Source organism: Zingiber officinale, chromosome 1B (genome assembly GCF_018446385.1).
Source record: "Zingiber officinale cultivar Zhangliang chromosome 1B, Zo_v1.1, whole genome shotgun sequence".
NCBI lineage: Eukaryota > Viridiplantae > Streptophyta > Magnoliopsida > Zingiberales > Zingiberaceae > Zingiber > Zingiber officinale.
Window position 1 is genome coordinate 160,622,770 of NC_055986.1, and position 70,787 is coordinate 160,693,556.

A 70,787-nucleotide genomic window follows, 5' to 3' on the forward strand; every position below is an offset into this window, starting at 1 on the left:
TTAAAAAATAAGTTATTCATTAAGCACATTGATATCATTGCGAGATCTAGCAACTCCAAAAAATACATACCATATCCATAAATCAACAGATGTGACTGTTTCAAGCACAATTGTTAGATAGCCTTCGCCTTATGTGTATTGTGCTCTCCACGAGATCGGACAATTTTTCCAGACCTATGCAATCAAGACTTCCTAACATCCTAGGAAAATTCTACTTTTGTTCATGCATTTCAAGCAAACGAATGATGTCAATTGCATTGGATTTTTTTAAGTACTCACCTCCATATATTTGTATCACACATTAGCAAGAGTTGGACAAGCATTCGAGGGCAGTTGTTTCACCCATTCACATGCACTTATCAAATTGGTCCGCGGAACCTCCATAAGCCAATTAACTGATAGTCGCCGTGCATTTCTGAAGTGGTGACAAATCTTTTCTCATTGCATCTTCTCTCCATTTAAAATATCCACTTGTATGGACTATGCATTAAAATAACTCTTTTCTTATTCGGAATCATCGTCGGAACATGTCATTTGTATACACCGGCTTAACAGAGAAATAATCATTGACAAGTTAAGTAGGTCTAGCTACACATTCTCTGTTAATTGCCCTTCTTTTTTGTATACTCACATAATAATCTTGTGATCCCCAAAAGGTCCAAAAATGTTAATTAAAAAAAAAAAAGAGGAAATGGTAGCCCATCTTTTGGTGGACCCCACAAATGAGAAATCACCGAGTACAAACTTATGTTCGGTGATTTGTAATCATCTAAGAAATATCTCCTCTAATGAAGAATATTTAGAGAAATATCCTCTCCAAATATTCTAGATAGACCATGTTAGAGATATTCTCGTCCTCACGGATTGGTACTATTAGTATTTGCATGAGTGATTATTCTAATTTTTTTATGATTAATTTTTAATTTGTATAAAATATTTCGTTAGATATTTGACTTTTCTCTTACTATATTTGTCTTTATTCTCTTTTATAGGGTGTGGGCAGGCCCGGACCTGAGGTGACGCCTAGGAGGTGCTTGCCTCAGGCCCAGTTCTAAGAGGGGTCCAAATATTATTAGTTTGTCATGTAATTTAATATGTATATTTTAATTTTAATAAAACTAGCATCATCGATTCCTCTCCTTAAATTTTCGTCATTGCGACTTGAGAAGTGCCCCTTTGTCGATCGCTTGATCCTCGCCCTAAATTCGCCATCGCAAAGTGTCGATGTGCTGCTGTGTCGATCCTCTCCTAATTTTGCCGTCGCAAAGTGTCAATCCTTGCCCTAATTTCGCCGCGAACTCTCCTCTTCAAGGGTGGTCGTTTCTAGTTTTCTACACGGCCGACGATAGCAATCTACCAGCCTCTTCGATTAATCTTCCATTTTGGTAAATTTCTGTTTGATCTGTGTAGTTTTTATTTCTGATCAACTTCGTTGTTTTTGACTTCTTGCTTGCTTTTGAATTGTTGTGTTTTGTGCGGTTACAAAAGCAAGGAAAAAGGTGAGATGGAGACAAAAGCAAAGCTGACTTTTCTTGTTCTCTTCTGTCGTTTTGCTCTTGCTCCTTAATTCCTATTAACTCTATCCAATTTGATTCAATTGGTTTGTATCATTAAATTAGTTAGCTTTTTTGCATCTGGAAGCGAGCTAGAAAAAAGGATTCCCCCTCCTTCGTAGGAAAAGCATGAGAGATATAACAAGCCAATCCACATCATAACAATTTAATTGGGTTTTGCATGATTGATTACTAATGCTCATTGCATTAAATACTAAATATACCAAAAATAAAGACAAATTGATAAATTTTTCAACAACAATTGGTCAATTATTTGTACCCAAAATAATTCCTTTAGATTGGTTTGGCCCCAGGTACAAGAATGTTGAATCATAAAATTTGATTGTGAACTCATTGAAGCAGGAGATATGCTAAGATGACTTTTTTAGATGTAAGTAGTAGTTTTCTTCCTGTTCATCTGTTTGAGCTTAGCTCTTTGGCTTTAATCTACCATTTTGATGTCATTTTATGCTCATTTGTCAAAGGAGGACCTAATTGAATTAACCTCCCTAGCAAAAAACAAGCAATGAACAGGATCCCTTGTGCTACACTTGAATTGTAGCAGCATAAAATTTTCATGACTAGTTATGAGTGCAACTAGAGTCGTTTACTATATTTTAATCATATTTTGAAATGTAGATGATTTTTTAAGTTAATATAGTAGTAAGATGATGTAAGAGGCCTTTTTATTGAAGTTCGACTCAGGTCATCAAAATCTCAGGTACGACACTAGGTGTAGGACTGTCCTAAAACATCCTTTCAATGCTAATGCTAATGTTAATGCTAATTTTTGCACCGATATACCCTTTTTTTTTGCTCCAATGTAGTCATTGTGATATGTCAGAAGATCAACTTTAGGTGAGCCAAATCGAAAGATAAGCTTTAGGTGAGCCAAATCGATTGATTGCCAAACTAATGTCATGATAGTTCTTAGCTCAATTTTGAATATAAGAGTCGGTATAAGAAATCAAAGAAAGATTAGCTTTCGTTCAAGGAAACATTACTCACTTCAAAATTAGGGAATTGTCAGGCCAATGATAGGATATGAGAGTATGGCTCTAAAGTATGCAAGCTTGGTGTAGTCATGGTCGCCCCATATTGTCGAATATGGGAGTGATTGATTTTCTTGCCTTGCTCAATTTTGACATTGAACAAGAGACTACGGTAGAACATCCTTTCAAGGCGGTACGATAGTTGAGACATAGGACATTGTCATATGAGATCTTGAGGTCAAAATTCGACGTGTTCGAGAGTGTCCTTCTCTATACCTTAGTCGCTTGTACTAATGACTAATAGTCATCAATAATTTACCTCCTCCTTTTTGACCTAAGAACGGATTGACGGAAACAGTAGAGATAAACTAATCACCTTTTGCTGTGTGAAACTGCGGTAGAGCATTAAATTTGTTGGGTTTAGCTCGACTTATCTAGAGAACTTTCACTAATTCTATAATTGTTTATTAGCTTATCTTTGTATGATTGTCATTTTGTGCTTTACTTAAGAATGAGTGCATTTACTCTTCTTAGGGAAAGAGGTTTGACAATGTCAAAAAGGCCAGAGTTCATCTTGAGAATTAGGAACGTATGGATTAACCCTATCTCCCAAACAATATGCTACCAAGGACACCTATTAGTTAGAGCTAAGATCACATCTCAATGCCCCCTTAGATATGGTGCAGTGGAAAGACAGATGGTGAATTCACAAACTATCATGGTTTAATACCTAGCTGGAGCATGCGATAAGGTTATTAATTGGCGGAGCTGTTTTACAAGGTAGCACATAATATCTTGTAAAATTAGCTAACCAGCCTATGCAAAATAGTTAACTAGCCTATGCAGGAGGATGGGATGAGGAGGTCAGCTAATAAAAGCACTGCCATGAGTGCTTTAGATTTACCCAATTGGCCAACTATAGGGAGAGCCACTCACCTCTAGGAATAGATTAGTTTGGAAATCTGAATTATTAAAAAAAAAATCACATCTTGACTCTGAATTATTAAAAAAAATCACATTTGAATTTTTTAAAAAAGATCGCATCTCGACTCTTGTCCAATTGAGGCAAAATTAATTTGTCATAATCTGTTAAATTTGATTAGATAAATTGTGTCACTTTACTTTTAAAATAATAAATAAAATTAATGGCTAAATATCAAACTAGTCTACTTCAAAATCGTGTCACATTAGTAAATAATACAAGTAAATCCTAATTAAACCATAATAACTAGTTAGGTATAATTAGAAAGGAAGAAATGGGAGTGAAAATGTATTAAAATAATTAAATTTTGAATTGGCATATATGTCCCTTAGTAATTTTAGACAATTTGTTATTCCAATTTTAGGATAAAATTTGAAAGCCAAATTATTTGGATATATAAACAAATATTATTAACTTAATACGCCATGTAATTAATTTGTTAAATATTTAATTGATTAAGATCATATAAATTTTAAAAATAATTTTTTTATTATTATTAATTTTATGCCCTGCACTTCAGATGTCTCACGGTCTTTATTCAGAGATTATATGAATCTCTGGAAAAAAAAAATTATAAAATTAATTTATAGTCGACTGTTAATTAATAAAACATTCTAATTAACCCGGCCGAAATATTACACATTGAAAAGTTAATCTGGGCCGAGCCAGTCCATTTACCGGGTTAGGGACTTAGGGTATTGATTAACTTAACCTAGAATGTATCAGCCGTTCGTTCATGATTGAATGGGATCGCGCTTGTGTATATAAACGAACACCAGCCCCGGTTCTTCTTCGAGGTAGGGTTTTGTCTGGTGCTCTCGCTGTCGACTGCGCCCTTTCTCGCCAAGGTTTGATCTCTATATTATACCGATCTTAAGATTTCCTCTTAAAAGGAACTCGATCTGCTGTATATTGATTGTACCCTTGTTTTGATTTCTACTTGTGCTTCTTTTTGTCTGGTTAGTTGTCTATTGGTCTCTGTTCCTCATATCCTTTATATTCTTGTAACTTTTTCCTTGTCATTCTTGTCGTGAATTTAATTTGTTTGTTTGTATCTGTGGAATGGGTTTCGATAACGTCTTTACCGTGCTGTTCCCTTCGATTTGGGATTGCATTATAAGTCACAAGACTGTGATATGCTTATAGCTAATTAGTAATGAAGAAGGGCATAATAAGAATGTGAGAAAAGATTTCCTTTCTAGATCTGTAAAGTGTTTCTCAATTTATGAGTTAGTTAAGAATTACATGGTTGCAATTCTTTGAAAATTCGGTCAATTTACTATTATTATATCACCATCTATTCTGATCACTGGGTATTTTTTCCTTCAAATTCAAGAAAAAGTAGATTTTGACGTTGATTAATTGATTATTATCTGATTGATTCATGTTTTCATGGTGTCAATCTAAACCTGGAATTTGATGGTTCTTCCTAGATGCCATGATAGCCTGATTGATGATTCCAGTCTATGTTGTCTTTCTTCCTGCCCTTTTAAATGGTGGAATGGTGAGATAAATGGCAGTTCCTTTAATTTCCCATGAACACTTTGGGAAGTTATTGCGATCTCTTATGTGAAGGGACTGCTTGCTCCCGGCCAAGGTTTTGCCTTTGGATGGATTGAGGCCAATTAGCTGTGCTTGGAATGGAAGTAGAAACAATGACAGGTCACAAGCATTACTGGAACTGAGCCATGATTGTCTATTTGATACAGTCAGGTTCTGTTACCTTTTGGTTGGATTGAGCTCATAATATGGATGGTTATTTAGCTCCTATTTCCTGTGAATTTGAAGGAAATAAGAAAGAAAAGGGTAGACAAAAACTATAGGAAAAGGATTGAGCTTTCCCTTGTTTTAGTTTCCTTAGAGATTTTTTTTGAATTTCATTAGAGAGAAGGAAATAGGTAGAGGAACTTGAATTTCAATTTTTTTTATTGAAAATAAAAAAAATACAAGTCAAAGATATCTTTGAAAATAATAATTTCAAGCTTTTAAACGTTAAATTTGAGCTTTGTGCAATGACTTTTCCACCCAAATTGGATTGAAGTACAATTTAGGAAAGTTGGTTTAAAAATTTCATAGACTTTCCTTCCCTTTATTTCTACTAGAGGAAATGGAAGCAAGGTCCCATTAAGAAAATCTTTCTGCCGTCTTATTTTTGTTACTTGAAGGCACTTGGGCATGAAAGATCTCAGATTCCAATAGTTGTCTAGAATCTGGCTCACCCGTGAGTGATGACTAATATGTTCTTTTATTTTTGCCCATTAAATGTGTTTTTATTATTATATCTATGCTAAATTATTGTAATTTGCAGATTTCATTTAGGAGAATTCAAATTTACCACTTTTGTGTTAGAATACTTTAATTTATTGATTTTTCCTCTAAACAGCCCCTTCTTTTCTTACTCATTGGGTTGTTGCTATAGTTTCTGATCTCTGATCTTCTAATGTGCTTCTTTTGTATTTCCGCACAGTTGATAAGGATGGTGAAAGTAAGTGTCCTAAATGATGCTCTCAAGAGCATGTACAATGCAGAGAAGCGCGGAAAGAGGCAGGTCATGATCAGACCCTCCTCAAAAGTGATAATAAAGTTTCTCCTTGTCATGCAGAAGCATGGTTAGTGCTTTCACAATATTTTTGTTCTGTTGCTTCTAGCCTCTCATTCTGAAGATTCTTAAAAATTCTGATTCTACAGGCTACATTGGTGAGTTTGAGTATGTTGATGATCACCGTGCTGGTAAAATTGTTGTTGAGTTGAATGGCAGGTTGAACAAATGTGGGGTTATTAGCCCTCGTTTTGATGTGGGTGTTAAAGAAATTGAGTCTTGGACTGCTAGGCTGCTTCCATCACGGCAGGTAAATTTAGTCTGCTTTATCCCTTACTTCATATCTTATATATTATTGCTCAGAATAAGAACACAATGAAGTTGCAAGGCCACTGATTTGATGATTCAATTGGATGAACCATTCCACTAATTAACTCAAGCAAGGGCATTATACTATAATTATATTTTTTTAAGTACCAAATATATAGAAGTTAAAATAAATTAGTTAAAAAAAGTTACTACCACAAAGACTGTAGCTGATAGCCTGATGCAAAATCATAATGGTAACAGTAGTGTACACTTTGGTTTACCAACGTGTTTTGTATAAAACTCAGCTCTTTCTGTGTTTCATATCAAAGCTACTGGATTTGTCTGAGGTTTTAAAAGTTTTGCTACATCTGTTTCTTACTCTTGATAGTCTTTTATTAATCTGTCAGTGAACTCTGTTGTTACTGTAGTTTGATCTTTTAGGATACACTTACTAGTTTTGGATCCATTGATGTGTAGTGAGTGCTAAACTATCATATATTGAACTGAAATATGCAGTTTGGTTACATTGTGCTGACTACATCTGCTGGTATCATGGATCACGAAGAAGCAAGGAGAAAGAATGCTGGTGGAAAAGTACTTGGGTTCTTCTACTAGGTCGGTTCTGTATTATCTGCACTTGGAAAAATGGAAATTCGTGTTTTCTCAGTCCTTGTCAAATTTTGAGTGATGTATCGTTCCCATTCATGCTTTTACATTAGGGTTTCTACTCCGTTGAATTACTTGAAACTTGTTTCCATTTTTAAAAGATAATGACTTTCCATCAATGCTTTAAGATATCTTGGGCTATTGTTTCTTATTTTTCTCTCTTCTAAAGCGATATATTGACTGAATGCTCACGTTAAGATCAAGTTATTGGTAACAAAGTTGACGGGCAAGAAAGGTGGATGCTACCTTTACTAAAACGAGACAATTGTTCTCTTAAGATTTAGCTCTCCTTTAAATTTGTTTCTTATAAACTAATGTTGCAGCTTGCCATTTCATGCTTTTAAAGTATACCTCACTTACTGTGTTTGGCTTGTGGACTTTATAGTGCTTTCTTTTATCTCAATTTTTGCTTCCTTTTCTAGGGTTTAGAATAAATGAAAGGTTGTATCGCTTAAATTAAACAATCAAAAGAATCTCGCCAAAAAAAAAATTGGAATGCATGCTTTTTCATGAGAAAGTTACGCATCCTGACCACTAAGGAATATATTAATGCAAGTAGAAATGACTCTAGAAGTCATAGCAGAGATTGCTTTTAAGAGAGAATTTTAAAAGACCACAAGGATGAAATGACTTAACTTTAATGGTGTATTTAGTTGGGGATTATCTATTAATTTTAGTTATCCATTTAAGGTTATTAATAAAAATCTTCTTTAGTTTAGGTAATCGATGATTCCCGAGTAATGTTCTATGCTCGACACGTTAGTAAAAAGAGTATGCAACAAGGAATCGGAAAATTGAGATTTTTTTATTCCGGGATTATCGAATTTTTTTATCCAAAATATCCTCGGATAAAATAAAAATATAAAAAAAATAAAATGTAAAGAAAAAAAAATGAAAAATATAAAAAAAATAAATAAAATTTTTAAAAAATGTAAAAAAAAATAAAAAATCATTAAAAAATAAAAAATGGTAAAAAAGCTTTTAAAAGTAGAAAAAACATTAAAAAATTAAAATACAAAATACAAAAAAACATTAAAAAATAAAAAAAATAGAAAAAAGCATTAAAAATTTAAAAAACAAAATAAAAAAAAATTTAAAAAGTAAAAAAAAATAGAAAAAACATTAAAAAATTAAAGAAATACAAAAAAAACATAAAAATAGAAAAAACCTAAAAAAAGTAAAAAAATAATAGAAAATGTTAAAAAACATTAAAAAAATAGAAAAAATAGAAAAATGTAAAAAAAACCTAAAAAATAAAAAAGAAAAAATTAAAAACCATAAAAAAACAAAATAAAAAAATAAATATATATATATAAATAAATAAACATGAAAATATAGTAAAATATAATAGAGTTTAAATAATAATAATAATAATTGATTCGGTGGTAAGGACGGACACCCACGTCGGCGGCGGTCAACGACACGTGGGGGTCAAAGGTCAATAGGGGCGGCCCCAAGATCTTACCGAACAGACAGAACATCTGATCGGTCGGCCGTATGTCCTCCAGGCCGACCGAAATATAGCTCGACCAAAAGTCGAGCTTGCGGCGCTTAAGGTAAAAGAGCTTATGGGCCGAGCGGACAGGTCGCTTGGTCGAAGCACATATCACTGAGGTGCGATCCCATCCGAGCATAGGACCGAGGATCTTCTCGCTCGGTCCAATACATACACGTACCCGAGTACTAGGAGCGCCGAGCAGCAAGACCACCTGGCCCTGGAACAGACAAGAGACGCAAAAGGACTAAAGGGACAACTGGTAAACATCATCCTCGAGACGCCTGCCGCCGACAAGCAGCATGGTCGGCAGCCGAACCGGATAGAGTATCGTATGGTGAAAGTTTCCACCGTCACGTCAGGGATATGCTCGGACGATTGCGGAAGGGTGTCAGACATGCTTTTCTGACACACTCATTTGGAGGTATGTTTGGGGAAAGCGTGCACGCATCAAGAAGCGTGCCCGCGCCTCCCCGGGGTCCTTTATAAGGACCCCAAACTTCGACAGAGGTATGCAGAATTCTCATCACTGTAGTCACAATTACTCTGTCTCCTTTCTTCGTCGTTGCCTGACTTGAGCATCGGAGGGTCGTCGTCGGGAACCCCTTTCCGGCCCGACTTTATTGTAGGATCATCGAAAGTTACGTCGTTGCGGAAATCAACGGGGAGCAGCAGGGAGCGCCACGTCCCCAGTTTCCATCGACTCAGTGCGCGGACAGGATTAATAATAATAATAATATTATTATTATTATAGTTGGTTTTGTAACTAAACTAGGTTATTCATTAATAAGGGTAATCTAGTAAAATACTAAACTCGGTTATTCATTAAAACCTTCAAACAAATATGTTTTTATTGCATTACCTATATTGAACCCAACAACATTTGGTTATATTTTATTCCCCATAATATTGATTATGTAATTATCTGATAATCACATAATCAACATTGTACATAATAATTTGAATCAAACGCACCCTAAGAGACTTATTTTAATACCCTAGGAGTATATTAATACAAGTTGAAATGTCTTACAGAGATGATTAAATGCCCACTTTAAGAGAATTTTGAAGTTTTTTTCTACCTGCCATAGTCATAGATATCTGTAATCAGAAAACATTTTCAATTTTGCATAATAATACTAAGATTCTTACGTTCGAAGATAACAACTTACTCCTCTGAGTTGAGTCATTCTCCTAAGCCTTGAGGTATGTCTTCGGTCCTATTCCAGCCCTCGTGAACTCACAAGCGAGATTCATTTAACACTTTAACTTTCCCAAAGATGGCCCTGCACTTGTGATATACTGACCAGTGACCACTAACCCCTTTTCATGCATGCAATTTCAAGGAAAAGGCTGCAAGACGCCATCCCCTTAAACAATGTCCTACCACCATCACTCGGAGCCCCACCACCAAAACAAATAAAGTGGAAATCATGGAGCATGCATGTCAACTGTCATGGCTTTGCAGGCCTCCACCATCACAAGACACTGGTCAGGATCTGTAATATGTGAAGGCGAGGCAGTAGCAGTAGACTTCACTATGCTCCCTGTGGCAGCCGCATAAGCTGGTGGATACAATACGTATTTTGTGAATCATGGCCTGTCTCTCTCAACCAACGTTGCATCACTTATCATCCATCTGCAGTTGTAGTTCTTTTATGGAATCAATGTTTGACTTGGAAACTTCATACGGGAATGAAATTAATCAGTGTTTATCTAAAAGCTACTCCCTGACCTTTATTGATGTTCAGTCTACTAATTCAGAAGTGCTCTCTGAATCAGCTCATAGTTTTTCATAAATGTTTGTGTTCGAACTATTTGTTACGGCTATGAAGTCGACTCTACGAGGGGCATCAATGATCTTTAATCCTGTTTTTGCGTGAAATGAGATGGCGCATCTTTCTCTTTTTCTTTTGACAAATACTTCTCTAGTAGTTCGATAAGTGCGAGAAAAAAAAGCCTCAATATTAATTACAGCTCTTTTTGATACTTAATACCTCTTGTAGTTCTTCATTGTAAATGCATTGAGATCGGCCACCAATTGTTTTCATCCCCTCACATGCCTCAAGTTTGTCTCCCTCTAAGGCTGTAAATGAATCAAGCGTTCGTGAACAAGTTTGGTATTCGGCTTGGTAAGAACTTGTTTATGTTCGTTCAATATACATAAGATTAATTAAATAAACAAGCTTGAACAGCTCGTTAAGCTAAACAAACAAGCTTGAACACATATGTGTTCAACTCGTTAACGTTCCGTGAACAACGTTCATTTACAACGTTCGTGAACAACGTTCGTGAACAATGTTCACGAACCATATTTATTAATAAAACTCTTTTCAATATGCTAAATAAATAATAAAATAAAATAAATAAATAAATTTAAATTATCAATCTTAATAATCAATCAAATAATTAAAAGTTTCAAACAATCAAACAAGCTTGAATTGAGAGCTTGATAACATCTAAATAAACCAAGCTCAAGCCAAACTCGAACCAAGCTCAAGCCAAGCTTGAATTGAGAGTTTGATAACATCTAAATGAATCAAGCTCAAGCCAAGCTTCAAACAAGCTCAAGCTCATAAAAAATAAACCAAGTCAAGCTTGAACACTCATTTCAAAAGCTTGGTTCATTTTAAGCCCGGCTCGACTTGGCTCAGTTATCTTATCAAATAAACTTGAACACTCCAAAACTCAGCTCGGCTCGGCTCGGCTCGGCTCGGCTCGGCTCGACTCGACTCGACTCGTTTACAGCCCTATCTCCCTCAACCATGTCCTTCCTTAACTTCCTTTTGCTTAAGTGACAATATGTAAATGTTTTCCCATAGCTTTCTTCTCTTCCGTTGGTAAACTAACATCTTCCACCATCAATGTTGGGGTGGCCCCTTTCCCATGGCCACTTTACCTTTCCATCTCTTGTCGCTAGCTTCACAATCTCTCCCCTCCTTTCCTGAGCAACCCACTTCCTCTTCACCAACAACATAGCCTGACCTTAGATCTCCCTCGACGACACCACTTCCATCTGCACCCCTCACCCTGTTTGCCATGACCAGCTCCTTCAAATTTCAATCAAGGGCTTCCAATTCGCTTCGTCCATCTTATCCCATTATGCATCTCCACAACCCAATTTCTCCTCAAGTGTTGCTTGGCTGTGTCTATTTGTCGATGAGAATGAGACCACAAATAGAAGTAGAGTTTATCGGACAAGAGCTCAAGTGACTCGAGTAAAGTTGAATGTGTTTAATGAAAGGCCAAATAGATGGGATGTTTGGCCGGGGTGAAATCCTAGTATGAAATACGATCGTGAGATAGTCGCAATTGATAGATAATATAGATTTTTTATCCCCCATTCTTCTGCTGTAAATTCTAAGGGGAACTCGGCATTGCTCTTTTGTAGGCGTGTAAAGCATATTTACCGCGCGCATGTGGAAGAGTGCACTTGATTAAGTGGCCAAGTTGGTGCACGGTGATGTATCCTAGTTTGGTTCTTCAGCACTTATACGCCACCTGGCTCAACTCACTGTGCATTTATCAAAAGATTCAAAAAGAAAAAGTGACAAGATGGCGTAATCTTCCACGTTTTGGCTGCCACATCACCATCATTATTATGATACGTGGATCGATTACTATCTTGTTTTTATTTTTATTTATTTTAGTCACTTTTATAAATCATCCCGTTAATCTCATTGAAATTCTAATTTAATCACAGGAGCTTTGTTGTTTCCACCCGTAGGACAATAGTACAATGATAAGATATCTAAGTTATTATTCAAATATTTACGGTTCGATTCTCAGCTATATCAAATTTATAGAAATATTTTTACAAATGGGACGTGCAACCAAAGGATATTGGATTTCTTGATCATCGACTACGAATACTTCCCGATTTATCCTGATAGCCGGTGAGAAATTTCATAAGAAAAGGTCGGTCATCCCACGGCTAATCAATCAACCCAAAGTTAGTCAATGAGGCTAACTGGGTCTATCATTTTAATCCCCAGTGTTATGGTGTCACGATAGAACATCCAGATTGTCACTCAGGCACCTATAGTCTGATCCTCAAGTATGATGTATTTGTATGAATTTTTTCTTTAAATGAAACATGTAATCAACGGATGCTGGACTTTTGAACTGTCCATCACTCGTGCTTCTTTATTTATCTTAGTGGTTGATAAAAAAAATCTATGAGATCGAGCCTATTATCCTAGGACTAATCAATAAGACTAACTAAATTTATAATTAATTTTATTATTTTAGCACCCAAATAAAAATAAATATTTCTCCTCGATATTTATCATTTCTATCTTCATCATTAATTAAATATATAATTAATATATGGCCCTTTAAATATTTTAAATTTTATAATTAAATATTTTATAAATGATAAAAAAATTTATCAGATAATTTATAGTATCCTAATCTCCACCGAAGATTAAAACTTTAAAAAATATTTAAAAGAAATATAATACTCTCTTGAAATATCTTCTGAAAATGCTCTTGAAGTACCTTCTGAAAATACTGATGACATGAGGTGAGATGAACTGGTAGGATTACAATTCCCATCCGTCTCTTCCAACCATCATTATGGACGACCACGTCATGATATGAACATGTGCACTGAAGATTTAACAGGAATGTTTCCTTTTTGTTAATTGTTAACCTATTTATCTTTGTCGTATATGATCAAGAACGGCGAGTTCAATTCGACTAGATCAACTTAGCTTACTCAACTGACTCGAGTTGCATTATCCGCCTTAATCATTCTGTTTGTCTAGTCCTAAGAATTTTTTTCTTCTCAATTTGATCACTAACTCGATCTCATTGATCAAGCAACTTTCTTATTGAATTTAATTATCTAATTGATAGGCATGATCACACTGAATCAACTTAACTCATCCCCTCGACCTTTACTTATCCTATCTATGCTATTTAATCGACCATCCTACTTGATTCGTCTCGCCTAGTCGCCTAACTCAATATACTTATATTTCAATAAAAATAGAATAAGAATTTTTTTAAAAAAATAAACAAACAAATTGAAATTATCTTTCTATTTAAAATCTTGGAACATCAGCCTCGAATCTCGATGCGCATTCGTCACAACCCAAAACCCCCCACGCAACACCTTTATACCGATAAAGCACTTTGCCATCGACATCACTGATCAGACTTTGCCACACATATAGCGAGCACAATGTTGAAGGTGATTTCCTATCAAGAATCCATTCCTCCTTTTCACCCATTTGGATTCCATTTTACCAATCATTTTATATATATATATATACACAAAAAAAAATAGTAAATTAACAATGGTTAAGAGATTTCACATATTCCTTCACTTTTGCTTCTTAATATTCACCATGAAGACAAAAATGTGACGACCATAAATGCTTCTTCCTACTGTAGGTTTTTTTTAAAAAAGAAAAAAAGGTGTTTTTATTAATTAATTGAAATGAGGAAGAATGGAGGTCCGTGGCACGTGACAAGCCCATGCCAACATACCTCAGGTGACGTCACCAGGCAGGGCTGTTCTACTACCTATAAATGGGCCTCGTCGCGCCACAAAGATCGGCAAACTATTTACGCTCTAAAAGCTCGCAGCTCTTTCAGAAGAAGAGATCGAAGTCAGAGAGGTCGGCGGCGGCGGCGATAGAGGAAGAAGAGGCGGAAGAGATTGAGCCAGCAGCCGGAGGGCGGCGATATATATATAGATGGCGATGGCGATGGCGGTGGCGGTGGCGATGCGAAAGGGCCCTTGGACGGAGCAAGAAGACCAACAACTGGTATGCTTTGTGGGGTTATTCGGTGACCGTCGTTGGGATTTCATAGCCCAAGTCTCAGGTTTGAGGGGGGGAGAGTAGGTAGGATTATGCAACGGCGGCCATCGCCGGCCGGCCACCCGCCCAACTTGTGACATAACCGTTTTTAGACTCGTTGCGTGTTTTAGGTCTCAACAGGACCGGAAAGAGCTGTCGCCTGCGATGGGTCAACTACCTCCACCCCGGCCTCAAGCGCGGCCGCATCACGCCCCAGGAGGAGCGCCTCATCGTCGAACTCCACTCCCGATGGGGCAACAGGTTTGAAGGCTCTGTTCCACTCCAAAAAGTTTAAGCTAAAATGGAAGAAGATGTATATGATACTCTGTTTTGCTGAATTTTTTCAGGTGGTCTCGGATCGCGCGCAAGCTCCCCGGCCGCACGGATAACGAAATCAAGAACTATTGGAGAACGCACACGAGGAAGAAAGCCCAAGAGCGGAAAAAGAAGGCGGCGATTTCTCTGTCTTCCTCCACATCCTCCTCCTCCTCCTCCTCCTCCTCCTCCTCGTCATCCGGAATCACCGCCGATCATCTTCCGGCTGCGGCGGCTCAGACTTATGATGAGATCGTTCGTGAGCCGATGAACGGGAGTACCAGCGTCGTCGCTGATTGCGACAACATTATCGCGACGATTGATGACGAAGCTTTCGAGTATTGCGACTTGGCGGATCAAATTTGGGGCGACGACACTTTGTCGTCCGCCACGATCGCCGGACTGGGACTCGAGGACTACTCGCCGACGACGTGGGACTCCTACTGTTTGTGTCCTCTGTGGTAGATGGACGATGAAGGTTTGCACTTTTGAGTTAAGGAGGGAAGAAGAACACACCATCGAAGGTCCAGGTTTCTGCTGTAACAGCTCGAATTCATGCATGCTTAATATGGATCCATCCCTGTAAATTAAATCTCTGTGTAATACAGATTACATGGTTGTGAGGCTTTTCTTCAGAAATTCTGCATGCAATTCTTCTTAATTACTGATTTTTTTTTCTCAGGAAATTTCCAATCAAAGTTAAATTCGAATATTTGAGAAAAAAACATGGGATTCTAAAAGCTGATGATGAATCTTATCTTAATCGAGAAGGTAACCGATCCAGTTCTACATATTTTTTCACCGGCAAAGCTTGTGTCTCATCCTCCAACGTTCCAGATTGTTCACCCTGCTAGATAAAATCATCCTGTATTACGTTGGTAAAAGACGACTACGCTCATCCTCAGCGTCACTGTTAATCCGTCCCAGGATCAACACAAAGGAAGCAATCCTTTGGAATAATAATTAGTGTATGAAAGAGGCAATAGTCTGGGGGCTGAATCTCGCTTGGCCTTTGACACTGTGGAGGGATCATCATTCAAAAGCAAAGTGGCATTTATTAGCTTTTCTGGTGCTTTTAGTTGGAAACAAATTTGGATTAACTAGAGATTTAGATAGAATTAGAGAGTAATTAAGTAATTACTTTGCTTTATCTGTGAGTTGGGATAATGTAAAATAACAAAGGTGATAGGGCAATGGAAATATGATGATAAGAAGGTGCTGTGAGTCCACTTGATCCTCTTCGCTTTTTGAATGATTATTTTTATGTTGCCAATTATTTAGGTGTGTGGTTAGTGCTCCACTTATGATGCGATTAGGCCTTAATTATGAAGATTGCTTTTAAAAGTGTTTTAGTGCCGCAAATTAAAGCATGATAGAGAATTCCAACAAAGCATGTAGGATTAATATATAATGACTTGTAGATTGGAGTTTTGAGTGGATTTTTTTGAATCCTTTGCTTATCAATAATTATTTTTTTGTGTTAAATTAGTTTTGCCAAGTGTTGGTGGTGCAACAGGCAAATGGGTTTAAAAGGAAAGGCCAATAAGGAGATTCATTCATGTGCAATCAATTTCTAATATTCACATGATGTAAGACTTTGACGGTAGATCATGAGAATAAATCCAATAAATTAGATATTGGATCATTTTTACGGTTTTTTTCCCAATAAATTAGTTATAGATAAGTAATGGGTGAGAACTTTATGTTGCAACTCGGCACTAGAACTTGCATGGGCTAAAGTCCACTAGAGAGAGCCACGTCAAAATAACATACAAGATTTTTTTTCTTTGTTGGGGATAGAAGAAGCTAGAAACAAATGTGAATGTTTGATATGAGGAATGAGAAAATTGAAAAGTTAATGAATGATCCATCCATTAGTCAATAAAAATATATATCATGATAAGATAGATCAATCAACTAGAGATAGTAAGAAAAGAGTTCCGAGTCTCTGGAACACACGAGAAATAATCCTTTTAAAAAGATTGCTAAGGTCGACAACATAAAGAGAAACTTAGGCTATGGGAAATGATTATTGATGTAATATTTAGACAGTTTTGTTTGAATTAGGTCACAAATTATAATCTTCTAACCATTGTGTTCTACTTGTTATAGTAGGTTAATCTATGAGAAAAATACTAACATAAAAAAGATTAAAAGTGTTTACTTCAGTTATGCTTGTAAATTTTCTTCCACTATGAACTGTATACTTGGTTTGCTCGACCCAAGTAGATCGCCTCAACATATTTAGGGGGCGTTTGATTTAGGAGAATAGAAGTGGGGAATGAAAATGAGAATCATTAATTGTCATTGTTAATGTTTAGATTATAAGAATAGGAATACAAATAAAGGAATGATTCCTTGAAATTGGATAATAACTCATTCTCATATGCCTCCTCTTCAATGAGCCATTACCCTATTTTCATCAATCAAAATATTTCCTTATTTCAAAAATACCCTTAACCTAAAACTAAATTTTTTTCCCTTAATATCAAATATCAAAATATATTTATTTATTTTTTCTTTCATATCACTTCTCTCTCCTTGCTCTCTCTCATCATATTTTCTCTCTCATCATTTTATCTCTCCTCAATCTTTTCCATCGCACTCTCTTCCTTCTTTTTTTCTCATCATACTTTCTCTCTCCTTAATCTCTCCCATCACACTCTCTTTTCTTCTCATCACACTTTCTCTCTCCTCAATATCTATTGTCACACTCCCTCTTTTTTTTCCTCAACACACTTTCTCTCTCATCATACTTTCTCTCTCCTCAATCTTTTCCATCGCACTCTCTTCTTTCTTTTTTTCTCATCATATTTTCTCTCTCATCATACTTTCTCTCTTCTCAATCTCTCCCATCACACTCTCTTTTCTCTTTTTTCTCATCACACTTTCACTCTCATCACATTTTCTCTCTCCTCAATCTATGTTGTCACACTCCATCCTTTTTTTTTCCTCAACACACTTTCTCTCTCATCATACTTTCTCCCTCATCATATTTTCTCTCTCCTCAATCTCTCCCATCACACTCACTGTTTTTTTTCATCACACTTTCTCTCTCATCATACTTTCTCTTTTCTCAATCTCTCTCATCACATTCTCTCTCCTCATTTTTTTCTCATTACATTTTCTCTCTCTTTATCCTCTCCCATCATATTTTCTCTCTCATTTTCTCTCATCACACTTTCTCTCTCTTCATACTTTCTTTCTCTTCATTCTTTCTGATCATGATCATTCTCTTTCACCATATTTTTCTCTCACATTCATCTTTCTCTCACATATAATTTTTTCTCTTATATTCTTTTAAGGGTAAAAAAAAATTTTTTGATTTATTTCGATAGAAAATATACAATTAACCAAACATTACTTTTAAAAGTGATATCCATGCTCATACTCATTCCCATTCCACAATATAATGATTCCCACTCCGATTCCTATTCTTAGGAAAGAACCAAACGCCCCCTTAATTTGTCTTGCTCGAGTCCATTGATGTCATCTATTAGATTGCTTAGATTTGTGAATTGATCGAACAATTCAACTCACATTCAGCCACTCAGATTGATTGACTTGGTTTGTCAGCCTGGACTGAATAGTAGAACAGCATTTACAAAGTGTGATCATTTTTATTTTCCCTAGCAATACATGTAGTTAAAAGGCCTCTAAACAACAAATGATTTGCGTGTCTAATAAAGAAAATATTTGCAGAAACCTTAAATTCCTGCCGTAGACAAAAAACGACATGCATAACTAGAGTTGGTAATTTAGACCAATTCATCTGGGGAAGTAACTCAACATACCTGATAAACCATCTTCAAACCTGATAAAGGCAACTATATCGAAACCAGATAACAAACTTGTTTGAGTGCTAAAAATCTCACAAGGACACATGTAAATATCGGGGTAGGCCCCCAAACCAAGCATCAAAATTCCAAGAAAACCAAGTACTAGATAGTCCATGACACAAACTCCGCAAAGATGCAGGTAATGGAGCTTAGAAGCACTTCCGGTGGACAATAGCTGGACCAGATTCTTCGTACTCTCCCTTAGTAATCCACATCTGCAGAGTTTAGAAAATGTTGTTTGCTAATCGCTGAATATAAACAGACAAAACCAGTATCGATAGTAAAACAAGATGCAGAAAACATCACCTGTTGGAAAGTGCTGAGGGATGCAAGGATGGAACCACCGATCCAAACACTGTATTTTCTCTCAGGCGGAGCAACCACCTTAATCTTCATGCTGCTTGGTGCGAGTGAAGTGATCTCCTTACTCATACGATCAGCAATACCAGGAAACATAGTAGATCCACCACTGAGCACAATATTTCCATACAGATCTTTCCTGATATCCACATCACACTTCATGATGGAGTTGTACGTTGTCTCATGAATACCAGCAGCTTCCATGCCGATTAAGGCTGGCTGGAAGAGGACCTCTGGGCATCTGAATCTCTCAGCACCGATGGTGATAACCTGCCCATCAGGAAGTTCATAGCTTTTCTCAACAGAGGAGCTGGTCTTGGCAGTCTCCAGCTCCTGCTCGTAGTCAAGAGCAATATAGGCAAGCTTCTCCTTGATGTCCCTTACAATTTCTCGCTCAGCAGTGGTGGTGAATGAATAACCTCTCTCGGTAAGGATCTTCATCAGGCAATCTGTGAGATCACGACCGGCAAGATCCAATCGAAGAATAGCATGAGGTAGAGCATATCCTTCATAGATGGGCACAGTGTGGCTCACACCATCACCAGAATCGAGCACAATACCTGAGAATATTTATCATAGGAATGTAGGCATCATAGGCTTGTTGAAAAGAGCACTACCAACGACTAACAATGATAATACACTAACCAGTTGTACGACCACTGGCATAGAGTGAAAGAACGGCCTGAATAGCAACATACATAGCAGGTACGTTAAAAGTTTCAAACATAATCTGAGTCATCTTTTCTCTGTTTGCCTTTGGATTAAGAGGGGCTTCCGTTAGCAATATAGGATGCTCCTCAGGAGCAACACGAAGCTCATTATAGAATGTATGGTGCCAGATCTTCTCCATATCGTCCCAATTGCTGACAATTCCATGCTCAATAGGATACTTCAATGTAAGAATACCTCTCTTAGACTGTGCTTCATCACCAACATAAGCATCCTTTTGGCCCATGCCAACCATAACACCTGTGTGGCGAGGTCGGCCTACAATACTTGGGAAGACTGCTCTAGGTGCATCATCACCAGCAAATCCAGCCTTTTGACATACAGTAGAGTCATCATGATTATAAATCAAATAGTAAAGCATATAAAAGAGAAGAATGTTCATTATACAATTGTCAAAAGCTAACCTTGACCATTCCAGTCCCATTGTCACAAACAAGAGGCTGGATATCTTCGTCGGCCATTTCCTATATATTTGAGGGAACAAGTAAGAAAGGGCTAAAGAGAATAGTAGTAAACTGACATAACTTAAATTTTTAACTTAATTTCGAATAGCTGTTTATGCTCAGAAGTTGCCAAAATCCCCAAAAAAAATTATAAGACAAAGAAAGAATGATGTGTTCACTTGCAGATATACCAGTAGAGTAAAATGGCACAATTGCCAACACCCACAAGCTGTTAATTTACATGCATAGCAGTATAAATCTGTATATTTACATCAAGCTCACAATCTCTCAACTACAAGCAGTCCATATACCAAAATAACACAGAAAAAGGCATCACTACTATCACATATAAAAGAAAAGGCGTTGATTATTTAAGAAGTAACACTTCACATAATTATAACCCTTGAAAATACCAACAACACAGAAATATGATGCCTATCACTCTCCTTCTGTCTTTTGATTTATTTGGGAATAGTCTAGCCAATACACACCCCAAAAATGTTACAGGACCAACAGAAACTTGTTAAAATGCTGCAAACAGAAGTAGGCAATTTGAATTGCCAATAATGAAAAAGTATGAACAGCTAATATGGAATTCAAATTTGAAAGACGCAACAACAACAATAACTCACAAGAACAAATAAAGTATACAGATATAATATTGATATGGAAGAAAATTTAAGATAATATAAAAACAATAAAATCAACAGAATAAAATAACATGGGAAGATATATAATAGAACTGAATTCTAAAAAAAGAGGAAAAAAGGCACATTTGAGAGAAATTCACTTTCAGAACAAACTGGTTTTGTAAGTTTTTAAAGCAGAATCACAAAGATAAAGGGGTGAAATATTTCCTAAAATCTTCACAGAAACATAAGAAACATATATTGATCAGTCCCAACCAAAATCTTCACTAAGGCATTCTAATGACACTTTGTGAGCAGAGCCATAAAGTTGGTAAGTATTTGCACAATGATATTTTTCATGCTTTAAATATGTTAAATTATCACTATAATCCCAAAATAAAACCATGAAACAAACTACAGCCACCTAGATATTTCAGGAAAACAATGATATTTAAACTCAGAATTTTGAGATGCCCCGCAAAGTTGTAATATAATAAAGCTATATAAACTAAAGAAAAGAATTATCATTTCATCCCTTGGTGAACTCATTGCATATCAACTAAAACAAACAACTGAAGAAATATAGTATTGAATTTAATGGAAAACTTGATAAAATTCTCCAAGGTCAAAACTGTAAAGAGGAACTAGTCAAAAAACATCACAAATTGTCCAAAATTCAATGTTTAATGAATAAATAATCTCCATCAATAAGTCAGAAAATAAAAACAAGAAAAGCCATATTCTGAACAACCAATTCTATACAAACATTATCCAGTTATGTGTCAAGATGAATAGTGGCTTTGTTACTCAAAAAAGGGAAGACTTTACTTCTAAAGGGGAATTATAACTTAATAGAATTGAACACCATCAGAATGAAACATGGACAGAATTCTAAACCATCCCCAAAGTCATTCAATTCAAACCATCAGTTTAAGTGAGCAACAGAAGGTCAGATCCTAGAAAGCACCATCAGAATAAAAATGGACAGAATTCAAATTAAAGCAGTAATATTAAAAAGAAGAAGAATATAATTTAAAGAAGTACGTAAACATTTTTCATTATTGTTCCAGAAGTTACTTAAGACTGAGTGCTAATATCATCTACAATATCTAAAGATTTTAGAATGATCTAGTTCTTATTGATCTAGGAGAAATTACTTGAATAGGGCCCTTGACATTTGGAAATATCCAAATTAGACCCCTATATTTTAAAATGCCCAATTTAGGTCCTTTCCAATTTTCTAGACAAACAACCCTCCATTGTGAAAAAAAACAACTTACATGATTGAAAAAAAAATTGGGAAATCATTTTCAAAAATAAGAGACAAATGCTCATTTAGCTTTAAAAGTAGATTTGAAAAGGAAAAAACTAATTGATTTCAGTGAGTCAAGTTGATTGGTGAAACACAGAGAGAAGATCTCGACTAGCTTATCTAGTAAAGGCTTTAGAAATTATTGTTATGGTTTTAGGTTTCAAACTCACCTTCATAAAAAAATGATAGCTTGATGACTTCTATATATGTTATATAAAAAAATTTTGATAGACAGAATTAATTGATTTTTTTATAAAAAGAAAAAAAAAATACTTATATTAATTTAATCGATATGTCCTTTCTTTCTTTAAAAAATAATTTAATTTCCAAATTTCAGTCATTCAAGTTGTTGGCACCAACAAGCTTGACAAAATTAAATTAATTAAAATTTCTATTCATTAAATAAAAAATACCCATAAAATTGAATTGGAATTTACCTAGCATCATCCATTTGAATGCCAATGAGATAATACATCAATGAGGGAGATTAGTTCAAGTTAAACAAATTCTTTTCTGCATAGATAAGGAAGCGTGAACCCATCTCATGTTTTTTTTTTTTCAAAATGGAAGAACAGCCTATTGAAAAAAAAACAAATAGACATGGATTCAACGCATTTTGCAAAATATTTTTATCGATCAATTTCATAAAATGAGAAACCATCTTATTTTTTTGGAAATAATCCAATGTTTACAAGTAACAAAGGGACGCAAAAGGTATTTAATTTAATATTTATTTTTATAAGGACAAAAAAGAAAAATAATTTAATTTATCTATTTTAAGTCGGTAAAGATATTTCACTAAACAGCTTGACCAATTAAAATCACTTAATTTTTTTCTAAAAAATAGATTTTCTTTATATAAAAAAAAACTTTATAGTCATTTACTTCTTATTTAAAAAAGAATTTAGGCTCAAACTGTTTCGCGAAACAGCTTAATTCAGAAGAATGAAGTTGGTGAAATAATGGAGGATAATTTGATTCGGAAAAATGACAGCAGGCATTTTTGGAGTATAGAAGCCCGAATTGGGCACAACCCAATATCAACGGCCTTGGGTAAATGATCTTAATGTATACGAATCAAGGAATAAGATAGAAAAATCAACCTAACTGGAAAACTAGCAAGAAAAAATAAAGAAAAACAGAACTTTCAAGTTTCGACAGTCAAAACACTGCAGATCGCTTTGGATTCATTCTATCTGAGCAAAAAAAGTTGTAAATCAGCCAATAGGTCAGACTATTGCCTCTATTCATCACACATACTCAGATTCACCGACCCAAGCATGTAGTTCCCAGATCCAAGCGACGCGAGGAGCAAACAAGCAAAGTCAACAAAAAAAAATTCAAAGAATAGTAGATCGAGAACAACAAGATGCATAGATGGAAAGCTAACCTAATCGAGGAAGGCGATCTGGGCGAGATTTGACGTGCTGAAGGGATCCGGATGCCGCCTTAGAGCAAGAGAGGGGGAGCTGTCTTTGCTAGTTGCTACAGCCAAGAAATGGTAGTGGTCAGAAATCTCGTTTTATATTTTGGGAAGAGACCGGACATGACTATTTAGGCCGTTGATGGACCGGGCTTGTCCGCTCCGGCCCATATTAAAAAATAATGGCTAATTTGAAATAGATAAAAGAAATATCCAAAATATTATACAATTGCTTTTTAGTGTTTTATCATAAATCAAAAGATTGAAACGATTTTTTTCGTTTTATTAATTCATTTGTAAATATATTTTTTTATAGTGATATTTCAAGGCTATACTCTTATAGTTCGGATTCTCTGTCCCCATTTCTCTCTGTCCCCGTGCTTCATTGTCGATCGGACGGATCAGATTAAATCTCAAGACATCATTGCACATCACGAGGATACTGGACATATTTTAAAGATATCATGATGCCTTGAGATTTAATCTGATCCGTCCGATCGACAATGAGACACGGGGACAGAGAAAAATGAGGACAGAGGATTCGAACTAATACTTTTAAGCCTAATAAAATTGTATAGTATAAAATATCAATCTAACTAATCTATAGTTGATTTTTCATAATACATTCATATTATACCAGTTATATTGTTGTGACTTGCATCTCTTTCCATTTCTATTGTTGAATTTTTATTTTGCCTTTTATTACTTACAATCTCGCTTCTTTGATTGTCCTCGACTTTATTATGTTTTCCTTCCACAATAGTAGCTCAATACTTCCATATCTCATCTTCTTCTAGTCTTATAATTTGTATTCGTCCTTTTTTAAAAATCCTTCTAACATCACTTAGATTCTACCTTACACTATCTTACAATGTTAGGGTTGCATCGGCTATAACCTCCTCTATCTTTACTTAAAAATCCTTCGTAAATTTGCTTTACGTCATATCTTGTGTGGGTGTGTGTGAAGTTTCTTATTAACACTTTCATTTAGGATGATTAAATTTAATGATAAATATCTTTAAAATGTCTATTTTAAAAAAAAAACTTTTTAAAGATAGTTGTTACTTAAGGTCATCTCCAATTCATCACCAAAACATCAAATTTAATGTCAAATTAGCACCAAAAGACTCTAACACATACACCAAATTCCACACCAAATATGGTGTGGTGAATAGTGCAACACCATGTTTGATGATGAACTATTCATATCACCATATTTGATGTGGGAGAGAGTTTTTATTTTTTTTAATTTTATTATATAATTAATAAAATTAAATGTAATTAATTTGTAATTATTATTTTCTTTGTCTTTACTTATAGGATATTTAAATGTAATTATTATTTATTATGAATTTAAATTAAGTGTATTTAATAGCATATTTAAATTTTATTATGTATAATTGTAAATATTTAATTAATTAAAATTATTATTTTAAATTTATTTAATATATTTTAATTATAATTACATTTACAAATTATCACTAATTTAATGAAGTATTAATTGTCAATATAATAATTATCATATAAACAAATGAATAAGAATAATAGAATATTCTAAAGAATATTCCTTTTTGGTGTGATATGGTGTGGATGGGTTGAAGCATGTTTGGTGCTGAAATTACACCATTTTAGTGTGAAAATTACATCAAATTTAGTGTTATGGGTTGGAGATGGTCTTAGGGCATCTCCAACTCATCACCAAAACATCAAATTTGGTGTAAATTTAACACCAAATTACTCCAACCCATACACCAAATCTCACCTGAAATATAGTGATGTGAATAGTGCAACACCAACCATATATGGTGATGGAGAGATTTTTTTTTAAAATTTTTATTATATTATTATAAAATCAAATGTAATTAATTAATAATTATTATTTTCTTTATCTTTATTTATATTATAATTAAATATAATTATTATTTATTATAAATTTAAATTAAGTGTATTTAATAGTATATTTAAATTTTATTATGTATATTTGTAAATATTTAATTTATCAAAATTATTATTTTAATTTTATTTAATATATTTTAATTATAATTGTGTGATATATATATATATATTATAGTTGGATACTGAATTTTAAAAAAATTTAAAATATCATATATTAAGAAGCATTAATTTTAAATATAATAATTATCATATAAAAAAATTAATAAGAATAATAGAATATTCTAAAGAATATTCCTTTTTGGTATGATATGGTGTGAATGAGTTGGAGTTGAAATAATATATCTCTCTCCTCAATCTTTCATTTTTTTTCATCATACTTTTTCTCTTTTCATTTTTTTCCATCACTCTTTTTCTCTCAACATATTTTCTCTCTTATCATACTTCTTCTTTTCTCAATCTATACATTATCTCCTCATTTTCTCTCATCATACTTTTCCTCTTCATTTTTTCCATCACAATTTCTTTCTCATCACACTTTCTTTCTCATCATTCTCTTTCATCATATGTTTCTCTCACGTTCAACTTTTACTCCCATCTAATTTTTTCTCTTATTTTCTTCTAACCGTAAAAAAAGAAAATTTAGGTTTATTCCGATTGAAAATATTCAACTAACCAAATATTATTTTTAAGAATAATATCTCCCAATAAAACTAATGGCCTAAATTATTTAAAAAACCCTATAAAGTTTGACATTATTATTAATGTCAACTAAGGTATGATTATTATATACAGAATCACCAACAGTTCGAGTGAGAAATTATTAAATTTAATTTCTCAATTGGTGGAGTTTACCTATTAATTTAATAACACAACCGATAGTATCAAATTGGTAAAAACCCGAAAAAATCTAATTAAAGTATTCACAAGTTTAGGTTATTAAATGAGGATTTACACCTATAGAACTCCTTAAATCATTTTGTTATTAATGATAGACTAACAAATCTATACGCCACCCATGGCAAAAAAACACCCGACGGAAGATCCGTCTAATGCATTTTTGAAGGATCTTCGAATTTATAAGCTGAGACGAGACGATGTCATTTCTGCTACACAGATTCTGTTTAATTGTGTCATCGATTGCTTCTGTTTATTTTACTATAAAATCTCGATAAAACAAGAACACTTGCATGAATCTGATTTTATATTCCTAAGGATTAGAATATTCCATAAGGCCCCAAACCAAGGCATTAAAATTTCAAGAAAACCTCGTATCAGATAGTCCTTGACAAACTCCACAAAGATGCAGCGAGGTAATGGAGCTTAGAAGCACTTCCGGTGGACAATAGCTGGACCAGATTCTTCGTACTCTTTCTTGGGAATCCACATCTACAGAATTTAGATAATGTTGTTTGCTAATCGCTGAATATAAACAGACGAAACCAGTATTGATAGTAGAAAGAAGATATAGAAAAAGATCACCTGCTCGAAAATGCTAAGGGATGCAATGATGGAACCGCCGATCCAAACACTGTTTTTTCGCCCAGGCGGAGCAACCACCTTAATCTTCATGCTGCTTGGTGCGAGTGCAGTGATCTCCTTACTCATACGATCGGCAATACCAGGGAACATAGTGGATCCACCGCTGAGCACGATATTTCCATACAGATCTTTCCTGATATCCACATCACACTTCATGATGGAGTTGTGCGTTGTCTCATGAATACCAGCAGCTTCCATGCCGATTAAGGCTGGCTGGAAGAGGACCTCTGGGCATCTGAATCTCTCAGCACCGATGGTGATAACCTTCCCATCAGGAAGTTCATAGCTTTTGTCCACAGCGGAACTGGTCTTGGCAGTCTCCAGCTCCTGCTCATAATCAAGAGCAACATAGGCAAGCTTCTCCTTGATGTCCCTTACAATTTCTCGCTCAGCAGTGACAATGTCTCGCTCAGCAGTGGTGGTGAATGAATAACCTCTCTGGGTAAGGATCTTCATCAGGCAATCTGTGAGATCACGACCGGCAAGATCCAATCGAAGAAGAGCATGAGGTAGAGCATGTCCTTCACAGACGGGCACAATATGGCTCACACCATCACCAGAATCGAGCACAATACCTGAGAATATTTATTATAGGAATCTAGGCATCATAGGCTAGTTGAAAAGAGTACTGCCAACAAGTAACTAACAATGAGAATGCACTGACCAGTTGTACGACCACTGGCATAGAGTGAAAGAACGGCCGGAATGGCAACATACATAGCAGGTACGTTAAAAGTTTCAAACAAAATCTGAGTCATCTTTTCTCTGTTTGCCTTTGGATTAAGAGGGGCTTCCGTTAGGAATGTAGGATGCTCCTCAGGAGCAACACGAAGCTCATTATAGAATGTATGGTGCCAGATCTTCTCCATATCGTCCCAGTTGCTGACAATTCCATGCTCAATAGGATACTTCAATGTAAGAACACCTCTATTCGAATGTGCTTCATCACCAACATAAGTATCCTTTTGGCCCGTGCCAACCAGGCGAGGTCGGCCAACAATACTTGGGAAGACTGCCCTAGGTGCATCATCACCAGCAAATCCAGCCTTTTGACATAGAGTAAAGTCATCATGATTATAAATCATACTAAAGCATAAAAAAGTGAAGAATGTTCATTATACAATTGTCAAAAACTAACCTTGACCATTCCAGACCCATTGTCACAAACAAGAGGCTGGATTTCCTCGTAGGCCATTTCCTATATATTTGTGGGAACTAGAAGAAAGGACTAAAGAGAATAGCAACATACTAACATAGCTTAAATTTTTAACCTAATTTTTAATAGCTGATTATGCTCAGAAGTTGTCAAAGTCCCCAAAAACAATATAAGACGCATAGAAAGTATTATGGACCCGTTTGCAAATACCAATGGAGTAAGATGGCACAATTGCCACAACCAAACAAAATATAAGACCAATAAGGCATTGATTATTTAAGAAGTAACACTTCACATAATTATAACCCTTGAAAATATCAACAACACAGAAATATGATGCCTATTACTCCCCTTCTGTCTTCTGATTTATTTAGGAATAGTCTAGCCTATACGCACCCCAAAAATGTTACAGGGCCAACAGAAATTTGTGAAAATGCAAGAAACAGAAGTAGTCAATTTGAATTGCCAACCATGAAAGAAGTATAGACAGCTAATATGGAATTCAAGATGGAAAGATGCAACAACGACAATTACTCACAAGAACAAATAAAGTATATGGATATAACATTGATATGGAAGAAATATTAAGATAATATAAAAACAATAAAATAAAATAACATGGAAGATATCTAGTAGAACTGAAATATAAAAGAAAAAAAAAAACACATTATAGAGAACTTTGCTTTCAGAACCATACTGGTTTTGTAAGTTTCCAAAGCATACACTACACTGTAGTGCAACAAAAATAATTAGCAGAATCACAACGATAAAGGGGTGAAATATTTCCTAAAATCTTCACTGAACCGTATATTGATCATTCCAACACAAAATCTTAACTAAGCCATTCTAATTACACTTTTGGGGCATAGCTCATAAAGTTGGTAAGTATTTGCAAAATGATATTTTTCATGCTTCAAATACGTTAAATTATCACTATAATCCCAAAAGACAACCATAAAACAGACTACAACCACCTAGATATTTCAGGGGAAAAAATGATATTGAGATGCCCCCAAAAGTTGTAATTTAATAAAGCCATATAAACTAAAGAAAAGAATTATCATTTCATCCCTTGGTGAACTCATTGCACATGAACTAAAACAAACAACTGAAGAAATATAGTATTGAATTTAATGGAAACAGAAGGTCAGATACTAGAAAAGCACTGTCAGAATAAAATAAAGATAGAATTCAAATTAAAGCAGTAATATTAAACAGAAGAACAATATAATTTAAAGAAGTAGGTAAACATTTTTCATTATTGTCCCAGAAGTTACTTAAGACAGAGTGCTAATATCATCTACAAAATATAAAGATTTTAGAATGCCTAGTTCTTATTGATCTAGGAGCAATTACTTGAATAGTGCCCTTGATATTTTGAAATATCCAAATTGGGCCCCTATATTTAAAAATGCCCAACTAATTAGGTCCTTTCCACTTTTCTAGACAAACAACCGTCCATTGTGAAAACAACATGATTCGTAGTTGATTCCTTTGAATCAAGTTGTTAGGTGAAACAAATTACATGATTGAAAGAAAAATTTGGGAAATCATTTTCAGAAAGAGACAAATGCTCATTTAACATTAAAAGTAGATTTGATTTTTAATTTGAAAAGGCAAAAATAATTGATTTTAATGGGTCAACATGATTGGTGAAACTCAGAGAGAAGAAATCGACTAGCTTAGTCATTAAAGGCTTTAGAAAGTATTGTCATGGTCTTAGGATTGAAACTGACCTTCATAAAAAAATGATAGCTTGATGACTTCTATATATGTTATATAAAAAAAATTGATAGACTGAATTAATCCAATTTTTTATTAAAAAAAAGTACTGATTTTAATTTAATTAATATATCCTTTGATTCCTTTCTTTAAAAAAAACAAAAAAAATAATTTAGTTTCCAAATTTCAGTCATTCAAATTGTTGGCACCAATAAGATTGATAAAATTAAATTAATTAAATTTTCTATTCATTAAATAAAAAATACCCATAAAATTGAATTGGCATTTTCCTCCATTATCCATTTGAATGAAAATGAGATAATACATCAATGAGGGAGATTAGTTCAAGTTAAATAAATTCTTTTGTGTATCCATAAGGAAGCAAGAACCCATCTCATGTTTTTTTTAAAAAAAATGGGAGAACAACCTAATGAAGAAAAAAGAAATAGAACAGGGATTCAACCCATTTTGTAAAATATTTAAATATTTTTATCGATCAATTTCATAAAATGAGAAATCATCTCATTTTTTTGGAAATAATCCAATCTTTACAAGTAACAAAGGGGCGCAAAAGGTATTTAATTTTATAAGGACAAAAAATAAAATTTATCTATTTTAAGTCGATAAAGATATTTCACTAAACAGCTTACTAATTACAATCTATTAATATTAAAAAAAAACTATATAGACATTTACTTCTTATTAAAAAAAACATTTTAGGCTCAAACTGTTTTGCGAAACAGCTTAATTCAGAAGAATGAAGTTGGTGAAACAATGGAGGATAATTTGATTCGGAAAAATGACAGCAGACATTTTTGGAATATAGAAGCCCGAATTGGGCACAACCCAATATCAAGGGCCTTGGGTAGATGATCTTAGTGTATACGAATAAAGGAATACGATAAAAAAATCAACCTAACTCGAAGACTAGCGAGATAAAAAAAAAAACAGAACTTTCAAGTTTCGACAGTGACTCAAAACACCACATATCGATTAGATTCATTCTATCTGACCAAAAAGGTTATGAATCAGCCAACAGGCCACACTATTGCCTCTATTCATCGCACATACTCAGATTCACCAACCCAAGCATGCAGTTCCCAGATTCAAGCGGCGCGGGCAGCAAACAAGCAATGCCAACCCAAAAAAACTAAAAGAATAATAGATCGAGAGCGACAAGACGCGTAGATAGAAAGCTAACCTAATTCAGGAAGGCGATCTGGGTGAGAGAGGGATCCGAATATTCTTGCAAGCGAGAGAGGGCGAACTGCCTTTGCCAGTTGCTATGCAACAGCCAAGAAATGGTAGCGGTCAGCAATCTCGTTTTATAGTCCGGGAAGATACTGGGCATGAGTATTTAGGCCGTTGATGGGCCGGTCTTGTCCAGCCCGGCCAATATTAAAAAATAATTGCTAATTTGAAATAGATCCCAAAAAAAAATCCAAAAATTCTATAATTGAAACGATTTTTTTCAAGGCTATAGCTATACTTTTAAACCTAATAAATTTTTATATTATGAAATATCCATATACAAATCTATACTTGATTTTTCATAATACATACATTTTAGACAAGCTATATTGTTGGGACTTGCCTTACTTTCCATTTCTATTTTTGGATACGTATTTTGCTTTTTATTACTTATAATCTCACAAGATCAATTAATTTGTCTCATATCGCTTATTTGATTCCCCTCAATTTTACTATGTTTCCTTCCATATTCCTTCGATATCTCGTCTTCTTTAATTCTTATAAGATGTCGATTTGTACTCATCCTTTTTAAAATCCTTCTAACATGCCTAGCTTCTACCTTGCATAGGGATAGTAATGGTTCGAGTTTAGACCGAACCTCATATTAAATCAGGACGGATTTAAATTCGTTAATCAGATTTAGAAGTTCAGAATAGGTTAGTTTCAATGAAATAAATATATAATAATAATAAATCGGATTTTAAGCGGGTCAAGACAAGTTAGATTAAAAAATTAGACTAGACAAATCCAAATTCATTTTTTTTTAATAGGATAAATTCTAAAATTGATCGAACCCTCACAAATCCTTCCCGTTATTATCCCTAACCTTCCAGAATCTTACAATGTTATAGCGAAGGTATATATGAGTAGATGAGCTTTCTCTACATGTCGCTGTAAGACAATTAATGTCCTTAATGGTGACTCAAAAGAATAAACTTCAGCTGAGGCAATAATTAAGCAAATGATTTCATTAGCATTTATTGGCAGTTAATACATCTTTTGTCCTGTCTGAGGTGTTGGCACATCCACAGAAAATTTTTTTCAAAAAAAATATAAATTTAATTTTTCTATTACACTCTCAAACTGGAATGTATATATATAATAATGAATAGTATTTAAAAATTTATATAAAATCATTAAATTTTTTTTAAGGTTTAAAATTATTAGAGAATAAAGAAGCATATATAATACAGCTCTGCGTTATGATCTCTCCACAGCTAGCCTTCTTCCAAAGCATGAAGCAGCTCAGCTTCTCCTGCGCATCCTCTGCGTCGTCAGAAGTATGCACAGTCCTGAGACAACGCTCGGCAGTAAGGCCAATCGATCGAGGACCGGAGCCTGCTCCGCTTCATTTGAAATCTGGAGCTGTCTCCGGAGCAACAGCGTCTTCTTCTGCTACTTGCCAAGAACAAGTTAAACTGATGATCTTGATTCTGTTGGTTGTGTATCTAATGATCATGCCTGTTATTATTTTGATCAATATTGAAATTGTGTTGCTGAAATTAAGGTCGTGCATTTGAGGGTGTCTTTGCACTGCAAGGCTTGTGAAAGGGAGATCAGGAAGCACATCTACAAGATGGAAGGTCAGAATTTGTTATTACTATTATTTAAATTACAAATTATTTTATGGGAAGTGAATGGGGGTGAAGAAAGCAATATTACTGTTATTATTACTTAAAAAGTTAATAATTCATTCTTAATCCAGATGAAGAAATGAAAGAAACAAATAACCTTATTTGTTCATTTATTCGTTTCTTATGGACCTTTGTTCGATCAACCTTGCAGGGGTGACTTCATTTGAGGTGGATTTGGCGAAAAAGAAAGTGACTGTGGTCGGAAAACTCACCCCCCTCCAAGTTCTGCGCAATATCTCAAAGGTCAAAAATGCTCAATTTTGGCCTTCACATCCACTCGCACCACTTGAATCTAGTTAAGTTGATCTCAACAATCTGTTCGAGTTCATTTGCTAAAATAAAATAGGTCTAAGCACATCTTAGTCCTACATCTTTACTGTTGGTAGCTTTGGAGTTGAATCCAACATCATTACTTTTTAAAAATAAACCTAAAAAAATGCTGCAATCATGAAAGGTTTTCCACAAACTCAAAAGTAGAATGCCAAATAACAACATTTTAATAGGATGCATAGCTCAAGTACTGAGACCCGATCACTAAATTTTAAAGTCGATAACCAAATTCAGAAGCACATGACAGTATCTTCAATGGTAGAGCAGGAGCATAAGATATTAATTTGCTAAAAGGGCATACTTTCTCTTTGGGAAGTACATCGCCCTTTTCTTCTCACGTTCAGTCTTCAAAGATTCCTGCGTTTGTTGCGACAGAACATCAATAAATTTTCAAGGGGGGAAAATAGTTGTTGTATCAGGAAAATCATGTCTAGTTAACTTCAACAAGAAACCATCACTTGCATGCTATAATACTCGTTAGCCCTTGAAAATGATAGTGACAATATTTACTTCCTTCAAACTTTAGACATCTTGCCAAAGTCTCTCTCGTTCTCATACTTTAAAGTATGAATTTCTACAATTAATGGCAATGTTTACTCCAAACAATTGAATTTTATATAAGCATATTGGGCATCAAAATGTACCATGATGTTGGATTTAGTTCAAGGAGAGAAAATAGAAAGTTGAAATGGTGGAAGTGAAGTGAAAATAAATAGTAAATCATTCACAATTCATTTCAGTCAATTGCTACTAGATTTGGATAGAAATAAAATAGAGAAAATGGATGAAAGCAATTCCCTTCCACTTCTCCATCCTCCCCTTCTGAGTAAACAACATAATTTCATTTATTTTTGCGTCCTCTTATTTACATCCAAGTACCCACAGCATAAGGAAAAACATGCAGGCCAAGAATTCTTTATATCTCTTCCTCATTCCTTCACATTCCACAAGTGATAACTGCTGTTCTCTGACAATTGAAAACATTAATAAAATAAAAATTCTACATATCGTTTCAGGCAGCATGTACAGATGATGTCAATCAAGGAAAATGACATTCAATCCATCGATTCCGGAAAGAAATTAGAACCTCAGGACTAAATCAATGTTCAATGCAAATAAAAAAGTTGGTCCTTTTTAATCATGGTCGCTATCCTCAAACACAGTGTTATTTACGCCCACGATAGATAGCAAATAAGATGAAAACATCAACACAACAACATCCTACCACCAACAACAAACAAAGTATGCAGAGACAAGCTATATGAATGTGTTGGGTAAATATTCCGACGTTAAATCCCTCATCCTGGTTTAGATGGAACATAAATAAGATACCTGATGCTTGGTGAGACGGCGGCGGATGGCTCGTGTCTTCTTGGGCCGGAGATCCAGCGGGAGGAGCTTCTTATTCTTGTAAACCTCCCTCAACGCCGCTTTCTGCTTCTGGGAAATGACAGTAAGCACGCGAGCGATCGACAGCCTAACCACCTTTCTGCCAACTCCATCGCAGATCCAAACTTTCAGAGGGTAATCACAATCATCCAATGCAAAAGTGCAATTTAAAAATAATAATAATAAAAGTCTAGCACTGACATCTTCGAGAGCTTGTTGGGCGCTCCGCCGGTGACCTTAGCAACGCGGAGAAGTGAAAGCTCATTCTTGAGGTCCTTCAATTGGTTCTGGAGTTCCGTCTTGGACTTCCCTCGAAGTTCGTGGACCTTGATCCTCGCTATCACCAAACAAGCAATAGATATTGAATACGAAGAAATCAAGAGAGAAAGTTGTGAATCAACAAAGATCAGCTTACCCATTGCAACCTAGTCGCTTCCTCCTCTTCGACGACCTGCCGCCGCGAACAAAACCTAATCGACGGCGACGAAGTCATATATAACGGATTGGAACCCTAACCCAAGTTCAGTTTAGTTGGGCCGTCACTATTCGGCCCAAATCGGACGGAAAGTAATTTCCTTACTCTCTGCGGTCCCGCGCGAGTCGGCGACGAGCCCGCGAGCGCGAGGTAGCCTCGCACAGTCCGTAATTTTTTTTTTCTCTTTTAAATTTTTTTTCCCTTTCCATTTTCCTTGCCCTCCGATTCTTTTATTTTCTTTTTTCCTTTCTTACCCTTCCCTAAAGATTTTTTTACATTCATTTTCATTTCCATTTCCATCTCTCCGAATAAACATAGCTAATTCATCAGATGATTTTTTTTTTCTCTCCCACGAATTAACATAGTTGATACTGCATAATTATTATTGAGATCAAATTAGTATAAAATATACTATTGGTATATGATGTTTCTTAGATAAAGGAATAAAATATTTTTCTAATTTATTTGTCTGTATTTTGTTTGAAATGATGGATCTGTGCTTCAATCAAATGATATCCTTTTTTAAATTCAAATAATAAATAAATCCACCAGACAATCTGATCCTGTCCGAACCAGAAGTCAGCAGACGCTGGGCACGTGACGCTCCAAGGCTCGCTGATGTAGGTCTCCAACTAGTGTCGAGATGCTCCGGCTATCCTGCACAGAAGTCGAGCCGGGAAGGGGATTCCCAGCGACGACCCTCCGACGCTCAAGTCAGGTAAATCACGATGAACAAGGTGGCTCCAGAAGTCTCAGAGTACATACCCTCCTCTTTTGTCGATGAAACCTGAGGTTCTTTATATAGAGCTGTGAAAGGTTCGGGCACGTGTACCAAGGTGCATAAGTGTCCCCTGTCCTATCCTAGGTATGCGGCTGTCAGAAAGCTTACCTGTCCTTTCCTAGGTACGCGGCTGTCAGAAAGTTTACCTGACCCATATCGCTACAGTCAAAGCATGCCCTCGATGGGACAGCAGAATCCCCTGTCACAAGATTTGGAGCATGACACACACGTGAAACCTACAGGTTGTTGGAGAAAGAAATCCTCTGGCCATTTCCTTTGCTCCAAACTTGTAGTCCGAGCGGAAAGATACCTAAACATCCGACCGGACATCCGCAGTGGTTTACTTGTGCTTTGTGGAGACTAACAAACAGGGGTGCTTTATGACTGTGATCGGTCAAAAGGTCAGCTCGGCCCATGACCTTTTTAACTGAGCGTCGGAACCCCGATTTGACAGGGTGCCTACCAACTATGAGTGCAAACCGGCCGGACCTTTCCGGGTACTCGATTCCATCGGCCGGCCGGCAGTCCAATCGGACCGGCCCTCTATGGCCGTCCGTCCGGTCGGACCACATTCTCCTCTGGGTGGGCGGCTGTTCCGGTGACTTCCACTTGGCGTTGACTTTGCAAGAAAAAAGGGGGGGGCCCGCTCTTACTACCGGATCACTTGCCTTCCCTTCAAGTCTAGTCGAAGGAGGCGAATAGTCTGACTGACTGGACTGTGAGTCTAGCCGAACGGCTCATCCATGCTAATATTCTACGCCCGGTCAGCGGCGGAGATATCCTTGAATGAATCAATGATGGCTTTTGCCGGATCTCCTCGCGTTCTGCGTCAATCTTCGACATCAATGTCGATCATACCTTCAATAAATGCTACGAATGATTGACTGCCACGTGGAGCAATGCCATCAGAGGACGGAGGCGGTTGCATGGCATTTTGATGTAACCGAAGCAATTCGAAATAAACGGCTAGATGTATGCATTGATTCCCGTGACCTGGATCCGACGGTGGGGGCCGACCGGCCCTCACACTATAAATTCTTCGTTTCCTTCTCATCTTCGCACGCCTCCGTTACCTCTACTGTTGCTCTCTGCGTTGCGGGCTCCGGCGATCTTGTTGCTGCCTTCTGACGCTTTCCGGCGCCTTTCCTCGATTCATCTCCCCTCAGTAAGGTTTTAGATCTCTCATTTTTCCTTTCCGATATCTAATTCGCACTTCTGCTCTAGTTTTTGAAACTCCATTTCCCCGTCTTTGAAACTTCCTTTTTGATTTCTTCTGTCCCGATCATGGCCAGTTCTTCTCATCCCGAAGAACAATCCTTAGGCCCATGGTATACTACCATGCGATCTCGTTTCGAACAACGGGATTTTGATATTTTGGCTGACAATTTCGAAATCCCCGAGGATATCGAAGTTCGCCTAGCTGGTCCTGCCGCTCGGCCTCACAGACCACCGCGCGGCGGTTTCTGTGTCTTTCGCGACCAATTCACCGCCGGTCTGCGGTTCCCCGTCCATCCTTTTATAGCAGACGTCTGCAATTATTTTGGCGTGCCGCTCGGAAGTTTAGTACCAAACACCTTCCGTCTCCTCTGCGGCGTTGTCGTTTTGTTCAAGATTCACAACATTCCCCTCCGACCGGAGGTCTTCTTTTATTTCTATTATCCTAAGCAAGCCGAGCCGGGCACCTTTATGTTCCAAGCTCGGCCCGGTTTGGTCTTCTTCAATAAACTACCCACTTCCAATAAACATTGGAAGGACTATTATTTCTACCTCCGCATGCCCAGTCAGCCAAACTTTCCGACCCAGTGGCAAGTCAGTCTACCTCCCCCTCCCGAACTGAAGAAATTCAAGACCCGACCGGAATATCTTCACGCCGCAAATGTACTAGCCGGTCTACGACTTGACATCAACAAGCTTCTTCACGAGGGAGTGATGTACATTTTTGGGCTGAGTCCTATACGGACCCCGCTTCCGACCGGCTTCGGTAAGAACTTTGCTTTGGCACTTGCTTTAATTGCTAACTGATTTCTTTTTCTCTTCGTGCAGCTGACATCGTCATGGACTCGGTGATGGCCGGCGTTCTAAAGAGAAAGCAGCTACCGGAGGTGGCAAAAGAAATGAAGGCGGGTATTCACGGTCGGTTCTCACGGGAGAAAGCGGCACCAGCTGAATCGCCGCCAGCCTCTCAAGCAAGATGTGGACGGCGCTACCCTCCAGGGAACCAACGGCCCCGAGGAAGGGTCCGTTCGGGAGGAGCATCGACCAAAGAGACGCCGAGTGGAGACCCCGCTACGCTCGGCTACCTCTGCGGTCCAACCCTCGACCGGGCCGCCTCGCGAAGGGAAAGCGCCGGTTCGAGACCATTTCATCGACCGGACGCCCGGACGAGCCGATCGCTCGGTCGAGGCCACTCCGTCGACACTCTCCCCGCCGCTGCTCAGTCCAACGTTCGACCATCCATTCGCGGTCTTCTGCGCCTGATCCCGGTCGGGCGATCCCTGGTCACGGCCGCACAATACGGGTTACTCTTCACCTTCCGACTGAAGAGTTGCTGCCAGAAGCTGACCGGACGACCGTGCCCGAGCACACTGTTACTTTGAAAGGGCCCCTCGCCGAGATGTGGGCCGACGCTCGGGCGCGCGTAGCACTGATCCCTCTCCAGAACTTAGCCAATAGCCACATGCAAGCGGCTACGGGGGTAAGTTCTTCGTTGTTTTTTGTTTTACCTAAAATATTTCCGCTCGGCTTCTAACAACTGCGACTTCTTGTTTCAGAGGTGGGTGGAAGAGATAGCAGTTTCCAACCGTCTGGCTATGGCGGACGAGGAGATAAGGCAACTGCGGGCGGCAGGTGGTCCGAGCGGCTCCCAAGGACCTTCCTACTCCGAGCTGCAAAAAGAGCTGAAGAAAACTCAAACTCTGCTAGCTGCTGAGCAGAAGAAAACAGCTGATCAGGCCCACGCCCTAGCCGAGTCCGAGCGACAGGTCAAGTCGCTTGACACAAAGATAACTCTGGCCACCACCCGGAAGAACACAGCCATCTCCGATCTGGAGAAGAAAAACGTGGAGGCCCGGGGCCTGGAGTTGAAGATAAAGGAGCTGACGGAGCAGCTCGATCGGGAGAAGGCAGGCCGCTCGGCCGATGCGGAGAAGATTGAACGTCTGAATGAGGCCCTGACAAGCTCCCAGGCAACCTTCAAGGAATACCAGGATGCCGAGCCGAGCCGAGTCGCCGCTCTCCGACAAAGTTACATCCGATCGCCCGAGTTCTCGGAAAAAATTTGCGAGCGGATGTACTCGGCTTTCGACCTGGCAATTACGGCCACTATGACCTATCTGAAGTCGAAGGGCCTTCTTCCGGAGTCCACCAATATTCCGGCCGGCGATCAAGTGGAGCTCCTGAGCAACATTCCGAGGGACCTCTACGACTACATCGAGTAATTTTTGTAATTTCGCAGCTCGGCTGAACATGAACCTTTTTGTACTTAGGCCGCTCGACCTAAGGTTCTAATTTTAATGAAATGCTTTCCTTTCGTGTACTCTATCTTTTTGCACTGTTCCCTGGCTGACACTTGTACGGTCCGCTCGTCTTCTATCACATCATACCTTGGGCATTCGAGGTGCATTCTTCCAGAATGAAGTGTTTTCCCCAGCTCTCCCGTCCGGCCGAATATCAATCTGGGCTGCTGGCCAGAATCGCTCGCTATAAGCCGATCCGAACCTTTTTTACCTCGAGTCCGATCGGAAAATAGCTTCGGTCTGACAATCGGCGGGGAATACGAATGATCGCAGTGTCGACGATATTCCGTTCGGATTATTTATAGACGCCGGCTCGTCTCTTGATCTTTAACGACGGTGCTCGTCGATCTTCCGCTCGGAGGGTTTATAGACGCCGGCTCGTCTCTTGATCTTTAACGACGGTGCTCGTCGATCTTCCGCTCGGAGGGTTTATAGACGCCGGCTCGTCTCTTGATCTTTAACGACGGTGCTCGTCGGTCTTCCGCTCGGAGGGTTTATAGACGCCGGCTCGTCTCTTGATCTTTAACGACGGTGCTCGTCGGTCTTCCGCTCGGAGGGTTTATAGACGCCGGCTCGTCTCTTGATCTTTAACGACGGTGCTCGTCGGTCTTCCGCTCGGAGGGTTTATAGACGCCGGCTCGTCTCTTGATCTTTAACGACGGTGCTCGTCGATCTTCCGCTCGGAGGGTTTATTTGTCTGTATTTTGTTTGAAATGATGGATCTGTGCTTCAATCAAATGATATCCTTTTTTAAATTCAAATAATAAATAAATCCACCAGACAATCAATTAAAACCACATTAAATCGATAGAGCCAAAATATTTTATTTGAAAATTGCACAAACATAATCTTTGCTAACTCAGCACATCAGCCAATTGAAGATGCAGAATTGAAGAATAGTTGATTCTGATAAAATATCGATGGAAATAGTGGGACCTCAGTTTTTTAATTTACCTTTATTTACATACGACGGTAGAGTCAACTGGGTGGAGGAGGCTCGGTATTAGCGTATTACCTTTTATAAAATTAATCCTTTAAATGTATTTATTTTCTTAGTTGACATTAAATACTTAATTTATATTGATTAATTTAAGGATGATCAACTCAGTCCCATAAAATACTATAAAAAAATAAGGCTTGAGGATGATCAACTCGACTCCAAAGTTTCTGGAGGTGTTCTGGATATGACGTTGTTATCTGTTGACTGAGGTGTCGGGTTCGAACCCTCTTATGAACTCTTTATCCATCAAATTATTGTTGATTGAGGTGCCTTGCGCACGCTCTTATCAACATAATGATACTGAGACTTCCCAAAAAATCCCTTCGGAGGTTTCTGGGGTATGGGGCCGCAAAGCGGTGGACCCAGTTACTATAAAAAGTTTACCCTACCTTAGTTTTTAACAACTGATCTAAGAGTGCTTTGGATAGGACATTGTTACCCGTTGACTGAGGTATCAAGTTCGAGCCCTCTTACACAGGCTCTTATCAGCCAATGGTACTGAAACTCCCCAAAAAATCCCTTCGGGGGTTTCTAGGGTATGGGGCCGCGAGGCGGTGGGCCCAGTCACTATAAAAAATTTACCCTACCTTAGTTTTAACAACTGATATGGAGGTGTTCTGGATATGACGTTGTTATCTATTGACTGAGGTGTCAGGTTTGAGCCCTCTTACCAACTTTTTATTCGTCGGATTATTGTTGACTGAGATGTCTTGCGCACGCTCTTATCAACATAGTGGTACTAAGGCTCCCCAAAAAATTCTTTTGGGAGTTTCTAGGGAATGGGGCCGCAAAGCGGTGGGCCCTTTCACTATAGAAAGTTTACCCTACCTTAGTTTTGTGAAAGGGCTCTCAGTCATGGGAAGAGAGAAACTCTAACTTCTCTCTAGGATTTCCGGTCATCTTCCACACGGTGAGGTGAATAATTTTTAGGCTCTTTCTTTCTCCGATGACTTTGGGAGGACTCTTCTCGGGTTCTACTCTCCCCCTTGGTGGTGCTCATCCACTTGTGGTTGACGTCATCTCTCTGCGGTTTTCGAGTGGAGTTGGAGGGTGCAGAGAGAATATCTTACTGGTTATATCGGAGTTTCTTCTCCGACATAGAGGTTATCTTCATTAGTATTACCGTACATCTTTTCAGTAAACCTGCTCCTATCCCCTCCTTCTCTACTTTGGTTTTCTTTCAGTTTTCTTTGGTTTTCTTCCTCTCCTCTGTCCCAGTGCCCGAAGGAAGGGTGTGATCAGTTTATTCATATTGCTTTCCACATCGTCGGAGGTTTGTCAGAGTTTTCAAACACTCTGCAAATTCCGGCCGCTTCATAGAAGGAATCTATTGGAAGAATTATTCAACATTAATGGTCATTAATTAGAGTTCTCCTTATTTTGAAATTTCTGGTGGCATCTAATTTTATTTTAGCGTGGACTATTTAGTGTTCCTCTTGATTTGGAAGTCTTGGTTGACATTTGGCGTGAATTAATTGAAGTTTCTCCTGAATTGGAAGTCTTGGTTGGCATTTTGAAATTCCTCTTGATCTTGGCGTGGACAACTTGGTGACTTAGACCGTGCTCAATTTAGGTGGCTGCATATCTTGCATTTGAATTGAATTTGACTTTGACTTTGACTTTGCTATTCCTATTTTGTAATTTTACATGAATTTATTAAAATGGGAAAGAAGAAGAAATGTCTCAAATATTCACCTTTGAGTCTAGTAAAGGGTCCACATCCTATGTCATTTGAAGAGGATAGAGTTGATATTATGGAGGATGCACCACAATTGGCAGATCATGTTGAGGTGGCGGTTCAAGATGCTGAGGTGGTAATTGAGGCGGCATGTGACCCTCCAAGTCACCTTCCTCCTCTCCCAAAGGATGGAGTGTCTCTCCCTCAACCGACCCCCTTACCTAATCTTGTCGGAGAAGCTCACTCCATCACTGCAGGAGGTGATGTAGCTGCTACTGGAGAAGCCGATCAAGTACCACCTACTGATGAGAAGGTTACTCAAGCAATAGTTCCTCAGGGACAAAAGAAGTATGGTTCATGGGCCAACCTCTTCAAGGATAATAGACGGACAAAGATGGTGACCCAATTATAACAATCTCAACCAACCGGGCAGTGTTTGAGTTTTGAGTATGAGGACATTAAGACTGTGGAAGATTCGATTTGATTTTGTCTTGTTGGTTGTTTCATGAGGAGGCATCCGGGAAAGAATGACGTCTCTTTCATTGCATCCAGATGGCAAGTACCATATAAATTTTACATGCACAAAAGTGGTTGGGTTGTATATCGTTTTGATACAGTGCAAGATCGTGACAAAATTCTACTTGGGGGACCGTATTTTGCATATGGGATTCCTTTGTTTCTAAAGATTATATCGTGTTGTTTTTTGTTTGATGAGGATGGAAGGTATATCCTCGCTTGGATACAGATTCATGGATTGTCGCCGGATTGTTGGTCTCTCAAAATTCTCGGACTCGTTGGCTCGGAGATAGGAAGACCGATGTATACTGACAAATTGACTCGTACAAGGGAAATATTAACATATGCTAGGCTCTTGGTAGAGGTCTCAGTTCATGATGACAAAATAAGAGAGGTTCCAATTACATTACCTACTGGTGCTCAACTTGACCTCCAAATCGTTTATGAAGGCATGCCCGATTTTTGCGATGATTATTGAAGACATAGACATTATAAAGAGGATTGCAAGATTTCTGGTCACCGCCGTCCCAATCACTCACAACCTACAAGAGAAAGGCAACAATTTCAGTATAGAAAAAACAACCAATTCCTCCTTAATGGTCTCCATAAGTCGTTGATGACACTCCACCACAAATGGATTGTGTTCCAGAACAAGACCTTGTATTGGATGCAACGGTTGTTGAAGAATTGGTTCCAAAGGAGATAGGATCATTACCCTTCCAAATGTACCCGACCCCTCTTTCAGAACTGTTTGTGGTATCACCCCTTCCATCCGAGAATAGCGTAGTTTTATCATCAAATTCAACCAATGCTCAAGGCGATGTTAAGGAGGTTGCTCCGTATCAAGAACAAATTGATTCAAGTGAGGCTACTTCTATCACTTTAGGCACGGAGGACACTATCATTTCGGATAGTACCTTCATCCCTCATTTGATTCCAAGATCTATTGTGGATGCGGCACTACCACCTTCACCAACTTCAATTTCAGCACATGTGGAGACTCGGCAAAATTGGAGGAATTTACGGGTTAGAGTAGCCCACCCATAGCGTGGACGATGAAAATTACATCTTGGAACATTAGGGGCTTCCATACATGATGATTTCAAAGACTTGGTGGCAAACACATGGGAGGCACCCTGTTGGTTGCTACTCGGAAAACCTAGAGGTTCCATTGTACAAAGGTCTGAACCATTTTCTAGCTACCATGTGTTCTTTTAAATTAAATTTTGGATCGCCTGCGGAACTTAACACGTTTGATCCAAAACTTGATCTATTTGTTCTTTTAGGTTTTGACTTGGATCTCCTGCGGAACTTAACACGTTCGACCCAAGTCACCTTAAGTTATTAATTCCATTAAATATTAATTTCCATAATTGGTTCCCAGTACTGACGTGGCGAGGCACATGACCTTCTTGGATATGGGAGCAACCACCACCGACTAGACAAAATCTTTTATGGAAAGCTAATATTTAATTTCCTAAAATAACTTTAGGTTAACCGAAAAGAACAATCAAATCACAAGGAAAAGAAAAACAAAAGAACACTATATCGAAAACAAATTCGAAACTCTAGAATCGTATGCCTCTTGTATTTAGTATTATTTCCAAAAATAACTAGTATGATGCGGAAAGAAAAAAATACTAGTTATACCTTTTAGAAAAACCTCTTGATCTTCTATCGTATTCCTCTTCTAACCTCGGACGTTGTGTGGGCAACGATCTTCCGAGATGAGAAACCACCAAAGCACCTTCTCCTTTCTTCAAATTTCGGCCAAGCACAAAGCTTCCAAAAGATGAAGATCTTTTCCACCAACCAAGCTCCAAGGGATGTAGGCTTTCTCTCCTTCTTCCTCAAGCTAGATCCGACCACCAATTAAATCTCCATAAGCATGAAGAGGTTCGGCCACAAAGAGAAGAAGAAGAGAAGAAGGAAGGGTCGGCCACACCACCAAGGAAAAGAGGGAGAAAAATAGAATAGATTCGTTAGCTTTGAAGCCTCCTCTACCCCCTCTTTTATAATCCTTGATCTTGACAAATAAGGAAATTTTAATAAAAACTTCCTTAATTCTTTTGCCATTGAAAAGGAAAATTTATTTAATTAAAAATAATTTTCTTTCTCAATTTTATTTGGTCGGCCATATAAAAGCTACAAACAAGGAGAGTTTTAATTAATTAAAACTTCCTAATTTGTCTCCAGAAATTTATAAAAATTTCTCCAATAATTTTAATCCCTTTATGATTGGTTTATAAAAAGGAAATTTAATAAATTAAAATCTTTCTTTTAAACATGTGGATAAAAAGAAAGTTATCTCTAAAAATTAAAATCTCTTTTAATCTACAAATAAGGAAAGATATCAAATCTTTTCTTAATCTTTTGTAGAAACTTATAAAAGAGAATATTTAATTTTAAACTCTCTTTTAAATCATGAACATGGTTAAAAAGGAAAGTTTTCTTAAAATTTAAAATCCCCTTTAATCAACAAATAAGGAAAGATTTCAAATTTTAAACTCTCTTTTAAACATGTTAGATGATTTACAAATAAGGAAAGTTTTTACCAAAAATTAAAACCATCCTTTTAAACTACAAATAAGGAAAGAGATTAATCTCTTCTCTTAATCTTTTGTAGAAAGCTATAAAAGGAAATTTTTAATTTTTTAAACTCTCTTTTAAAACATGATATCCACATAAGAAATAATTTTAATAAAAATCCTTTTTAATATTCTAGTGGTCGGCCACCAACTTGGCTCATCCACTTGGTCTTGGCCGGCCCTAACTTGGGTTTCAAGCTAGCTTGGTCGACCCAATTGGATGGGTAAGAAGGTGGGTATGTGGTGGGTATAAATCTCTATATACAAAAGGCTACGATAGGGACCGAGAGGAGGAATTGGTTTTGGTCTCCCGATGAAATTAAGCATCCCGTGTTCGCCCCGAACACAACTTAATTTCATCAATAATAATTCATTCCACTAAAGAACTATTATTGAACTACCGCACCAATCCCAAATTACATTTTGGGCTCCTTCTTATTATGAGTGTGTTAGTCTCCCTGTGTTTAAGATAACAAATGTCCACTAATTAAGTAAGTTACTGACAACTCACTTAATTAATATCTAGCTCCAAGAGTAGTACCACTCAACTTCATCATCATGTCGGACTAAGTCCACCTGCAGGGTTTAACATGACAATCCTTATGAGCTCCTCTTGGGGACATTCTCAACCTAGATTACTAGGACACAGTTTCCTTCTATAATCAACAACACACACTATAAGTGATATCATTTCCCAACTTATCGGGCTTATTGATTCATCGAACTAAATCTCACCCATTGATAAATTAAAGAAATAAATATCAAATATATGTGTTTGTTATTATATTAGGATTAAGAGCACACACTTCCATAATAACTGAGGTCTTTGTTTCTTTATAAAATCAGTATAAAAGAAACGGCCTCTAATGGTCCTACTCAATACACTCTAAGTGTACTAGTGTAATTATATAGTTAAGATAAACTAATACCTAATTACACTACGATCTTCCAATGATTTGTTCCTTTCCATTATGGTCGTGAGCTACTGTTTATAATTTATAAGGTACTGATAATATGATCCTCTGTGTGTGACACCACACACCATGTTATCTACAATATAAATTAATTGAACAACTACATTTATCATAAATGTAGACATTTGACCAATGTGATTCTTATTTCTAGATAAATGTTTATACCAAAAGCTAGGCTTTTAGTATACACTCTAACACACCCATCTATAGCAATGCACAATTTACTCTCAAGACAAAACTTACACGGTTGAAAGGTAACTAAGGGAACTTAATAAGTTTCATTTTCAACATATCAAAGAGCAAGTATCAAGCGCAAAATCAAAGTTATAAGATGTTCAAAGAACCCTTCTTAATGGAGAAGAGCCCCCAAGTGCTAGCGGAGGCGGAAAGGGTTTTCTATCAACAACGTGCCAAAAGAAATGCACCAAATTTTTTCATGACTTGGTGAAGAGAAACAATAAAAGAAATGTTATTATTACACTTAGCAAACAATCCGGGGAACAAACAACTAGTTTGGATGAAATTGTCGAAGAATTTGTGGAATATTTTCAAGGCCTCTTGGGTAAGGCCGGTCAAAGCTCTCCATTTGATGTTTCTTCCTTGTATGGGACTAGATTATCTCAAGCCCAAACATTAGCCCTAGAAGCCACAATCACAGAGGAAGAAATCAAGAAGGCTCTATTTGATATGCGTTGATAAAGCCCCGGGGCCGGATGATTACAATGCAAAATTCTTCACGGCGGCTTGGGATAACATAGTGGTTGATTTCATTAAGGCGATAAAAGAATTCTTCATTAATGGTCGGCTCCTCAAGCAATGGAGTCACACCTTAATAGTGTTGGTGCAACCTTAGGTCAAGGTTGACCTGGTTGACCCGACTCGAGTTGACTTGACTCGAGTTGTATTTTGATGTTTGACTTGGGAAGATTGTCGGTGCAACCTTAGGTCAAGGTTGACCTAGTTGTGTTGCATGTTGATGTTTGACACTCGTGAGAGAGTTCTATTCTTGATGTGGGACAAGAATAGATGTTTGGGAGATTATTGGTGCAACCGTAGGTCAAGGTTGACCTGGTTGACCTGATTCGGGAAAAGTCCAAGTATGGAGACTTGGCACGGAAAAGTCCAAGCAGGGAGCTTGGCACTGGAAAAGTCCAAGTATGGGGACTTGGCACGGAAAAGTCCAAGCAGGGAGCTTGGCACGCGAAAAGTCCAAGTATGGAGACTTGGCACGGAAAAGTCCAAACAGGGAGTTTGGCAGGGGAAAGTCCCTGGTGAGTGAAGCCGGGCATTGGGAAAATCCTGAGTGAGGCGGTGAAAATCCTAGTGAGTGAAGCTAGGTGAATGGGAAGTCCTAATCGGATGTTAGGCGGTGTGGAAAATCCTGGTGAGTGAAGCCGGTGAAAATCCTAGTGAGTGAAGCTAGGTGAATGAGAAAGTCCTAACGGGATGTTAGGCGGTGTGGAAAGTCCTGGTGAGTGACTGGGAAAGTCCTAACGGGATGTTAGGCAATGTGGAAATCCTGGTGAGGCAGGTGAAAGTCCCGTGAGTGAAGCTGCAAGGGAAAATCCAGATGGATCGGGATGATCGGACTTCGGTGTTGGAAAGTCCAAGTAGGTCAAAGGATTGACCGGACACTGGTGGAGTTCTAGCAGTCAAGGAGTGACCAGATGTTAGGATGAAGTACCAATAGGTCAAGGTTGACCGGATATTGGTTTGAAGTCTTGGGACTTGGTTTGGGCCAAACCCAAGCTCTGGATCGGTCACCAAACCGATCCAGTGATACTTGTTTGCTCCGATCGGTCTGGTGACCGATCAGCAAGCGAACAGAGGGCGAACAGGGGCGAAAAGAAAGGCAGGCTGATCGGTCCACAGACCGATCAGGCCATGTCCTGATCGGTCTGTGGACCGATCAGTGACGAGCAACGCGAGAAGGAAAGGAAGGGGATCGGTCTGTGGACCGATCCACCTCTTCCCTGATCGGTCCATGGACCGATCAGGGACGGAACAGAAGCAAAGTTAGGAAATGGATCGGTCTGTGGACCGATCCACATGGAGCCTGATCGGTCCACAGACCGATCCAGGCACTAGCCGTTGCGTCGCAACGGCTAGATTTCTTCTGTGTTTTCTTCGCTTTCTTCGCAGGTTATAAAAGGAGGGCTGCTGCTGCGAGCCTCCTTCTTCCTCTCCTTGATTCTTGCCTCTGATTCTTGCTGCACTTGAGCTTTGCTGAGCTCTCTGATTCGTGAAGCTTCGTGTGAGCTTCCCCGGCTGGTCAGCTGCTGCTGTTCTTCCGTGAAGTTGCTGCTTCGTCAACGGAAACCAGTTGAAGGCAAGCAAGGTGTTTTACATTCATATTGTTTGTATTTCTTGCTGTTTTTCTGTACTCCATTCTTGCTGTTGCAAGAAAGATTGTGGCGAGGTTTCTCCACCCAGAAGGAGTATATATATTAGCCGGTTCTCCGGGGACTCATCCACCGACGGATTGGTAGGCTTCGTCCACCTTACGGACACGCCGAGGAGTAGGAGTTCATCTCCGAACCTCGTTACATCGGTTTGTTTTTCTTCTCCTTAGTTTCTTCCTTGTATTTCCGCTGCGACTAACCCTAACTGTAGGAAGAACGCGAGAATTTGGGGTCGGCTATTCACACCCCCCCTCTCTAGCCGTACAAAGGATCCTAACAAGTGGTATCAGAGCGAAGGTTCGCTCTTCATCGGATCAACACCCGTGGGAGCAAAGCTAGAGAATGGATCTCTATGGAGAAGATGTCACGATTCAACCCTTCTACGAGTCTCACGACAACTTCACATATTGGAAGGTAAGGATGATGTACTTTCTTAGGACTAATATGTTAAATTGGTTTTGTGTACAAGAAGGTTTTTCCCCTCCGATGGACGAGGAAGGAAAACCTATCAAGAAGAAGGAGTGGACGAAGGAGCAAATCCACAAATCAACCATCAATGATGAGGTAACGAAAATCATTGAATTTTCTTTACCTAATGATGTTTTGTGTAGGGTAGAAGGATACAATAGTGCCAAGGAGTTGTGGAACAACTTGGCCAAACTTCATGAGAAGAACTCCACTTCAAGTCATGAAGAGGAGACAAGTGAGTCATCAAGTAGCTCACTTCATGGAGATAGAGAATTGGGAGTTGAGGGCTACTCAACATCCAAGGAAGAAGAGGAGGAGAGCTCTTCTTCAAGATCGGAGCAAGAAGAAGCATCTACCTCCGGAAGGGATGAGGAAAAGAGCCTTCATCCATCCTCAACCCTAGGTAACTCAAGCATCGTAATTTCAAATAAGTTACATATAATATGCTTTGAGTGTAGGGAGTTTGGGCACTACAAGAGTAAGTGTCCAAGGAGGGTTAGGAAGACTCCACCGGCACCAAAAGTCAAGGGAGCCGGAGTCCCGACACGCAAAGGCAAGGAGCACGTGGTATGCTTCCAATGCAAGCGAAGGGGACATTATCGGAGTCATTGTCCGAGGGGGAGGCAACCTCACAAGGGCAAGAGACCGGGCACATCGATAGGGGGAGCTAAGGCAAACCCTAAGGTAACCTCTAAGGTTCATTTTTGCAATTCTAATAAAATGCATGCTAGGAGTTTTATTGCAATTGCAAATAATGATAAGCATGATAATCTTAGGAATCAATATATGTGCTTAGGTGCCAAACATGTGAGCCTAGATAAGGATAACACTAGGAAGGCTAACCCTAGGATCAACCCATCTAAGGCTAAGGATAACCTAGGTAGGAATCCTAAATCAATTAGACACATGCCTAGGAATACCTCAAGGAAGAGTGATAAATCAAAAATTGAGGTATTAGAGAAGGAGAATCAAGTCTTGAAGTCAAGACTTGATACTTTGGAAAAGACTCTTAAGAATTTGGAGAAGTCATCTCTAGGCTCTAAGAGTCAAAAACCAATGTCCAAGGACAAGAAAGGTTTGGGTCACAAACCTAAGTCCCAAGTGGTCAAGCCCACTTACCACAATGTTCCATTTGATTATGGAACAAAACCTAAGGCTAGGAAGACCATTACCAAGGTCACAAGGGGAGTCACCCCTAGAGTTGATCTTGATGAGACCCAAATGACCAAGGCTTTAAAGCCTAAGAGGGTCATTAGGAGGGTTGCTAGGGAAGTCATCCCTAGTGAATTTTTAGTGAACCCAATGAGCTCAAGTAGGTATTGGGTTCCTAGGAGCATTTTCTCTACCCCATAGATGGGTTAGAGAGTGTCAACTCCAATAAGAAGGGTAGTTAACCCAACTTTGAGGAAATTGACACTCAAGGAGCATTTTCAAGGTTTTTGGGAACCTTTGAAAATGAAAGGGATAATCTTTATCATTCACTCCTTGGAAGAGTAAAGTGTGCCAAAGTGAGAATATTTTAATCTTATTTGGCACAATTTAAGGAAACCTAGAGAAAAACCATAATTGGGATTTTGGTTTTCTCTTAGGGATATATGGGCAATCTAGGATTAGAATTTAAGTTAACTAAGAGATTAAGGATACTTAGATAGGTAATCTAGGTATTTTATTTGTGTTAACTTACCATGGTTGTTTGCCATATGACATGTCATGACATCATGTTTAGTTTTATCATCATTTGAAATGTCATGATAGTGCTAGGCTAGTTTATATGTCATGCTTTATTTAAGTTTTCAAACTTTCTGCCATGACATCATGACATTGGCACATGTTTTTACTTATGATATCATTATATGCCATGTCATCATCTCTTGCATTAATAATCAATTGAATTGATTTAAGGATGAAAAACACATTTTGATATTGAGATCAAATTTGTGTTTAGAAAATGCATGAGACCTTAGCCTAAGATACCTAAACCCATATCTCACATCAAAATTGACATGGATGTGCTTGATACACTCTAGATGTGTGTGAGATATTAGGATCATGAATTAGGATCAAGGTGCATAGTTCTTGTACCTAGATGAGCCTAATTCAAGATATGGGGGATCATAGGGAAAGCTTGTGTACAAGTCATGTACATATAGCCCTAAGATTGTGGTCCCAAATTAAAGGGTTTGAAATCATTTCAAAATTGTTTTGAAAAACCTTGATGAAGCTTTCCTAGTGATAGCATTCATCATTGAACATTGTGATACAAAGTTGAGTTAAAACTTGAACTATTTCAAAGTTTTTGAACTTTGTATCAAGATTTGAAAATGGAAACTATTTTCATAGAAAATTATTTTTCCATGGTAGTGTATGATATGAGGAATGTATCCTCAAAATTTCACAATTTTTCGAATTTTATGGAATTTATTAGGGGTTTCTGAATTTCGGGAGAGGAAAAATCAGAAATCCCTGATCAGTGTCTGGATCGGTCGCTGGACCGATCCAGGGAGGGCTGGATCGGTCACTGGACCGATCCAGAGTGCTGTGGATCGGTCTGGTGACCGATCCAGTGAGGTCTGATAGCGTGCCAATGTGCTGAAATTCGACTGCATGTCTGAAATTTCGGCTGAAAGTTGGTTTTTAGATTTATAAAGGTTTGAAACTCTCCAAGACATTGTTGGTGCAATGGTCAAGGGGGAGTTGGCCTTTAGGGGGAGTTTTAACTATTAGTCAAGGGGAGTTGACTTTTAGGGGGAGTTTTTACTCCTTGAGGATTAGTGATATGGGATTATCACTAAGTGGATTGTTGAGCTTAGTATCAAGGGGAAAATAAGAGTTTCAATGAAAGGTATGGGACTTTCATTAGGAAGAAACTCTTGACCTTGATACCCTCCTTATTCTTTTTGATGTGTGTCAAAAAGGGGAGAGTGTTCATTGGAGAATTATTGGAGAACCCAAGTTAGGTTATCGGTTTAACCTAAGCTAGGGAAGAATGTCGAGGAAGAACATTGGAATACTTTTGATGTGTGTCAAAAGGGGAGAATTATTAGAGAACCCAAGTTAGGTTATCGGGTTAACCTAAGGGGAGAATGTCTAGAGAATGTTCAAGGAAAGAACATTGGACATTGGAAGATGGTTGGAAAACCTAAGTTAGGTTATCGGGTTAACCTAACTTGATTATGGTTTTGTCAAACATCAAAAGGGAGATTGTTGGTGCAACTTAGGTCAAGGTTGACTGGTTGACCCGACTCGAGTTGACTTGACTCGAGTTGTATTTTGATGTTTGACTTGGGAAGATTGTCGGTGCAACCTTAGGTCAAGGTTGACCTAGTTGTGTTGCATGTTGATGTTTGACACTCGTGAGAGAGTTCTATTCTTGATGTGGGACAAGAATAGATGTTTGGGAGATTATTGGTGCAACCGTAGGTCAAGGTTGACTGGTTGACTGATTCGGGAAAAGTCCAAGTATGGAGACTTGCACGGAAAAGTCCAAGCAGGAGCTTGGCATCGAAAAGTCCAAGTATGGGGACTTGGCGGAAAAGTCCAAGCAGGAGCTTGACGCGAAAAGTCCAAGTATGGAGACTTGGACGGGAAAGTCCAAACAGGAGTTTGGCACGGGAAAAGTCCCAGTGAGTGAAGCCGGGCATTGGGAAAATCCTGAGTGAAGCCGGTGAAAATCCTAGTGAGTGAAGCTAGGTGAATGGGAAGTCCTAAACTGGGATGTTAGGCGGTGTGGAAAATCCTGGTGAGGCGGTGAAAATCCTAGTGAGTGAAGCTAGGTGAATGAGAAAGTCCTAACTGGGATGTTAGGCGGTGTGGAAAGTCCCGTGAGTGACAGGCAGTGGGAAAGTCCTAACTGGATGTTAGGCAATGGGACCTGGTGAGTGAAGCCGGTGAAAGTCCTAGTGAGTGAAGCTGGAAGGGAAAATCCAGATGGATCGGGGATGATCGGACTTGGTGTTGGAAAGTCCAAGTAGGTCAAAGGATTGACCGGACACTTGGTGGAGTTCCAGTCAAGGAGTGACCAGATGTTAGGGATGAAGTACCAATAGGTCAAGGTTGACCGGATATTGGTTTGAAGTCTTGGGACTTGGTTTGGGCCAAACCCAAGCTCCGGATCGGTCACCAAACCGATCCAGTGATACTTTGTTGCTCCGATCGGTCCGTGACCGATCGATATCAACGAAGCTCTGTTGATTCATCGACGGCCCGTGACCGATCGAAGAAAACAGAGGCGAAAAGAAGGTCGATCGGTCCACGCATCGATCGATGTCCCGATGGACCGATCGCGACGAGCAACGCGAAGGAAGGAAGGATCGGTGCGGACCGATCATTTTTCCCGATCGGTCCATGGACCGATCGTGACGAAGCAAAGTTAGAAATGGATCGTGCGTGGACCGATCCATGGACGATCGGTCCACGATCGATCCAGTAACTAGCCGCGCCGCAACCGCCAGATTTCTTCCGTGTTTTCTTCGCTTTCTTCGCAGTTATAAAGGAGGCTGCTGCGAGCCTCCTTCTTCCTCTCCTTGATTCTTGCCTCTGATTCTTGCTGCACTTGAGCTTTGCTGAGCTCTCTGATTCGTGAAGCTTCGTGTGAGCTTCCCCGGCTGGTCAGCTGCTGCTGTTCTTCCGTGAAGTTGCTGCTTCGTCAACGGAAACCAGTTGAAGGCAAGCAAGGTGTTTTACATTCATATTGTTTGTATTTCTTGCTGTTTTTCTGTACTCCATTCTTGCTGTTGCAAGAAAGATTGTGGCGAGGTTTCTCCACCCAGAAGGAGTATATATATTAGCCGGTTCTCCGGGGACTCATCCACCGACGGATTGGTAGGCTTCGTCCACCTTACGGACACGCCGAGGAGTAGGAGTTCATCTCCGAACCTCGTTACATCGGTTTGTTTTTCTTCTCCTTAGTTTCTTCCTTGTATTTCCGCTGCGACTAACCCTAACTGTAGGAAGAACGCGAGAATTTGGGGTCGGCTATTCACACCCCCCCTCTCTAGCCGTACAAAGGATCCTAACAAATAGCTCTCATCCCTAAATCTGATCATGCTCCAAGAGTTTCAGATTTTAGGCTTATCTCATGTTGTACGGTTTTCTACAAGGTCATCTCCAAAGTATTGGCGACAAGATTAACAAAAGTTATAGATATATTGTTGGATCCGGCTCAAGTGGCTTTCATCAAAGGTTGGTCCATAGGTGATAACATTCATTTAGCCCAAGAATTATTGAGAAAGTATGCTCGTAAACGGATTTCTCCAAGGTGTATGATCAAAGTTAATTTGCGCAAGGCTTTTGACACGGTCGATTAGTTTCCTTATGTCCGCACTTATTAGTTTTGGGTTTTCCCAATAATTTTGTGGATGGATAAGGGAATGCATAACCACAGTCTTGTACTCCAAGAAGAGGCTTGAGGTAAGGTGACCCTCTCTCTCCTTTGTTATTTGGCCTATGTTTAGAAGTTTTTTCACGTTCTATGAAAGTTATATCAAGACTAAGTGCTTTTCATTATCATTCAAAAAATCAAGAAGTGGAACTCACACATATAGCATATGTCGATGACCTCTTGTTATTTGCAAGGGCCGATGTTTCTACTTTTAGCCTCATTATGGATTGCCTATTGGTTTTTGGTGATAAAGCGGCCCTTCGAGCAAATTCAATGAAATCTAATTTATATATGGCCGCGTTTAGTGACCAACTATGGGAGGAGCTATTACACATAACCAGTTTTCAACAAGGCATATTTCCCTTCGGATATCTTAGTATTTCATTAGCAACGGAGAAATTGAGGATTGCGAATTATAGGGCACTTCTTGACTTCATAAGAAAGAAGGTTGTATTTTGGCCGAAGCACACACTTTCCCATGCCAGAAGATTGAAACTTGTAAGATCGGTATTTTAAGGAGTGAAACGTTTTTGATTGTCTATCCTTCCAATACTAAGTGGAGTTATTGACAAGATATATAGCATCTCTCGTTCCTTTGTATGGTCAACAAAACATCCACCAATCTCTTGGGCTTCTATATGTCTACCCAAAGAAAAAGGAGGATATGATTTACGTGATTTGCAAACATGGAATATGACTCTCTTATGTTGGATTCTATGGAATATTCAAAATCGAAGTGAGTCCCTTTGGGTCCGATGGGTTCATCATCACTATCTCTGAAATATGGACTTGGCAATGGAGGAGTAAGCCTTCGGACTCCCCCCTTATTAAACGCTTACTTTATATTTGTGATGAGCTTGTACAGCAAACTACCTCCATTGGCACCGCAAACATGAAGATGATAGAGTGGTTTGCGGGGGAAAATAATGGGTCGGCTTTGGCATATGAGTTTTTCCGTCCAAGAGCGGCTAAAGTGGATTGGTTTTCGATGATATTGAAGCCATAAATTTTGCCCAAGCATAGGTTTATCTCTTGGTTACTTGCTCATGGAAGACTAAGAACGGCAAACACCATCTCATATGAGTCCAACAAATTATGTGCATTGTGTCACCAACAAGATGAATCCAATAATCATATTTTCTTTGATTGTGACATTGTCAAGCCCCTCCTTGATAAAGTCAAGGCATGGATGGGTATTACTTTTGACATCACCGATATGACCTCCTTTCTTGATGCATTTCAGCAACATTACAAAGGTAAAGGACGGCAAATGAAAGCAAGACATCTTGTTCTATCTTCCATGATTTATCTCATATGGAATGCACGTAACATGAGGTGATTTGAGAATGTTGTACCTTGCATTGAGAAGATATTTCACAAAGTCCAAGTTTATGTTTGGCGCTTTGTGGATATCATGTAATTCTTTTGTAACGTGTGGTAATGTTTTGTGATATGCTCGGATGTCATACAAAGTCCAAGTCATGTTTGGTACTTTGTAGACATTAGTGAGGGATTGATGTGTAATGCTATGTATAAAGTTTGGTTAATGGTGTCTTACAAAGTCATAAAACTGTTATACACTTTGTAGAAATTATATGATTGCATTTTGTTCTTTTTGGAAATATAATCCCCCCCCAAAAAAAAAATAAAAAAAAAATAAAATAAGGCTTGAGGATGAACAACTTGGCCCCAAAGTTTCCACCGACGTCTTGATCCTTAGACATCTAAAAAAACTAAAAAGACACTTTCCCATCGCACCATTACCCTAGTCTCAAATGCATCAACTACGAGTTTATTTCAAGTATCATCTTTCGCTCTTTCCTTGTATAATTCACTTTTTGTTATCAAAGATGTGTTATATCATAGTTTTTTATTTTCAATAGACTTTAAACTATCAAATCATTTTGTTCCATCCCGAGGAACAACAACATGATACTTTTTTAGTTTCTTAGCATTTAAAAATCGAATCTCAATTTTGATAAATTAACAGATAAATTTTACTTAATAGATAGTTGACTTAAGAAAGCTGAGTTGATGAGACATCTATTATAAGCGCTTCTTAATTTATCCTGGTAATGATCAATAAGAAAATTTCATGAGATCAGGTCAATTACCTCAGGATTGGTTAGCATAAGTTAAATACCTGGTGCCAACTAAAAATCTAAAAAAAAAAGCTCATGCATGCCCCAGGGCAATGGTACAATGACATAGCATTTTCTCAATTTCTCAAACATCTAAGGATCGAGTCCTAACTTCAATAACTTAACGGATAAATTTCTCTTAAGACCTAAAAATGTTAGATTGATAGACTGCCCGTTATGAGCACTTGCTAATTTATTATGATGGTGGATAAAAATTTTTTATAAAATCGAATCGATCACTTCCGGGTTAACCAATAAATTGATGTAAATGGATATCTATGCCAACTTTTAAAAAAAAAAAAAAAACTCATGCAACCTTCATTTTTTTAATTTTTATAATTCAAATATTTGAACCTCTGATCCGATTATTCTACAAAAGTGGGCTCTCTTCCCTGATTTGTCCATTAGGTAAATTTAAAATTATTTATGTCTATTAATTTTTATAATTCAAATATTTGAACCTTTATGTAATCTATCTTTAGGATTTTGATGCGACCAAAGCTGGATCCAAATAAAATTTAATATTTAAAAAAGAGAAGTCTAGTCAATACTAGATGACTAACAAGGATAAATCCTAGTCAGATCATATGTTAAGCAGGTGAGAAGTCTATTAAGTGACTAGTCTTAATTGAAGGTTAGGCAAGTGAAAGTCTTAGTGAGTGAAATTAGACCCTAGTGAATGAAAGTAGTGTTAGAGTGTATAATAAAAGTCTAGCTTTTGTATAAACATTTATTTTATAAATAAAGAATCACATTGGTCAAATGTCTACATTTATATGCTAAGTGTAGTTGTTCAATTAATTTATATTGTAGATAACATTGTGTGTGGTGTCACACAGAAGATCATGTTATCAATTTCTTATAAATTATAAACAGTAGCTCACGACTAAGATGGAAAGGAACAAACCATTGGAATAGTCATAGTGTAATTTGGTATTAGTTTATCTTAATTATAAAATTACACTAGTACACTCAGAGTGTATTGAGCTGGATCATTTAAGGTAAGTTCTTTTTATACTGACTGTATAAAAGAACAAAACTTTTGTTATTATGGAAGTGTGCGCTCTTAATCCTGATATAATAACAAGCACATATATCTAATATTTATTTCTTTGACTTATCAAAGGGTGTGATTTAGTTCAATAAATCAATAAGCCCGGCCAATAATTTGAGAAATGACATTATTTATAGTGTGTTGTTAATTATAGAAGGAAATTGTGTCCTAGTAATCTAGGTTGATGATGTCCCCAAGAGGATCTCATAAGGATTGTCATGTAAACCCTGCAGATGGACTTAGTCTGACATGACGATAAGGTTGAGTGGTACTACTCTTGGAGCTGAATATTAATTAAGTGAGTTGTCAGTAACTCATTTAATTAGTGGGCATTCTATATCTTAAACACAGGGAAACTAACACACTCATGATAAGAACGAGCCCAAAATGTAATTTGGGATTTGTGCGGTAATTCAATAATAATTCTTTAATAGTATGAATTATTATTGATGAAATTAAGTTGGGTGTTCGGGGCGAACACGGGAAGCTTAATTTCATCATGAGACCAAAACTAATTCCTACTCTTATTTATAAAGTATTATACCCACCCATACCCACCTTCTTACCCACCTTAAGGTGGTCGACCAAGCCTAGCTTGGAGCCCAAGCTAGGGCCGGCCAAACCAAGGTGAGTTGGTTTCATTAGGTGGCCGATCCTAGCTTGAACCCAAACTTGGTGTGGCCAACCACATTAAAATAAAAGGATTTTATTTTTTAAAATCTTTTTTTATGTGGAAACTATGGTTTTAAAAGAGAGTTTAAAATTTAAATCTTTCCTTTTATAGTTTTCTACAAAAGATTAAGTGAAAGGTTTGATATCTTTCCTTATTTGTAGTTAAAAGGAAGATTTTAATTTTTGATAAAACTTTTCTTTTTTTAACCATTCTCATGATTTAAAAAAAGGGTTTTAAAATTAAATCTTTCCTTTATAGTTTCTACAAAAGATTAAGAAAAGATTTGATATCTTTCCTTATTTGTAAATTGAAAGGAATATTTTAATTTTAAAGAAAACTTTCCTTTTTGTAAATCATCTAATAGAGAGATTTTAATTTATAAAAGTTTCATTTTATGACCAACCATGAAGAGAATTTTCAAAAGAGAAATTTTTATTTAAAAATTTTCGGAAACAAATTAGGAAGTTTTAATTTTGTGTTTAAAATTTTTCTTGTTTGGAGGGATTAAGGTGGCCGACCATATATAGTTTGAAAGGAAAATTTTATTAAACTTTCCTTCCATTGGCAAAGAGAATAAGAAAGTTTTAATAAAATTTTCCTTATTTGCCAAGACCAAGGAATATAAAAGAGATGGTAGAGGTGCCTCACCTCATAACAATATCTCTTCTATTAGTTCCTCTCTTCCTTGGTTGGTGGCCGACCCCTCTCTTCCTCTCCATCCCCTATTCTTCTTCCTTGGCCGGCGGCATCTTCATCTCAATGAGCTTGGTTAGTGGCCGGATCTTGCTAAAGGAAGAAGGAGAGATAGGAGCTCTTGTTTCTTAGCATTCATTGGAGCTTGGTGGTGGCCGAACCTCATCTTCTCTTGGAGTTCTTGTGGTGGCCGAAACTTGCTTGGAGAAGAAGGAAGCTTGGGTGGTTCTCGTCTCGGTAGATCGTCACCCACACGACGTCCGAGATAAGAAGAGGAATACGGTAGAAGATCAAGAGGTTGTTGCTTACAAAGAAAGGTATAACTAATAATTCTATTCCGCATCATACTAGTTTTCTTTGTATAGATTTTGAAATACCAAACACAATAGGCATATGATTCTAGGTTTCGAATTTGTGATTCAAGTTTGTGTTCTTTTATTTTTTTTCGATCTTGTGATTCGATTGTTCCTTTTGGTTAAACCTAGGGTTACTATAAGAAAATTAAATATTAAATTTCGTTGAAAGGCTTTGTCTAGAAAGTGGTGGATGCTCCCATACCCAAGAAGGCCTAGTGACTCGCTATGTTTAACCTAGAAGCCAATATATGAAATTAATATTTAATTGAATTTGTAACATGGGTGGATTTGGATCAATAATGTTAAGTATCGTTTGCGATCCAAGTCTAAACCTCTAAGAACAGATAAGTTAAATTTGGAATAAATAATGTTAAGTTTCGCTTGCGATTCCTAATTTAATTTCTAAAGAACACAATAGATTGTTAGGAATGATTCAGGACTTGTATAAAATTTTTGTACAGGGGAACTGGTACGATATTCTGAGTATCAACCAACAAGTAGGTGATGGAAAAGTCAGGCAGCGAAAGTCCTAGTGAGTAAAGCTAGATGATATAAGTCCTGGTAAGTGAAGCAAGGCGGTGAAAATCCTAGTAAATAAAGATAAACCCTAGTGAGTGAAGTTAAACAGTGGAAAGTCTTAATAGTGAAGCTAGATAATGAAAAACCTTAGAGGGAGGTAACACTAGGTAATGAAAAGTCTACTCCAAGCATATGTGATCAAATGGTTTCTGATCGACCGCGTGCGATTAACCGGACCGACAAATCTTGAAAGTTTCTAACATTGCTTTATTTTATTATTTTATATTTATTGTGTTAACTCAGTATTATAGGTAAATCTTAGTCAATCAGGTTGATTAGACATTAAGCATTACTAGAAAACACCTAAATAGGTTTAGAAAACCAAATATTTGGCAAGTAAGGTTAGATAAACAACTAGAGGAGACTGGTCCAGTGAGGACGAATCCTAATGGGACTGTAGGCGTTGGTCCAACATAAATCCATTTTAGAAATCTAAGTTGAGACCAAAACTAGATCTTGATCGTATATATCAAACATGATCTAATTCATAAATTTTATTATGCTAACTATGTTTTGCATATATTCTTTGGTATTTTGGACTTACATATTTTGTAAGAGTTAGAGCGAAAAATAAGTCTCGATCTAACGCCTAAGCTGAGACACTGGAGGCGTCTTGGATGGATGGAGTCACCTCAGCTCACGGATAAACTGTGAGAATGAGTTTCATAGAGCTGCTGATACGTGGCATGACTCTAGGCGCCCCAGTTTGATTGGAGGCACTTGAAAGTGGATAAAAGCGATGGAAGTGAATCAGATAAGTCCTATTGGAGGCGCCTCAAATGTCTTATAAAAGGTTTTGTCAACCTACAACTGATACATTGATTTCACGCGCTAATTTCCTACTTCTCTTCAACATTCTACTCTGGTTGTGTTACAATTCAACTATATCATACTTCTGTTCTAGTGAACCACTACAACAAGTACAACAACACACAAGCTCAATTCATTCCTCATTTACACGGATTGGGTAATGATTTTCTGTTATTTCAGTTATTGCATAAAGAAGTATAGGATTGTTACATTTTCCTTATCTTATAATTGATTGCTCTTCCAGAAATTTATCGGTTGAGAATTTAATAAATTATCCAATTGATACAGTTCAAGGGATCGTGAGAGCCTTAGAATAAGAGTCGTTGAAGATTTCGAATCAAATAAAAACAAATAAATCTTTTACTTTCCACAGCATACTTAGTTTTCCGATAAGTTTTTAAACCACAAAAAAATTTAAAACCAGATTCATCCCTTCTCTCAATTATTTCGATCCAATAAATTTATCCAGCAGCCAACCTCCACAATCAAAAATCTACTCTTACCCAGCTGAATTTCAATCTGTCATACTCTATTAAACCACCAAACGCATTGCCCCTGCACCTGCTAGAGGGAGCCCCATGCCAGCTTCATACACACAAGTGATACTCCTAAATCCAATTTAAACTATTTTATTTCATAGATCTAAACTTTTTGAAGTTCACAAATAAAGACTCCCATTGCATTTCTCAGACCCTTTGGAACATAATATATTTTATTTTAAATTTACAGTAATTTAAATACATATAATATCTCAAAATTCATAAGCAATCATTCTTATGTTCTTCCTAAACTCTCCTAACCAATATATGTTTTCTTTTTGCCTACGTAGCAGTTTTGAAACTTCTTTTGCATAAAATTGAATCATGGGCGTTTTAGTAAAATGACCCAATATTGTCAATAATGCCCAGTTCAAATCACACTATCTTCATTAATCAATTAATTAACTGAATAATTTCAAAGTTTTTGCAAAGGTCATGCATGTGAATAATCTTGCATATTAAAAGCTTTTACAAAATGCTTTAATTTAAGATTATTTATTAAAAATTTCCCGTATGGCAGTGCAATGGCAGTCTTCCTGGCTAAAAGAATATAGACCTTCATCTGAATAAATTTTAAAACACAAACTCGGAAGGGCAACAAAGAAGACATGCCAAATAACAGGAATTTAATTGGATGCATAACTCGAGTACTGAGACTTGATCACTATTTTTCAAAGTTAAGTAACCAAATTCAGAATTAGTCAATTCCATGAGCTAATTCGGTACCAACTAAAAAAAAAATAATCAAATAACAGTATCTTCAATGGTAGAAAAAAGAGCATAAAATATTAATTTGCTAAAAGGACATATTTTCTCTTTGGGAAGTACATTACCCTTTTCTTCTCACGTTCAGTCTTCAAAGACTTCTGCGTTTGTTGCAAAACAGCATCAATAAATATGTAAGAGATCTCGTATAATCATCTTAAGATTCAATAACGGGGAAATCAAGTCTGGTTAACTTCAACAAGAAACCATGAGTTGCATATGCTTCACTCAAATTACAATTATATTTGTTAGCCTCCTGAAAATGATAGTGACAATGTTTACTACCTTCAAACTTTAGACATCTTGCCAATATCATTCTTCTTATCATACTTTCAAGCAAGTATTTTTTTCACAAACAATGGCAATGTTTGGCCTCTACATATTTCATGATGGCTTTAGATAGCAATCAAAGTTGCAACCCAACAAGTACATACAAATAAAATATCAGCTACACTACAAAGAAAAGTTTAACCAACGACAGTCTGAAGTCATCACAAACCTGAATCTATATGTGGAAGATTATACTTTTAACTAACTGATATACTTCTATGCTAATACTCCAATCGATGTGATTTTATATAATCATATTGAACATCAAAATGTACCATGATGTTGGGTTTAGTACAGGGGAGGAAATAGAAAGTTGAAATGGTGGAAGTGAAATGAAAATAAATAATGAATCATCTACAATTCATTTTAGTCCATTGCTACTAGATTTGGATAGAAATAAAATAGAGAAAGTGGATGAAAACAATTTCCTTCCACTTCTCTATCCCCTTCTGAGTAAACAGCATAATTTCTTTCATTTTGGCATCCTCTTATACACAATATAAGAAAAAACATGCAGACAGGATAGACTAAGCTCTTTATATCTCTTTCTCATTCCTTCACATTTCATAAGTGATCACTGCTTTTCTCTGACAATTGAAAAGCTACATCTCTGTTTCAGGAAACATGTATAAACGATGTCGATCAAGGATATGATATTCAATTCACCGATCCTGGGGAGAAAGTAGATCCTCAACACTAAATAAATGTTCAATGCAAATAAAAATGCTGGTCCATTCTAATCATGGTTATTATCCTCAAACATAGTGTTATTTACGCCCATAACAGATAACAAGTGAGATGAAAATCTTAACACAACAAAATCCTAACAACGGCAACAAACAAATTATGCAGAGACAAGTTGTTTGAATACGTTGGATAAATATTCCAACATTAATTCCCTCATCTTCATTACACAGAAATTAAATAAGATAATACAATTACCTGATGCTTGGTGAGACGGCGCCGGATGGCTCGTGTCTTCTTGGGGCGGAGATCCAACGGGAGGAGCTTCTTATTTTTGTAAGCCTCCCTCAACGCCGCTTTCTGCTTTTGGGAAATGACAGTAAGCACGCGAGCGATCGATAGCCTAACCACCTTTCTGCCAACTCAATCACATATCCAAACTTTCGGAGCGTAATCACAACCAACCAACGCAAAAATGTAATTTTTTAAAATAAATAAATCAGGCAACGAATGAGGATGTCTTCGAGAGCTTGTTGGGAGCGCCGCCGGTGACCTAAGCGACACGGTGGAGTGAGAGCTCATTCTTGAGGTCCTACAATTGGTTCTGGAGTTCCGTATTGGACTTCCCGCCGAGCTCGTGAACCTTGATCCTCGCTATCACGAAGATCGAACGATAAACCCTAATCGACCGACTCATAAGGCTGGAACCCTAACAAGTTATATATCGCAGGTATGAACCCTAACTCATCAGGTTCGATATAGTTGGGGACTGACCGAGCGAACCATGTTTATAGCATTAATAATTTTTTAATGATATTTTTAATAAAACATATTATACTAGTAAATGTACCTTCAAAAAAAAATATATATATATATATATATATATATATATATATATATATATATATATATATATATAACATATGGGTTGAAGAAATGTTACTTTAAGTTGATATTATGATAATAAATCTGAGGCCAAATCCACCGTATGTCCTGAGATCCTTAATGTAGGGTAAGGATCTTTTTAAAAAGGTTTGTACTAGAAAGTAGGAAATGGATGTAGCATCTTAGAACTCTCTACCAATCTCCTTGATTAAAGTAGTCAGTTTTATTATAGACATAGGGATGTGGGATGAGCAAGTGGTGCATACAAATTTTACCATACATAAAGTTGAAATAATACTTAATATACCGTTAAATCGTAAGGGAGGTGAGGACATTCGATTTTGCCAGAGAAGCCCAAATGTCAATATATAGTCAAATTTAAGTATCTCTTAGAGATAAAAATTGTGAATCCCCTTCCTTTTTAATCTTCTCATGGGCATCCAAAGATGTTATTCTTACAGCAGGAAATCTTAAAGCTAAGCATGTTCTGATCGAGGGGTTTTACTCTTTTATGTAAGTCCCATGATGGGTCCACTAGTAATTATATTTTATTTTATTCGGTGATTTGAAGTGTATGGAAACACACCTAGTTCTGGAGCTATCTTAGCAAGACCAACATGATTTCTTTTGTGGATTGCGACATTTACCTAGTCATGATGATTTCAAAGGATGAGTTCAAACTCTTTGTAATGATATGTTGGGCAATGTGAGGAGAAATATGTAAACATAATCATAATTCGGATAGTATATTGACAAAGATCAAGGTAAATTGAGTGCTTAGGATGTTGGTTGCTACTCAGAATATCATTTTAGTTCCCCCGTACAAAACTTTATACAAGCATAGAACTATCCTAGCTACCCATGTGCTTTACTAAAGTTAAATTTGGATTTCAAACGATGCTTAATATTATTAATCCAAATTTTCCTTTAGAAATTAAACTTGGATTGGGAACGAAACTTAACATTCTTACTCAAAATTCGACCGATGTGATCTTCCTAAGTTAAACCATATTACAGAAGTTATCAAATATCTATTTCAAAGATCGGCTTCCAGGTTAAACATGGCGAGACACTAGGCCTTCTTAGGTATGAGATCATCCATCACTTCCTAGACAAAGCCTCACAAAGAAATCAGATATTTAACTTCTTACAGTAAACTATGTTTAACTATAGAGACCTCAATAGAAACACATTATCGAAACATGAAATTGAAAAATAAAATCGATAACAAAAATGATAACTAAAACTGATAACCTCTTGTGTTTGGTTTTCAAGATTTATACAAAAGATGAACTAGTCATGATGCGGAAACTAATAACTAGTTATACCTTTTGTAACTTATAGGCCTCTTGATCTTCTATTGTATTCCTCTCCTTCTCTTAGACGTCGTATGGGTGACGATCTTCCAAGATGAAATCCACTCAAGCTTCTTCCAAGGCTTCCAAAATCCGGCCACCAACTAACCTCCAAGGGATGCTAGACAATAGAGCTTCCTTCTCTTCTTCTTCTCCTTTAAGCAACCGGCCACCAAGAGATCTCCACACCAAGATGTCACTGGCCACCAAGAGGGAAAACAAAAGGAGAGAAGAGAAAGAATAAGGGCCGGCCACCAAGGAAGAATAGAGAGGAATAGAAGATATGTTTTTAGGTGAGGCACCCCTTCCTTCTCTTTTATATTCCTTAGTCTTGTCAAAAAAGGAAAGTTTTATAACAAAAAATAAAACTTGCTTTTCTCCCATGACATGGTCGGCTACAAGCTTATGCTCCAAGCAAGGAAAGATTTTAAACAAAATTAAAATCTCTCTTTTAAAATCCCTTTTGTGGATAGTTATAAAAGAAATATTTTATAAATTAAAATCTCTCTCTTTTCTTTTATGGATATCTATAAAAGAAAAGATTTAAAATAAAATATGGTTTATAAAAAGGAAAGTTTTATACCAAAAATTAAAATCTTTCTTTCATATTATAGATAACTACAAATAAGGAAAGATTTCAAATCTCTCTTTTATTCCTTTGTAGAAAGTTATAAAAGGAAAAATTTTAAAATTTAAAACTCTTTTTTAAAATCATCATAAAAGGAAAGTTTTTAACAAAATAAAAACTCCTTTTATTTCCTTTTGTGATCAATCTAAAAAGGAAAGTTTTATATTAAAATCATCCTTTTAAATTCTTTTAATAGATCTCTATAAAAGAAAAGATTTTACAAAAAATAAAACTTCTTTTTCTTCTTGTGTGTGGCGGGCCCCTTGCTTGGGCACCAAGCAAGGCTTGGCCGACCCTAGCTTGGGCTCCAAGCTTAGCTTGGGCGGCCCCTTGCTTGGTCTCCAAGCAAGGCTTGGCCGACCCTAACTTGGGTCTTAAGAAGCTAGGCTTTTGGGTGGATATAAGACTTTATAAATAAGAGGCTACAATAGGGACCGAGGGGAGGAATTGGTTTTGGTCTCCGATGAGCTTGAGCTTCCCGTGTTCGCCCCGAACACCCAACTCAAGTTCATCAATAATATCTCATTCCACTAAAGAGTTATTATTGTACTACCGCACCAATCTCATATTACAATATGGGCTCATTTTTATCATGAGTGTGTCAGTCTCCTTGTGTTTAAGATATCGAATGCCCACTAATTAAATGAGTTACTAACAACTCACTTAATTAATATCTAGCTCCAAGAGTAGTACCACTCAATTTTATTGTCATGTCGGACTAAGTCCACCTGCAGGGTTTACATGACAATCCTTATGAGCTCCTCAAAGGAACATTATCAACCTAGATTACTAGACCACAGTTTCATTCTATAATCAATAACACACCATATAAATAATATCATTTCTCAACTTATCGGGCCTATTGATTTATCGAACTAAATCGCACCCTTTGATAAATTAAAGAAATAAATATTAAGTATATGTACTTGTTATTATATCATGATTAAGAGTACATACTTCCATAATAACAGAGGTCTTGTTTTTTTTAACAGTCAGTATAAAAAGAACAACTTTAAATAATCATGCTCAATACACTCAAAGTGTATTAGTGTAATTTATAGTGAAGATAAACTAATACCAAATTATACTACAACCACTCCAATGGTTTGTCCAATTTCATCTTGGTTGTGAGTTACTATTTATAATTTATAAGGAACTGATAATATGATCTTCTGTGTATCTCCTTACATCATGTTATCTATAATATAAATTAAATGGACAACTACACTTAGCATAAATATAGACATTTGATCAATGTGATTTTTATTTCAAAATGATTGTTTATACAAGAAAGCTAAACTTTTAGTATATACTCTAACAAAAGGCATTTCGAGAGTCTAACTTGACAGAAGAGGAATTATACCCTTTGATGAAGATAAACTCAAAACGGGTTTGAAAACCTTCGAATCCTAACTAGGTTCTGCTGGATGTGGATGCGGACTATGATGAGGTCAAGAACCTTTTTCGTGTTAGAGCAATTGTTCAAGATTCGCATGGATAAGTTTTGAGTGATAAGGCGGAAGCCATTTAGGACCCGGGGTCGATGAAGGATGCGAAGTTGACAGCGATTCACTATGGAATGGACTTATGTGCTCACTTGAGTATTCAAAATGTTTGTATCAATTTGAACTCTCTGCAAGCAGTTCAAGTATTAATACAACCTGTAGGGGATCTAGGTCTCGATAGTGCTAGGTCTCGATAACTATGGAAATTAAATCTTTATTTACTATCCCAAATTTTATGAATCCAGATCCTCTAGTCCGCAATCTCTGATATCTTCCTGGTCCCTTTCGCAATTTGCACATCAACTCACGACTGAAATTTAGCCAAAATTAGCTGCGATCTCCCCTGGGTTCACCTTTTTACTTAGGTTATAGTTTTGGGTCGAACCAGGTAGCTAAAAGCCGTCGACGGTGGGCGAACTATATGGTGCTAAGGTGGGGGTGGCCAGCCCACCGTTAGCGGTCTCCGACCGCTTAGCTCAACTCAAAACTATAATCTAGGCGGGAAGAAGAACCCAGGAGAGATTGCAACTAATTTTGGCAAGATTTCGACCGTGATCTGACGTGCAAATTACGGAAGGAATCAGGGATTGCGAACTAAAGGATCTGATGTGAAATTTTATCTCTCTTGCTCATATGAGAATCAGAGAATGTTAGCTAATAGTATTGCTCACTTATTGACCTGAAAAGTTTTCCTTTATTCCTCGACATTTGAATAGCGGGAAGATTCTTATCCTAATTGGTTATGTCAAATTGTATTTAAATAAATGATGTTCTCTCTTTAATGAATACATATGGTTTGGCTAAAAAAATTGTATTATATCATCATTAAAATATTAATAATATATTTTAATAAAGTTATTATATTAATAAAAGTTTAAATTAAAGTTTGACATTATATTTGGGTATGTTTGGGAGAAGATGATGGAAGGGTAAGTAAATGGAAGAAAAATTTAACTTTTATTTGGGATGGAATGAGTTAAGGTGGAGTAAGGGGAGAGAAGAGTAAAACCTTTCATGCTTATGAATTGAGGTAATGTTTTATACTCCGATTTGGAGTATAAAGAAGGAGAAGAGAAACTTAAAAATATTTTGTTTTAATTTTATTCCAGTTTCAAAATATTAATTCTTAAATTAACTCATATATTTAGGTATCTTGTCTTTGCGCCGTCACTCCTCACGTAATGCGCATCGTCACTACCCAGTATCCAGCCACTTCACCCCACGACGTGGACACCAACCCTCACGACACATCTCTCCAAGAATAGGACTCAAGAGCATAAGGACATATAACCCTAATCTCCTTCTCCTCTTCCTCCTCCCCCAACATGAAGAAAAGTGAAAGTATTTTTATAATTTTATATATTTAAGATTCATTCCCCTCTCTTTCCTATCAAAGAAAGAATCTTCTCTCCCTCTTAAAGAAAGGGAACATAAATACTTTAGAGAGCATTTGGTTTGAGTATTTTTTTTTTTTATTTTTCAGAAAACATACGTTTTTCTTTTTCTTAAAAAGTAATTTTTAGATATTCTCTATTTTTTTTTAAAAAATAATATTTCTTTTTCTGAAAAATAGATATAAAAAATACAAACTAAACATTATTTTCTAAAAAACAATTATTTTCCAAAAAATAAAAATAAAAAATACATAAACCAAACTCTTCTACTTTCCTTTTATTAATAAATCTTACCTCAACTCATTCAAAGAGAGCCTAATAAAGCCTAAATAGTGACATGCATTATATTTTCGGACACTAGTCAGAACATACTTTCCACGATTCATTTTACCCCCCCCCTCCCAAAAAAAAATCTCAATATTAATTTTTACTGAAAATATTTTTTTTATTCTTATTCTAGAAAACCTTGATTTTGTTGTAGCATAAATTGATGCCAAAGTGCTACAAAATTATTAAAGCTATTTTATAAATTAATATGCAACTATATTTTAAGTAAAAAAAATACATTTTTATCAAAGGAAAATGGATATGTATATCTCAAATATATGAATAATTTTAATTAATATTTTTAAGCAATCTAATTTATAGCTTGCCGGCTTAGACTTTGAGATACATTTATGACTACAATTGTCCTAGTAACTTTATTTATAATTCACGAAAAGAATTTTTTATAGACTAAGAAATAATTACTATAGCTAGACAGTGTTTTAAATAGGTGTATAATATTAAGTTAAATTAGAAGTATTTTTGAGAGAAAAATGGAAATAAATCTTTTCTGGGGTAAAACATTAATAGGCGCGTTTTGGTAAAATTGGTAATCCAAGGAGCGTTTTGGTTAAATGCCTTCTTTAATTTTTCTCAATGGGCCGTTTGGGCCATGGTATTAAATCCTGAACCTGCTTCAGAGAACCCTACCACCCTCCGACGTTCCCCAGTAGCCTGCCTCCCAGTCCCCGCCCTCGTTCTCTCTCGGACGGCCTACGCCATGGCTCTCTTCTTTGATCTCAGCATACCTTATCTCGAGGACGGCGGCGGTTCCCCGTCAGAGAACAAGGCCCGTAAGGACGCGCGGCTGAAGGCAGTGGTGAGGGCCATGGAGCTCGGCTACGTCGCCGTCGCCTATGACCGCCCCTTCCGAGGCGTGCTTTCCGATGCTCTCCAATGCAACATCAGCCCTTTCTCTCTGGACTCTCTGCTCAAGGCCGCTCCCGTCCTCGCCTCCTCGGCTGCTTTCCACCGCGACCTCCTCGGCGCTCCTCGATCCTCCACCTTCCGCCAGTACACGCGCTTGACCATCTTGGTTGCAGGAGCTGCTGCCGTCGTATCCCTCAATGGAAACGCGCTTCTGAGGACCTACGACCTAGTCGCTGTCCGTCCTCTGGATCAGGAAGCTTTTGACAAGGCTTGCGAGTCATCTATGGTGAGCTCTAGTACGTCCCTATTTATTAGCTTACGTGGATACAATTGCATTCTGTGATTTCCATGAACATCCTTGTTTGATTGAAAAAAGTAGGAATGGGAATTTCAATTCCTTAGAAACTATAATTATAATTTCATAAAAATTCATTTCTGTCAGTAGTTAGAGTTCATTTTTATCCGACCAAACTGTAGGGTCACGGATGTGTTCTTCAAATTATTTATTTAAATAGATTAGTATAGTTTACGTGTTTAACATATTTGAATTTTTCTCAATGATGGCTTACAATTAGAGTTGATGAATAAGCTATCAATAGCAGAGTTTTGCTGGATCTCATCTTAATTAGTCCTTCATATTCAAATATATTTTTTTTTTTTTTCAACTATGCTGGGGATTACTCCTCCGCAGTATGAGAGGTCAACCACCTTATTTGTACTAACAAAAAAATCCTTCTATCTTGGTCGACATGAGCATAATCTTTTATTTGGCCTGCTGACCGTCACGTGAAACTCATGACTCACAAAAACCCTGCCTATGCCTTTCCTTTATGTGTGAAGACATAAGAAGACTTGAAGCCCTCCTGTTTCCATCGAGAAGCATGAGAAGTTGTGGAAGATGAATAGTTTGTCAGATTTTATATCAGATTCAGTGTTTCATAATTGAGGAGAGAAGATCCCAGACATATGTGGAGCTGTTTCTGTTGTTAAGCTGAGAAATCTGAACTTTCTGCAGGCTTAGGTTAGCCTCCCTGTGGCATTGATCAGAGAGCCATGTTGCAATCCTAAAATCACTGGAGTAGGAAATTTGGTTGCAGAAAAATAGAAGAACA

General features: G+C 37.3%; 7 protein-coding genes and 1 long non-coding RNA gene across 12 annotated transcripts in view; 4 read left to right on the forward strand and 4 right to left on the reverse strand.

The window, feature by feature from the left end:
- Positions 1-4,247: 4,247 nt before the first annotated feature.
- Positions 4,248-7,192, forward strand: LOC121986559 (40S ribosomal protein S15a-1-like). Its single transcript, XM_042540526.1, has 4 exons — positions 4,248-4,375; positions 5,995-6,136; positions 6,216-6,376; positions 6,892-7,192. Exons 2-4 carry the CDS (start codon positions 6,004-6,006, stop codon positions 6,988-6,990), a joined length of 393 nt encoding a protein of 130 aa, XP_042396460.1. The 5' UTR covers positions 4,248-4,375; positions 5,995-6,003; the 3' UTR covers positions 6,991-7,192.
- A 6,911-nt stretch (positions 7,193-14,103) lies between these two features.
- On the forward strand, positions 14,104-15,300 carry LOC121986568 (transcription factor MYB48-like). The gene is made up of 3 exons (XM_042540532.1): positions 14,104-14,371; positions 14,478-14,607; positions 14,694-15,300. The coding sequence occupies exons 1-3, from the start codon at positions 14,242-14,244 to the stop codon at positions 15,124-15,126; spliced, it is 693 nt and encodes a 230-aa protein (XP_042396466.1). The 5' UTR covers positions 14,104-14,241; the 3' UTR covers positions 15,127-15,300.
- A 3,156-nt stretch (positions 15,301-18,456) lies between these two features.
- LOC121986576 (actin-100-like) lies at positions 18,457-23,493 on the reverse strand. The gene is made up of 5 exons (XM_042540539.1): positions 23,364-23,493; positions 19,994-20,053; positions 19,506-19,899; positions 18,807-19,420; positions 18,457-18,715 (listed from the first exon to the last, which is right to left on the reverse strand). The coding sequence occupies exons 2-5, from the start codon at positions 20,048-20,050 to the stop codon at positions 18,650-18,652; spliced, it is 1,131 nt and encodes a 376-aa protein (XP_042396473.1). The 5' UTR covers positions 20,051-20,053; positions 23,364-23,493; the 3' UTR covers positions 18,457-18,649.
- A 2,922-nt stretch (positions 23,494-26,415) lies between these two features.
- LOC121986584 (actin-100-like) lies at positions 26,416-31,005 on the reverse strand. Its single transcript, XM_042540547.1, has 5 exons — positions 30,911-31,005; positions 27,970-28,029; positions 27,496-27,877; positions 26,772-27,406; positions 26,416-26,678 (listed from the first exon to the last, which is right to left on the reverse strand). The coding sequence occupies exons 2-5, from the start codon at positions 28,024-28,026 to the stop codon at positions 26,613-26,615; spliced, it is 1,140 nt and encodes a 379-aa protein (XP_042396481.1). The 5' UTR covers positions 28,027-28,029; positions 30,911-31,005; the 3' UTR covers positions 26,416-26,612.
- A 1,089-nt stretch (positions 31,006-32,094) lies between these two features.
- On the forward strand, positions 32,095-32,894 carry LOC122043908 (protein SODIUM POTASSIUM ROOT DEFECTIVE 1-like). Its single transcript, XM_042604474.1, has 3 exons — positions 32,095-32,372; positions 32,468-32,543; positions 32,746-32,894. Exons 1-3 carry the CDS (start codon positions 32,163-32,165, stop codon positions 32,892-32,894), a joined length of 435 nt encoding a protein of 144 aa, XP_042460408.1. The 5' UTR covers positions 32,095-32,162.
- A 113-nt stretch (positions 32,895-33,007) lies between these two features.
- On the reverse strand, positions 33,008-34,867 carry LOC121986591 (60S ribosomal protein L35-4-like). Its single transcript, XM_042540554.1, has 4 exons — positions 34,729-34,867; positions 34,515-34,650; positions 34,257-34,413; positions 33,008-33,281 (listed from the first exon to the last, which is right to left on the reverse strand). Exons 1-4 carry the CDS (start codon positions 34,730-34,732, stop codon positions 33,204-33,206), a joined length of 375 nt encoding a protein of 124 aa, XP_042396488.1. The 5' UTR covers positions 34,733-34,867; the 3' UTR covers positions 33,008-33,203.
- Positions 34,868-61,544: 26,677 nt separating this feature from the next.
- On the reverse strand, positions 61,545-63,468 carry LOC121986601. The gene is made up of 2 exons (XR_006113423.1): positions 62,973-63,468; positions 61,545-61,801 (listed from the first exon to the last, which is right to left on the reverse strand). It is a non-coding gene; the product is annotated as an uncharacterized LOC121986601 (long non-coding RNA).
- A 5,978-nt stretch (positions 63,469-69,446) lies between these two features.
- Positions 69,447-70,787, forward strand: part of LOC121986608 (protein GAMETOPHYTE DEFECTIVE 1-like) — an 8,579-nt gene continuing 7,238 nt past the window's right edge. For all 5 annotated transcript variants that reach the window (XM_042540566.1, XM_042540569.1, XM_042540582.1 and 2 more), the window contains exon 1: positions 69,447-69,961. In XM_042540566.1, the coding sequence (XP_042396500.1) occupies positions 69,527-69,961 (435 nt within the window). In that variant the 5' untranslated portion in view covers positions 69,447-69,526. The remainder of the gene's footprint in view (positions 69,962-70,787) is intronic.

Excerpts from the sequence above, each read along its gene's own strand:
- LOC121986559 (XM_042540526.1), top strand. The coding sequence starts at position 6,004 with ATGGTGAAAGTAAGTGTCCTAAATGATGCTCTCAAGAGCATGTACAAT. Across the intron at positions 6,137-6,215 it reads CCTTGTCATGCAGAAGCATG|GCTACATTGGTGAGTTTGAG; the intron begins GTTAGTGCTTTC and ends CTGATTCTACAG. Across the intron at positions 6,377-6,891 it reads GGCTGCTTCCATCACGGCAG|TTTGGTTACATTGTGCTGAC; the intron begins GTAAATTTAGTC and ends TGAAATATGCAG.
- LOC121986568 (XM_042540532.1), top strand. The coding sequence starts at position 14,242 with ATGGCGATGGCGATGGCGGTGGCGGTGGCGATGCGAAAGGGCCCTTGG. Across the intron at positions 14,372-14,477 it reads TTTCATAGCCCAAGTCTCAG|GTCTCAACAGGACCGGAAAG; the intron begins GTTTGAGGGGGG and ends TGCGTGTTTTAG. Across the intron at positions 14,608-14,693 it reads CACTCCCGATGGGGCAACAG|GTGGTCTCGGATCGCGCGCA; the intron begins GTTTGAAGGCTC and ends GAATTTTTTCAG.
- LOC121986576 (XM_042540539.1), bottom strand. The coding sequence starts at position 20,050 with ATGGCCGACGAAGATATCCAGCCTCTTGTTTGTGACAATGGGACTGGA. Across the intron at positions 19,900-19,993 it reads ATGGGACTGGAATGGTCAAG|GCTGGATTTGCTGGTGATGA; the intron begins GTTAGCTTTTGA and ends GTATGTCAAAAG. Across the intron at positions 19,421-19,505 it reads TGCCAGTGGTCGTACAACTG|GTATTGTGCTCGATTCTGGT; the intron begins GTTAGTGTATTA and ends AAATATTCTCAG.
- LOC121986584 (XM_042540547.1), bottom strand. The coding sequence starts at position 28,026 with ATGGCCTACGAGGAAATCCAGCCTCTTGTTTGTGACAATGGGTCTGGA. Across the intron at positions 27,407-27,495 it reads TGCCAGTGGTCGTACAACTG|GTATTGTGCTCGATTCTGGT; the intron begins GTCAGTGCATTC and ends AAATATTCTCAG. Across the intron at positions 26,679-26,771 it reads CCCTTAGCATTTTCGAGCAG|ATGTGGATTCCCAAGAAAGA; the intron begins GTGATCTTTTTC and ends TAAATTCTGTAG.
- LOC122043908 (XM_042604474.1), top strand. The coding sequence starts at position 32,163 with ATGATCTCTCCACAGCTAGCCTTCTTCCAAAGCATGAAGCAGCTCAGC. Across the intron at positions 32,373-32,467 it reads CTGCTACTTGCCAAGAACAA|GTCGTGCATTTGAGGGTGTC; the intron begins GTTAAACTGATG and ends GCTGAAATTAAG. Across the intron at positions 32,544-32,745 it reads GCACATCTACAAGATGGAAG|GGGTGACTTCATTTGAGGTG; the intron begins GTCAGAATTTGT and ends TCAACCTTGCAG.
- LOC121986591 (XM_042540554.1), bottom strand. Across the intron at positions 34,414-34,514 it reads CCCAACAAGCTCTCGAAGAT|AAAGGTGGTTAGGCTGTCGA; the intron begins GTCAGTGCTAGA and ends TGGAGTTGGCAG. Across the intron at positions 33,282-34,256 it reads GCCGTCTCACCAAGCATCAG|GAATCTTTGAAGACTGAACG; the intron begins GTATCTTATTTA and ends CAACAAACGCAG.